The following is a 68,693-nucleotide window of genomic DNA, read 5'->3' on the forward strand; positions in this document are numbered from 1 at the left end:
CCTAGACCTACAGGACATCTCCATGGTGCTTGCTCCTCCTCTAGTGTTCCTCCCCCAAGAGCACCTTCCTATTTTTTCCACACATTGGGCCCCACCAGCAGCAGCTGCCGTCAGAAGTGGTCACACCAGTTGCAGGGAGCCATTTTGCCAGCCTAGGCTGTACCGGCTCCAGTGGCACCAACTCCATGCCTACGATCTCCACCAGTATTTGCATTATGGGTGTTCAAACTTCATGTCACTCATTGTTTAACCTTGGCTTCTTCGTTAGGGCTTTTCCCTGTTGTATTTGCTCTTAACAAGCAATTGCATCCCTGCTCCCTGCGATGGGTGGTCCTGGCCATCCCACACATCTAGAACCCCTTGCTGCCCTGACTGACGGGAACATGCCAGGAGGGTTGCACATGGCAAGCAGACTGGAGTGGCCTCATGTTGTTTTGCTGGGTGTGCTGGAGCCCACAGCACTGTGCCAGCACTGTGGGAGACACCCAGCAAGCCCTGGCACCAGTGGGAAGGGGACTCTGAGGATACAGGCTGCCATGGAAAGCTGCTGGACCTGGCACTGCATGCCAGCATGGCTGGCATTGAGACGCCCCAGCCCCTTCCCCTTCCCCATGGCCTTGCTGTGCACAGCTGTTCCCTTTGAAATAGCTGTTGCCATGGTTTTTTCCAAAGAAAACACATCTCTCCCCTCCCTTCCCCACCACCACCACTCCCCACCGCCTTAACCTTGTGACAGCAATGATGACGCGGCTCCCTGAGAAAGGCCACTTCACGTAACTATGGTAACAATTAGCTTTCTCTTGATTTTACCTCAGGGTTGATGCTAGGGAGAGGGACCCAGAGCTGCTCTCCCAGGGTGGGTGCTTCCCCCGGCCTTGCGCCCAGAGCGACGGCTGCCATGCGCCAGCTCGCCCCTGCAGCATCCTGGGCAGATGCCTCACTCAGACATAGGGATGTCTGCAATCCCCCTTTATCTCAGGCAGCAGTAACAAGCCCCACCGTGTCCTGTATAGCAGGATGTGCCCTGGGACCTTACACAAGCCCTAAGTGTCTCAGCAAGGCTCTGCTGGCCTCCAGCAGTGGACATATAGGGAGCAGGGCAGGAGCATCCCCCAGTGCATGGAGAAGGGTGGGAGCATCTGCATCCCCAACATCACCACAGAAGCACGGGGAAAGGAAAGGGGGAAGGAGACAGGTGTACCAGTGACGGTCTGGGAGCCAGCCAGGATTTCAATGCTGGGGCTGGGAGCATGATGGGGACATCTGTAGTGTGGCCGAACAGTCTGCAGTGGTGCCTCTGCTCCCAGCAGTGGGCAGGTAAACACGGTGCAAAGCCACTCCTGGGTACATCAGAGTCACAGCTGCTGACTGCAGCGACTAAAATAAGCGTTTGCCTGCTTTTTATTCCTCCAAGCCCAGCAGAGCCCACTCAGCATGAGGAGCAGAGCTGGAGTCTATTCTTAGCTCTGCAGGGAAGGGAGTGGGAGTCCCTGTGCTGCCACTGCACAGGATGGAGGCTACGGGGTCCCATCCCGTCACGGTCCCCCGGAGCTTGGCCTGATCCCAATGGGGCATCAAGACAGGAGGGACTGCACCCCAATAGGAACAAAGTCTTACTTTGGGGGCAAGGAGCAGCTGGGAAGACAGCGGGAGGGAGGGATGTCTAAGTATCTCTCTCAGCATCGCTGCAGGATTCGGCATCCCTGGAAAGCAGCTGCAATGCAGGTGGCTTTGGAAGGAGTCCCTGCTCTCACAAAGCTGCTTTTCTGCCTGGGCATGGAGGGGAGTTGGGGGGACCTCAAGTCACAGCTCCCATTGTATCTAGGGATGGGAGGTTGGAGGGGAGTTAAGAGGTCCAAGCCGAGAGTCATTGCTGGCCCCATGCTGTGTGGGGACTGGACCTGCTTTGCCCAGCCCCAGCCATGAGACGCTGCTGCTGCCTGCCCCAACGCTTCCCGCTGGTTTCAACGTGTGCCACAGACCACAGTGGCTGGGCAGCCACTGGCCACCAGCATCACACTATCCCCACATTGCACTGAGGGTGCTGCTGGGAAATGCGGGGAGATTTGGGGTGGCCTCCAAAGCAGTCTGGGGGAACAGCAGCACAGTGCAGGAAGCAAAACGCCCATAGTTAGGCACACTGTGGCCAGCCCAGCACTTGGCTGTGCTTTCCATCCCAGCCCCACGAGGACGAGGGCAGGATGGGGGGCAGGCAGGGATGCAGCTGTGCATGGGGGCACTGGGGGGGCACGGGGAAGAAGCTCCAGCTCCATAGCAACAGGTATCTGCCACGTAATGGAGTCCTTTCCACTCGGCCTCCGCAGCCGCCAGCCTTATTCGCATGGCCATAAATAATTCAATTTTCTCATTCACACACATGAATGCTGCGGGCCGGGGCTCCGGGTGTGCTCAGCCTCCATCTGTCCGGGGGGGAAGGGGGAGGCAGGGCCTGATAATAGACTCCAGCATTTGTTTAACATGGATGAGTGTGGCCAGATGGCCTGGGGACGGGAGGTGGGGAGGGGGAGATGGAAGGTGAGGGATGCTCTGGGGTGCTCCTGGCACCCTGAGCCTCTCTGGATGAGGAGGGGAGGAGAACAGGCGACCAGTGTGGGGATGAGCTCTGGCACCTCCAAATGAACTCTGGCACCTCCAAATCAGCCTTGGAGATGTGGGCTTTTGGGCTGAGAGTGGGTTAGGTGAGCTCAGGCAGCCCTTTCTTGCACTGTGCCTTCGGTGCCTTTCCGACCTGGAGGAAGGGATGGGAGAAGCGCTGTGCTGTGCTGAGGATTGCCTTGATCCCTGGTGAGACCCCCATGAGCTGAAAGGAAGGGAGTCAATCCAGAATCTGGATAATTTGGTTGGAGATGGTAAAGGAGAAGGGACAAGGGGTGCTGCTGCTCACTGCACCGCCAGGCAAGGGCCAGCAGCCCCCCAAACAACCCCAGAGAATAACAGCCCCGGCGATGGAGAGACACAGAGCAGCTCGCTAGCGCAATTAGCAGGCTCTGGGCCACCCCCTGGCAGGGATGCAGCGGGCCTGGCAGCAGAAAACAAGGGAATTAGTGGGGTTAAGAGGCTGCGCTTGAAAAGCCTGCGTGTGTCACTGCCGAGGAGCCGGCGCCTGCTGTGTGCACACGCTGAGCTGGGCTGGGAGGCAAGGGATGCTGGATCCTGCTTGCTGGCATTGGTTCCCTGCCTTAACCCCCCCCCGGCCTGGGCACAGTCCAGCTCAAAGCATGCTGAGGGCAGTGTGAAAACCTGCACCTTCATCCCCTCTCAGTGTTTGACCAGAGGGAGACATTGCTCTGGCACATGGCAACAGACCCCAGTGAAAAAAAACAGACCAGGGAGGAGCCTTGAAGGTGGAATTGGTCACTTCACCTTAACTCTGCTTCTCACGGACAAAGGGTTTGGCTTTTTGCCACCAGAGTTAAGGTCCCAAACTCATTCACCAACCCGGAGAAATCCCTGTTGGAGACCCCATCCTGCTTAAGACAGTGGCAAGCAGGCGCTTACCCTCATGCTCGGGTGCTGTCTTGAATTGAAGCCTACAGAGCCAGCAAAGGGAATTCGGATACCGCCAGAAGGAAGGTCAAGAGAGAAGCCCACACTCCGGCAGCATTATCTGTCACCAGCATTGGAAGAGTTTCCCCCGTGGGAATGGGGGGAGGTGGAAGCGCCTGCCAGGGGAGCTGGGAGCGTAACCAGCTCACGCGCTGGCGTTCCCCAGCGCTGCGACGTATTTGGGTATGACACGTGTGTATGTATGTATATTTGGGTGCCCTCACACACAGGCATGAATTCTCTCCTGGTTAACAAGCTCTCGCAGGATTTTGAAGCAGTAAAAGAAAATCGGCTAGATAGTGCATCCCTGGACCGTTGGACACGGCCAGCCGTTACTCCACAACTCCTCCCACGTGTTGTACAACCCTTGCCTGCTCTCTATCCGTCTGCACAAACCAGAGCCAGACCTCACACCCTGGGTCTGTTCAGCTCAACTTGCATCTTTTAGCCTCACTGGAACAACAGGCAGCCCCTGACTGTGTGCATCTAGTATTAAATTAACTCCTGCTTTCCACGGCTGCTGCTCAAGTAACCCCTGCCCCACACACAGTACAGGGAGGGGATGGATTCAGCTGCGGGCCTGGGACCCAATCCCCCCAGCAGCTCTCTGCCATGGATCCCACAACCTCTCCCATGGATGCCCATGGACCAGCAGCCTCAGCCTCCCCAAAGCCCCCCAAAGCAAGATGGGTCCAGCCAGGGCTGCCCCGTGCCATGCTGGGGTGGTGAGCGCTGCCAGAGCTCCCCAATTTACCAGCTGCACCCATGGGCTGCACCCACAGCAGCAAGGGGGAAAAGGTGGCAGAGCGTCACAGGGGACAGTGGGTGCTCCCCCCAAATCTCCTGTGCCATGTGCCGGGAGGTGCAGGCTGTGTCCCTGTGCTTCAGCTGCTGCTGGGTGGACAAACACCAAGGCCACTCAGACAGAGATTTCCAGTTATCAGACAATCTGCATTTTGCCTCTTCCCAAAAACCAGGCCCAGCTCAAGCTCTCTGCATCTTTTGAGGGATGGATGGCAGAAACGTGCCACTGCTTATTCCTTCCGCTCCCAGCACTGCAGGAGCAGGACGTGGAGAGCCTGGCTCCAGCAGGCTCCTCTCCCCCAGGGTGCCAAAGGCAGTTGCATCCTTGGGTTTGTCCAGGTCCTCAAGGATGGAGCACAGACTCACTGAAGCATGGTCCCCTTCCTCGCCTACCCCATGACCCCATGCAGTTTGCCCCTAGGAGGGCTGCAAAGGCAGCCCAGGCTACTAGCCATGGGTTTTGCTGCAGTTGCCTTGCTCCCATCGCAGCCACCCCCGTGGGACCAGCGACTCTGTAGCTGCTGGGTGTCCACATGGACTCCACTGGATCTGGATCTGCAGGCAGCTGTGGGCTCTGGAAGACCCTCAAGGGCTGCCCAGCGGCAGCCAACAAGGAGTTTGATGACTTGCACGGTCACTGTTGGGGTATGTCCTGTGGGAAGGGACATAGCCTTCCTCTCGCCGGGAATGCACACACCAATCCCTACACACACATCTCCACCCTGCTCTTCTCTGAGCCTCTGTCAGGTCCCCGACCCTTGTTCTACCCCGCTCCCTGCCTACATATCCAAGTGACACTAAATGGAGGCACTTACCTGCTACTGGCCCCATCGGAGCTACAAAGACAGTGGGACAAAGCCCTGGGGACTAGGCAGAGATGGTCCTCCCCCCACCTCCAAGATGAGGCGGGCAGCTCCTCTGCCCCTGCCCCTGCCTGCTCCTACAGTGTGCACTGCAGCTCCTGGCATCACCCATGGCCCCTCAGGGTTTGGCCGTGGTGGGTTTCAGGTGCCTGGCATGGTACCAGCTCTGATGGTCCCCTTGATGAGGACTACAGTGGGGACAAGGAGGTGCCCAAGGCTCTTGCCTGGGGTGGCACAGAAGGCATGCAGATGCCCAGTGGTCAGCATCTTCTGAGGTGGTCTAGGAATGCTGGCTGGCAAGGGATGAAGACCTTGTACCCTGTGCTACCCTGGGCAGGAGCATCCCAGCCCCTTTATGTGAGCAAAGACCTGCCACCTCAGGGGTTTTGTTGTCCTACGGGTTGTCCTGTATTCTGGAATCATCCCCGTGTCCTGCCTGGAGGTGTGGGGAAGGTGGCAGGGTCCCGGTGGAGGACAGAAGTGACCGGTCCCAGCTGGGGGTACCCCATCCGGGGTTCAGATTCCCAGGGGACCGTGACAAGCTGCAGCCCCAAACACCGCTGGCGGCATTGGGGGCTGCAGCCCGCCGGGTCCCCGGTGGGACGGGGGGTCACGGAGCGCAGCCTTACCTTGGAGGAGCCTCTACAGGGAAGGGATACAGGACCCAGCTTGGGATGCCCCGCTCCCGGGAGAGCTGCAGTGGTGGAGGCAGGGGATGTGCGGATGGGGTGGGATGGATGGGATGAGATGAGATGGGATGGGATTGGGTGGGACGGATGGGATGGCGTGGGTAGGATGGATGGTGGGGTGGGGGGGGGTGGTCTGGGGACTGCAGGTCCCCCCACTCTCAGGTGCGGAGACAATAGCCAGGGCTCCTGTTGCAGCTGCAGACTGTCTCTTTAAACCCCTCACCAGCCCACAGGTGGCCCTGTCACCACCGTGGTCATCCATGACGTCATCGGGAGGGAGGGAAGGGGAGGAGGAGGAGGAGGGGGGAGAAAAGCGATCCCCCTCCACAGCAAAAGTCCCCGAGCGCCCATGGCAACAGATTGCAAATGTCACTGCGCATCAGCCGGGAGGAGGCTGCCGGGCTGCGCCCCCCCGGGGTGACACGGGGGGGGACGGGGCTGTCACGCCACGGGTGGCACGGGGGACATAGGGCTGTCACCCCCACGGATGGCACGGAGGGGCAGGGTTGTCACCCTGTGATGGGTGTATGGTAGGGTGTAGGGCTGTCATCCCACAGATGGCACGGGGGGGGACAGGGCTGTATCCTGTGGTGGGTTCATAGGAGGGGACAGGGCTGTCACCCCACGCAGGGAGCTGGCTGTGGGCTAAGCAGGTAGGCAGGTCCAGCTCTCACCGTGGGTAGCTGGGTGCCCCCCCAGCCCCAATACCCCGCTGCAGGGGTGGGTGCTGCTGTCCCCCTACCCAGGAGGGTGCTGGTCCCTGCCTGTCCCCTGTGCTCAGGGGATCCCCATTACCCAGCAGTGGCACACAGCCCCAGCCATCCCCGTGGGCACCCTGGGAGGACCAGGCACCCCAGCGACCCCCAGCCCCTGCTCCTGCGGTCCTGTCTCTGCTCTGCCCCTGCAGCAGGGTGTTTCGCAAATGCCAGGAGAGTTTTGGAAGGTGTTTAAAGCAGGTCTTGCCTTCAAGCAGAGACAAGACAGCCTTGGGAGCAAGAAAAGAGGGGCCCAGTCCTATGCCCACAGACCCCAGTCTGGCAGACCACATCCCAGTGGTGATGAACCCATCAACAGTCTCCAAAACTCGCCCAGTTCCACTTCAAAAGGAGCCTCTGGTACCCGTTAAAACTGGTTAAAGCAAGGGACGCTTTGATGGCAAAGGTTTCCCTAGTGCTGCGAAGGTCCACAGGTGTTGCAACCTGCAAACTTGGCTTTGATGGAGCCCAATCCTGCTGAGACCTGCCCAGCATGGGGAGAGGGGCCACAGCTCCCATGGAGTATTGCTGGGGCTGGGGAGCTGTGAGTACTGGCCACAGTGGACATGGACGGGACCTTTTCACCCCCTTTATAAAGCCATGTGTGAATGTGTACATGGATCCCCACGCAAGGGGAGCCCAAAACTCCGCAAACACAAGTCACTCCCCAGGCTTGGGGAAGAACTAAAATATTGAATGACATCCTTGGGTTTTTTGGAAAAATTAGAAACATCCAAGGTCTCCCTCTGCTCCCTTTGGTCTTTTCTTAGGCCAACAAGAGTTTCCCTCAGCTGAAGTTTGTTGCTGCCATTGCCAGGATGCTTCAACCTAAAAAACCCATGGAGGCAGCCAGTTCCCACAGAGTGGCCGCGCTCTGGGGCTTGGGAAGGACCAAGGCACTGCTCAGGGCTGAAGCATTCCTTCCCACACCAGGGTCTTGTACAAACTTCACCCTCCTTTTTTCATATTAAATTCTGCTCCCCACCCCCCACCCACCCCCCAGCACAATAGGGAAGTTGACAGTGCCTGAGCTCAGCAGCCATGAGAGGGGGACAGTAGTGCTCAGGACCTGGAAGGTTTTCTTCCTCTATAAGCATCCCTGCAAGGAGATGGTCCAGCTTTTCCCCACAGCGATTTCATGCTGGGGGTTGTATCTGCCTGGTGGCACAGCCAGGATGGGAGCAGCGCATCCCTGCATCTCCCCAGTACTGTTCTCCTTACACAGCCTCTCTAATCCTGGGAAAACAGCCACGGGATGCAGAGCAGAGAGTCTCTTGGTAAACAGGCAAAGCAAGAACAGCAGAAGGGTCCTTGCTTCAGGAACAGGAGAAATCATCCAAACCAGCCCAAATGGGCTGCAATTTATTATTTTCTTTTTTAACACACCTGCTGGCTCTGGAGAAACAGGCTGGAGGTGGATGCCACAATGGCAGGGCAGTGGTGGAGTTGGTGTTACTACCCCGGCACTGAGGCTCACTGGGAAGTCATGGAGCATCCCACTTCTCGGTACACTGCCAAAGCCTAGGCAAGGGACTGTCCCCCCTGGGCAGGAATCACTCATTTCTGTAGGAAGGGACATGCTTGAGGCCATTTGTGATGATAAAGGGGTTTTGCACAGGGGAGCAAGTGGAGCGGGGAGCCGAAATCTGGACAAGGGATGACTTGGGCGAGGGACACCCCTGACCACCCCAGCTGCCTGTTTCTGGCCTGGGGAGAGCAGGGATTGTCTTCCAGACACTGCTTCTTCCACCCAAACCAGCCCAATGATACTCAAAAGCCACAGGCCCGCAGCTGCTCTGTGAAGCTGGAGATGCCCAGCAACTCCCTGGACCAGCTCCCAGTAACTTCCATCCCCATTCCCAGTAACTTTATACCAGTCCCCAGCAACCCCTATAACAGCTCCCAGTACCCTGTGTACCAGTCTCCAGTAACCTCCGTACCAGCACCCCAGGCTCTGGACTGGAGCTTGCCATTTCCCCCAGGCCCAGGGACATGTGAAGGGGCCCCCCACCTCCCCACTGTCCCCAGCAGACAAGGACAGAGACAGCCACGTGTCCCCCAGTGCTGGACCCCCAAGAGGCAGCACAAAATGCTGTAGGGCATGGGAAATTTCAGCCAGCAAAACATGCCAGGAGCCCTGAGCCTTCAGCAGCCACCTGGGGTGGGGGCAGATCCAGCCCCAGGACCCCCCCACCTCCTGCCTACCCCCAGGCCAAAATAAGCAGGGACTAAGTTTGCTGGACATGAGATTTATTGCATGCAATGCAAATCCCTGCTGATGGATGAAACTGCTCCAGTGAGGGTCCTTTGACCCCCTCCCCAGCCCCGGGGGGGCTGTGGCCATGGGTTGATTGCGGTGATGAAGTTATTAGCTCCGGAAGCACTAATTGCCACTGTATTAATGGCTCTTTTGTATGGCGAGCTGTCTTTCGGTGTGTGTGTACTGGGTGGTTGTTTTTCTGCCAGCTGCTGTGTGGTTGGATGCTCTTTGGTATTTAGTTTGATCCTATTAAGGTGGATCTCAATTAATTAGGCAGGAGGCAGAGAGACAAAGAGAGACGCTGGGGCCATTCATTTTAGTCTTGTCATCATGCCTTCTGCAACCAGGAGGCAATGGGGAGAGTGGGGAGGGACATGGGATACGGCTGCTGGGAACGAACCTGCTGGGAGATGGGAGTGTGGCAGGCAGGTGGGGTGGCGGCAGGGTCTCCCCAGTCCCTCAGGGTGCCCTGCTCGCTGCCCAGGAGCACCAGGCAGGCTGCCTTCCCCCATTCCTGCGGGAAGGCAGCTGGAGCCACCCAGGTCCTATCCCCTGGAGCGGTGGGGTCCCACTCTGCCCCGCCGCTGATGCAACCCTAAAGCACCCCATCATCCACAGGGAAGATCCCTGGGAATTTCAGTGGCAGGAGCTTTGGTGCAGCAGGAGCATGCCCCCTCCACCCTGGGGTGAGGCTGGCTCGGTTGGGTACCACTGCTGCAACCCTTTGGGGCACCCACCCCACGGAAAGGGGGTGCACCCACCCCACGGGCTCTCCAGCACCCCGGGTTCAGCATCCTGCCCCGCTCCTGGCTCTCGTGCCTGCCGGTGGGAGGGCTCCAAGCACCAGCACGGTGGCTCGGCCTTGGCAAGAGGCTGGCAAATAATTCTCAAGGCCCCCCCGACATTCCTCCTTCCCTCCCTTCGAAGGCCAGGTGCCCCAGCAGCTGCTGCGTGGGGTGGGATGGGGGAGGCTGCGGGGAGCCCTGCATAAGCAAAAAGCTTTCGAGCCCCTCGGAAAGGTCAAAGGGGTGCCCCCAGTCCCTGCTGCCAGTGCTGGGGTTGGGGTGCCGGGGTGCACGCCAACTGGCAGCAGGTGGGATGTCCCCTGGGATGTCCCTGCGTGGGGACTGGGAGTGCAGGGGGTACCTGGGGGTGGAGGGCTCTGGGATGTCCAAGGCATGGCGGGGCTCAGGAGGTGCTGGGGCGCAGGATGATGCAGGGGGCTTTGGGGTGGATGAGTGAGGGTGCAGGTGGGTGCTGGGATGGGGTGGCCGGGGTGCAGGGGGTGCTGGCACAGGGTGCCGGATGGGTGATGGGGATGTAAGGGTGCAGCGAGTGCCCAGGGCTGGGGCTGGAGGATGGGTGCAGGGGGTGCTGGGAGTGCACGGGGTGTAGGGCTGGGCCTGGAGGGTGGGTCCAGAGTGGGTACCTGGTGCGCGCGGGGTGGGTGCGGGGTAGCGGGCGGTGCAGGATGGGTCCAGTGGGTGCCGGGTGAGTGCGGTGTAGGTGCGGGGGTGCAGAGGGTGCCCGGGCGCGCCCCGCAGCGCTCCCTCCTGCCGGCAGGGGGCGCGGGCGCTCCGAGCCTGCTGACAGTCTGGCCCGGCCCGGGCCGCCTCCCTGGCCCGGCGGCCGGAAGCGGAAGTGTGGCGGTAACGCCCTCTCGCCGCTGCCGTCGCGGTGCGTCGTCGTGCGGTGGCGGAAAGATGGCGGCGGCCATAGAGTGATCGGCGGCGGCGGGACCCAGCGGCGGGCCCGGGCGGTGAGCGAAGCTGTGGCCTCCTCCCGCCCCGCTCCCGGCCCCGCCGCGCGGCCTCCCCGGGTCCTTGCCCGGTCAGGGGGTCACCGCGATCCCTGGTTCCCCCGTGTCCCCCCTCACCCCCCAGACCAGCGGGAGAGCAGCTGGGAGCCCGTTCCCATCGGCAGGCGGGCCCACAGCTTCCCCATGGCTTCCCCTGGAGCTCCGAGCCCTTTCACAGCTCCCGGGGAACCGGGGCTCCCTGCGCCTCCCTCGGCAGGCAGGCCCGTACGCCTCCCGGTGACCCCTCCTGTGCCCCCCCGCCCCCAGCTCCCTCCGTTCTCTCCAGGCTGCCCCCCTGTACCTGTCAGCGAGCAGGTCTGCGGCTTATCCTCGGCTCCCCGGCCTCCCTCCACTCCCTTGGTGGCCACCTGTGTCTGCCCTCCTGGCTCCCTCCGTCCCCTCCCAGAACCTTCTGTGTCTCCCTGTTCATCAGACAGACCTGCAGATACTATAACCCCTCAGTGCACTGGGGTTATCTCTGGGCTCCCTCCATTTCCTCTGGTATCTCCCACTGAGGTCTCTTTCCTAGTTTCACCACCTTCTCCCAGTGTCCAGTGGCACCTTCCCCATTCCAAAAGCAAGTCCGCACCTTTCAGCCACCCCCCACCCTGGGTGCTGTGGGGCTTTCTCTCACACCATCCATGCAAGCAGGTTCCCCAGTACTCTTGAGTTCTACCCCCACCTTGGAGTAGTTCCAGGGCACATGTACGCTCTCTCCCTAGCAGGGTGAAGATGAAGTAGAGTTCTGACCATGGACCATGACGCCCCCACAATCAGGCCTCGCCGCATCCAGAACCAGAATGTCATCCACCGCCTGGAGTGCCGCCGGATCAGCTCAGGCAAAGCCGGCACCCACTGGCACCAAGTCCGCGTCTTCCACCAGAATGTCTTCCCCAACTTCACTGTGGTCAACGTGGAGAAGCCACCCTGCTTCTTGCGCAAGTTCTCCCCTGACGGTCGCTACTTCATTGCCTTCTCCTCTGACCAGACCTCTCTGGAGATCTACGAGTACCAAGGCTGCCAGGCGGCGGAAGACCTCCTGCAAGGCTATGAGGGAGAGATCCTGGCCAACGGCAATGACCAAAGATCTGTCAACATCCGGGGGCGGCTCTTTGAACGCTTCTTTGTCCTGCTCCATATCACCAATGTGGCCTCCAATGGGGAGCACTTGAACCGGGAGTGCAGCTTGTTCACTGATGACTGTCGATACGTGATTGTTGGCTCTGCCGCGTACCTGCCCGAGGAGCCTCATCCTCCCTTCTTCGAGGTTTACCGCAACAGTGAGTCGGTAACGCCTAATCCCCGGTCCCCCTTGGAGGATTATTCCTTGCATATCATAGACCTCCACACAGGTAGACTTTGTGACACACGGACTTTCAAATGTGACAAAGTCATTCTGTCTCACAACCAGGGGCTGTACCTCTATAAGAATATCTTGGCCATTCTCTCTGTGCAGCAGCAGACTATTCACGTCTTTCAGGTAACACCTGAGGGTACATTCATTGATGTACGGACTATCGGCCGCTTCTGCTATGAGGACGATCTCCTGACTCTGTCTGCGGTGTATCCCGAGGTGCAGCGGGATACTCAGACAGGGATGGCCAACCCCTACAAAGAGCCCTTCATAAACTCTTTGAAGCACAGGCTGCTGGTGTACCTGTGGAGAAGGGCCGAGCAGGATGGAAGCGCTATAGCAAAAAGAAGGTTCTTCCAGTACTTTGATCAGTTAAGGCAGCTCCGCATGTGGAAGATGCAGCTTCTGGATGAAAACCATCTGTTTATCAAATACACTAGCGAAGATGTGGTCACGCTGCGGGTGACGGATCCTTCCCAGGTACTGCCTGCCTCCTCAGGCTGCTCATTGCTTTGGGGCAAGTGCTCAAGCAGGTGCAATGCTGTGAGCTGCGATTCTTAGCTGACCCTGTGAATGATGTTTAGGAACCCTGGTACTTCATTCTTGTGTGAATATTTGATGCCTCTGATACTGAATAACTGAATAACTGTGTCTTTTGCTCTCATAATTTCATCACTTCCATCTCAACTGAAAATAAGAGAGAAAAGATCTGACATGGTTACTGAGTCCCCTTTCTCCCGAGGTTGTTGCCCATGCTCATAGATGTTGTACAACCCTCTTCCCCACTCAAATTCCCAGCTGGTTTTTTTTTTTTTGGTTTTTCTTTTTTGCTGGTATTTCATATAGTACACTTAGGTAGTCTCTCCCATTTCTCATGTATCATCAAGCATATTTTTCATATATAATAGCCTTCATTTGTCCCTGGTAGAATTACCTTTTCTGTTCTACCTACGTACTTACTCTTTCAAGGTGCAATGAGAGATTCTATTTATGATCTCTCCAAATTAGAGTAGCAGCTCCTAGATCTAGCTAATGTGCCAATTGCTTCTGCTTTCGTTATAGTACTAAAGAAGTTGAATCAGAGCAAATGTAGCCTAGTCAGTGCTGGGTCCCTCCAGACATTTCACCATTCTGCAGGTTGATCATATCTTTTCACTACTGTTAGGGTGGTGGTCAGGTTTTGAGCTCTGTGAAACTGAGAAGGATTTTTTTTTTAACCTGTTCTGTTCGTTTAACCCACTTGTGGGGTTTTTTTTCTGTTGAAAGTATTTAGCAAGAATTTGTAATAAATTTCCGGATCTGATTATTCTCCAGATGTTTGCTTTTCTTTTTCTTCCTCCCTGTGTTTGCCAGATCCAGGACTTAGATCGTAGAAGAAATAGACAGTAGTTCTTTGCATGTTGCCTTAGTCTTAATTCTTTCTGGAAGATGACTTGTTGATTTTATTGTTCTCTTACGTTGTGGTTGTTTGGTGGAGTTGCTTTGGGAGGGAGTAGGTAAGGCTTAATCTAATGCATTTTATCTATTTGTGTAAAACTGAGTGGCTGTCTCAAAAATATTAAAGCTTTGTGGAAATGGCCTGCAGCATTTTGCTTGTTGGCTGGTATCTGGAATGGTGCTTCTGACCTCGATGTAAGTGTTTGTGTTAGGCTCGGCTCCCTCTCTGCTGTGGTTACCAAGGCTTTTGTGCCTGCTTTGCTGCAGCGCGCTCTTGACTCTCTTCGCCCCAGGGTTACTGTAAGATGTAGGTTGTGGTTGTTTGCGGTGTTCCTCAGGCAGTGTGTTTTATGCTGGAGAAAAAGCATCTAATTTCCCAGTTCTTTCAGGAGATAATTCCAGATGTAGAGCAGTCTCCACACACCTGCCTGAATGTAGGCTTTGTGTTAGGGCTTCCTGAAGAAACCTTGTTTCACAAAATACCTAAAGGTCCCATTTTTTTTCATCTATCAGAGAGAGATGTGAGATTTCATCCAATTTCAGGCTCCTCTCTTCTCTCTGGCTTCTCTGCCAAGAGAGTTGAGGATGTTCATGCTTGTGGGTTGCTTGTGTATTGTCATGGTCTGCACTGAATCCTTCACAATTTTCTGTGGTGTATATGTAGCTTGGGGTTTGTTCTTGTTCTAGGCTTGTGTTGATAGACTTGACAGCTTTGCTGCGTGATTTCTGTGACACTCGACTTCTGCCACCCATGCTGGGATGTTTTGCCTGTGTTGCAGGTGCTGCTAAAAAGCAGTGAGGGTAGTTTCTCTGGTCAGGGGCATCCTGTAGATGTGTCTGTGTGTTAAACTGGCAGTGGAACTTTTATATTTAAGGTTGGAGGATACTCCCTGCAATCTTCAGTGATGTAAATAGCTTTTCCTTCTGCTGTCTCCTCTTATTTTCTCTCTGCTCCCACCCTGTGTTTCAGAAGGGCTTCCCTTTCCTTAGGCGGTAGTCTAGTGAGTAACCTCATCTAGCGCGCTTCATTTTGACATGTGGGGGCTGGATCGTATTATCACATTTATTTTGGGGCTGTAAAACAAACAAGCCTTGTGATATTTGCAGGCGGGTGGGTTGGGCAGAGTGCCTGCTGTGATCCCTGAGCATCGTTTGGGAGCGGGAGGTGAAGCATTTAGAAATTATCTTTATGACAGAAGATTTAACCAGATATGTACATATACCATGGGAATTAGTTACCTTTGAAGTAAGGACGGGTTCTTACTTTGGGGTGCTGGGATTGTTAGCACTCCTGTCTAACAAAAGCTACCTTTGATGACCAAGGATTAAGCCTGTCCTTTCCCAATGGGATGGGAGCATCATCTCCCTTTGGTGTGGCTGCACTGACACAATGTCACCTTTTTCCTGATTTCTTGCTTGTTCATGCCATGAAACACTGCCATTGCCAATCCACAGCATGGTACCTGGGCCTTCGTGCACAAGAATGTTGGCATTAAAAAGAAATCATTAATGTCTTTCATATTTTCATTTCTGTGCTGGCAGGGTGCCTGGAGGGCACAACTTTTTGTGGGCAGTGGTATATGCACAGTACAGTAAAAAGACTCATCTCTGTGTGATGGAAATATTAAGAAGGGGGGAAAAAATATCTCTATGCAAAGGGAAAAATAATTTGTGGCCAGCTAGCACTGGATTTAAAATGATTTTGTCAGCAGGAATGAAAATTAAATTTGGCATTTTAGAAAGCGTTTTGGATTTGGTGGAGGGCAGAGAGGAAAACAGAAATACTGACACAGAGTTTGAGCTGAAAAATTGGAAGCCCGTTATTTTTCATAAATAATAACAGTATAGAGGTGGATAATTTGGTACCTGTTGAAGCATTTGAATAGCAGAATGGATTAGTGTGAGCATGTGCGATTCTCCTGCACTGCAGGGAAATTTGGATAGGGTCTGCAGTGTCATGTGAGGAGAAGGAAGGGACAGCTTCTCCACCTGTACTCTCCTGGGTAACCGCTGCCTCTGTCTCTCTCCCCAGCCTTCATTTTTTGTTGTGTACAACATGGTGACCACAGAGGTTATTGCTGTATTCGAGAATACATCTGATGAGCTGCTGGAACTGTTTGAGAACTTCTGTGACCTCTTCAGGAATGCCACCCTGCACAGTGAGGCGGTCCAGTTCCCCTGCTCAGCTTCCAGCAACAACTTTGCCAGGCAGATCCAGCGCCGGTGAGCCATTCGGAGCATGCTTTATACCGTATAGACACACGCTCACCCCCATCAGCTGAAGGCTAGTATCAAATAACAATGGCAATCCTGAAAAAAACAGTTCCTTTAGTTGCTGGGTGATGCAAGGGTCTGGCTTGTACATAGTTCATCTTGCAGCCCCATGCATCTGATTTTATATTCTGTGGCATCTGTCTTGTTACAGGAAGGAACAAAGCAGTGGCAATCCAGTGCTTAGAAGAAGGAAGAGAAATTTTGAGGGAAAGATGTTTCTGGCTGTCCTTGAGCAGTAACTCTTCTGGAGGTTATTGGAGTGTTACTGCCCAGTAGCTTAGGTCCCTGAAGATAAGATTAGCCATCTAATTGGACATATTTTGCCAAGTGGTGTTCTCTGAATTTAGCGTGTCTCAAGCTGTGTTCTGTAGCATTATCTCCAACATCAGTCACAAGCTTGTGGTTCTCATCAAACTGCCTAGGAGAAAGGAAGCTCATCTGTAGACGTATTGTGAAATCTGGGCAAAATAGCAAAATAACCTGGGTTTCTAGAATGTGCTTTAACAGTAGAATGTGGTTTTAATGATGCAGAGTGTGTTATTTCTCTTGGAATATATTTTTATGTGACTCTGGGTGTTTTTATTCTTCCAGTGACTTGTTTCCCATCATCCAAAGTACTTGGCAATCACTTATGGGCATGAAGCGCTGTTGATTTTAGGTTGACATCCCATAAGTAAGAGGAAGCTTGACTGTAACTTTCTAGAACTGCCTGTCAGGAAATCCATAATGCTTAGTGTGAGAGAGAATGAGAGCTCACCACGGACACCTGAAGAACTCCTGCCTTGTCTTAGGGAGGAGAATCTTTTCATCCCCTTGGCTATAAGGGCCTGCAACAGGAGTGTTTAACTTCCGTAGCAAACTAACAATGCATAATTCCAGTGAGCTGACTGAGTGTTTCTGGCCAAATGGAAATGTTTTACCCTCCGTGATGTATGATCCATGCAGCTGATCTGACTGTTCTTGTGCATGGAAAGCTCAAATTTTACTTGGAAAGGGAAATCTAGCCTGTGTTAATCTCTCCACCAGGAAAAACTTTCAGCTCACTGTAGTTTCTGAAGAGCTTTAGGCTTCTCATCAAGGTTCTTCCTCATCTAAGGTTTCTCCCTGTATGCATTTAAAACATAGCAGCCAGAGAGCAGGGGATTCTCAAGTCAGCATTAAGGGCTCAGTTGTTAATTGTGAAACCCTCTGGCTTTTGCGTGTGTTGTTTCCAGGCTTCATGGTAAAACTTGGATTGATTGATAAACTGCTAATCCACCTCTCCCTGTTTCTGATCCTGTTCATTTCCTGTACTGCAGAGCAGCTGGGGCCAGACCTTGTGGGTAGGCACGGTCTTGTCCTTCTGTCAGTTTGGACTTTCAGAGCAGAAACTGTAATGACGAGGGAGGATAAAAAGGTCACCAGAACTGGCTGGTGCTTGAATCACTGTGATACATCTTTGGAAATGAGCTGGTTTAGTTCTTACACTGCTGCTGTTTTTCTTTCCCTATCTGTTTTACTCCTTACTTTATTCAAGCTGTGCTGTTCACCTGTGGCCTTTGTGAGTAAAACCTGTTTCTTGGCTTGCTGCAGGTTCAAAGACACTATTGTGAATGCCAAGTATGGAGGGCACACGGAGGCCGTGCGGAGGCTGCTGGGCCAGCTCCCGATCAGCGCCCAGTCGTACAGTGGCAGCCCGTACCTCGACCTCTCCCTTTTCAGCTATGATGACAAGTGGGTGTCAGTCATGGAGCGGCCCAAGACCTGCGGTGATCACCCTATAAGGTATGAAACAGGCCAAGGAGCTGTATGTGAGGAGAGCAGTGCGAGAGTAGCTCTAAATCCACTCTCCCATGTGGCATCAAATGTGCAGGAAAGGGAGTAGATTAAGGCCTTTCTTTTATAACATCCTTTCACCAGACAGTCTGTTTCAGCAGTCCCACAAAGCTTGGCCTCTCTTCTTGCAGTAACTGTTTTATCTTGTATGTGTGGGAGGGCTCTCCAGGTCTTCTCGCTGAGCTGCCCTGGGGAAGTGAAGCCTGAGCCTTTTCCACATGAATGCTGTTGTTCCTCTTCCTCTTCTTGCAGTCCTGTCATGCTGTTTGGGCTGCAGAGTGATATGGTTCTGGATGCCTGTTTCCCTGTGCTGGGAGGATCCCTTTTGAGCATGTGGGTTTAGCTGGCAAGGGTGATCTGGTTTGTCCCATGAATAAAATAGCAGCTGGGTTGGGTGGTATTCAGAATGCTTGTGGTATCGATTTAGCTGTTTTCAGACTTTCATTGTTTACAGTTCTTACCCTGGGAGCTGTACTTCTCTTCATAGCCCCCTTCTTTCTGTGACCTGTAGGGAATTTGTTTCTGTAGTAGGAGTTTTAGTCATGTGTAAGGGCCATTCTGTGCCTCTTCTGAGACTCTGTCTGAGTCTTCAGTGTTGCCAGAAGGAGTAAGTCCAAGCTTGGGAATAAGGAGGTTTGCAATGCTTCTTGCGGAAACACCAGGTCTGTTTCTTTCTTTTTGTTAGCCGCAGCCATGGCTGCAAGTAGTAGCAGTTAAGAATCCAACATCTCCATCCTGAAAGACTCAGAGAGGCTGAGTTCTCCAGGCAGAATAGGCTTTCCACTTACAGTACTGCAAAAGCAAACCTATGCTCTGAAAACAAAGAGAGCCTTCAATGCCTAAGTGTTTTGTTTAGTGGCTCCACACATGTTGGGGGCTCAGGCAGCCTAGGGAGACCGTTCTGGCTGGTTTCCCAACTTTATTTTCATCTGCATTCTTGGAAAATGGTTTCATGCCTTTCCTGGCCCTGACTCAGGTGGTGGGGAACCTCTGATTATTCCTGCGCTCTCGGTTCCCAAATTATGTATATTTAATTGATTTTTCTGCCTGTATGATTTGGTTTGATCTCCAGCTCCCATGTTATCTGCAGAGAATAGCCTGCCCTTTCCCCCTTGTCATGCCTGACGTTGGGAAAGCTCGCAGGGCGGCAGTTGTTTGCCAGCGCCAACCTGCGTATGGATCCTGCAGACAAAAGGGAGCAAAACCGCAGTCATTTGCTGAGGTTAAGTCTTTGTAGTAAACAAAGCGAAGTGCCACCTTCCCTCCCTCCCCTGAGCAAACCGACATTTCAGAGCCAGAGCTTTAAAAGCTCAAAGCTGTGCAGAGTCAATTAGGACTTGAATAGGGCCTCAGAGCAGTGGGGCTCCTGGATTTTGGAAAGTAAGCAGAAGGCAAGGCACTGACCTTAACCATTCAGTAGCTGAAATAGTACTGCTGTGTTTCTCATATGCAAAACAAAGGGATTAATAAAATAATGCCGCTGCCTGTTGTGGTTAGAGGGCTTGGAAATAAGGGGCCACAGGATTTGTAATGTAAGTCCTATAATTGTTTGGAGTGCAAAACCCTTCAGCAGCTAAGGGTGTTATAATCTGTGTGCAATTTCCTGGCCTGACGTGGGAGATAGGAAGGCCTCCATACCTTTGACACATTGGTTTCAGTGCCTCTGTGCACTGTGTCCTTTTAACCCTTAGTGCCTTTCTGCATCCCAGAAGGTTCAACTTTCAACTCCACTTGAGAGACTAGTGGTTGGTTGCTCTCGGACGGGAAGTATTTTAGTTTCGCTATCACTGCTGTCTTCCAGTATCTTTTGAGGAGGCTTGAAGAGGTATTTACTAGGTGAAATGATGGCACTTGTGAGGAAGAGGCTCTAACACAGCCTTCCCTATAGTGGGAGGTCTGTAAAATCCATCTAGATGGCTAATAAGGAGCCATTTAACCAAAAAATTGGTCTGCAGATAAATCTTCCATTTTTGTACGGTTTGAAAAGGCTGGTCTTGCTGTTTCTGTTGACATACAATTTTATATTGCAGCGCCTAATTTATCCCCAGAGTGAGAGCCCATGGAAATGGCTTCTGATTGCAGAGCACTTTTAAAAATACATTTTAAAATACCAAACTGAGCACATCTTTGAGATTACAGGGAGCTTCATCTTGAGTAGTAAATTATTGTGAATTGGGGAGAGAGAGGAGCAGACGGGGGACTGTGCTTTACTTAAAGAATGACCCTCTGCATACCCAGCCTTGTGTAGGAGGAAAAGGGCTTTTTGAAAAACCAAATACCAAGATTGTGATTCTCTTCCTGGGTTCTTGTGTGCAATTTTCAGGCAGGGCTTGCTAGCACTTTTATTCAGGGGAAGGGAGAGGAGAGTGGCCCTCCAGGAAGAACATGAGGTTCTCAATAGGCTGTGTTGTTAAAATGTGGAGTGTGTCTGCTCCTGAAACAGCATCGCCTGTGTCTGTCATCACCCGTTCTTCCAGGCTGAGAGCTGAGTGCATTGTATTGCTGGCGGGGGGAAATGTGCTTTGAGATTAAAAGCATTCGCCGAGTTAAAACCAGAGGAAAATGCAAAATACACATATGTACTAAGTAATGGTGGAAAAGGAAACAGCTGGGAGGCAAAATGGCAATTCTGTGCCCGAAACTGAAAGAGCAGAGAAAATGGTCTTCACAAACTGAGACAACCTGAGGATGAGGACTTGAGTTAGAGCCCAGCTGCTTTGTGAAGGTACCACATCCAGAAACCTCCACCATCGAAGTCTTGGGGAGGGTGGGGTCATCACAGGGTCCTCTGTTCCCGCAGTGGCATTACCTGGGCTTATGTCCTGGGCGGTGTTACCTGGGCTGTGGTACACAGGGTACGCAGAGAAGGTTCAGGAAGCAAAAGGCTTTCTAGACTTGCCTGTCTCTTCAGTGCTGTTGGCCTCATCCCCTTGGCAATGTTTGCTTTGTGCTGAAGCTGTGTTCCAGAGCTCACCTGTTTGGAGACACAAATGAGCTTGACCCACAGGCAGGTTTGTGGGTGACGGCAGAAAGATGCAAGGTTTCCCTTGAGCTCTGCCCTTGCTGTAATTGTTGAACACAATCCACCAGGTACTTCCAGCCCAGCCTGTCTTGTTAATGCTTTTTTGATGCAAATCTAAAAGGAACTGCAAAGCCTTGCTTGAGGTTTAAAGCACAGCTTGGCACCCTTGAGCAGAACTGGGTTGAACTGTTCACCTTCCCTGACTGAATGGGGCTGTAGTGAGGCGCAACAGCAGCAGTGTAAAGCCTACCTGGCAGCACCAGGAGTGGGAAGGAGTGGCCTTATGCTTGGAGTGATGGCCATTGCCGAGGGAAGTGAGCTCAGTTCTGTACAGTATATCAGCCTTAGGGATCAAGGGGAGCAGCTTGCATTAAGAGAGGATGGAGAGCCAGCACAGGTGGAGTCTGGACGAAACTTATTCCCTCTTGCAAAGTCAGCTACATCCACCAAAATGACAGGCAGAGTTCTCTCGCTGATGATACTAAAATGAAGTCAAGCTTTTCTAGACAGTGGAAAACTAGCTGCCCCAGGAGGGACTTTCCTGTATGACCAAGAGCCAGACAGCCAGCTGAGGACCTCATGCCCCTGAGGGAGTACCAGGGATTGAGAAGGGCACTTGTCTCTGTGTGTGAAGAGCCCAGACGGCAAAGTCATAGTCGGGAACAGCCATAATTGACTTTCTCTTCCTTTCAGATTTTACGCTCGTGATTCTGGCCTCCTGAAGTTTGAGATCCAGGCGGGACTCCTGGGGCGACCCATCAACCACACAGTGCGACGCCTGGTTGCGTTCACCTTCCACCCCTTTGAGCCCTTTGCCATCTCGGTGCAGCGCACTAACGCAGAGTACGTGGTTAACTTCCACATGAGGCACAGCTGCACGTAGTACGACGCATAGCTGGAGCGGCTGCTCTCCTTGGGTCTGGGCCTCTGCCACAGACACACCAAAGCCAAACACTCACGCCTTCTAGGAAACCAAACCATCAGTCACGTCAAGAAACCTGACCTGGGAGCTCCTACCAGTTGGCATCTCACACGGCCCCCAGCTGTGGAAAGCCGAACCGCTCAAGTTAGGCATGTGAATATTTCTTCTGACCCTGTGTCTACTGCAGAGGTCCTGCTGCATTAAGCGCTGCTGCTGTTCCCTGTTCCAGTTGATGAACAAAGTGTAGCTGAGGTTCCTTTCCTGGTTTCCCAGAGACATGTCTGTTTTCTCTCCTGTTGTAGGTCTTAGGATGGCAAAGATGGAGCATTGCAACACATTGTGGAGTGTTCCCTTCTGCACTGGTGCTCTCCTACCTTGTTGAGACAAACAGCCTGTCATAGAGGGAATGTATAGTAGCCAAGGGGAGGGCTTAGAAATACAGCTACCTGTGTTTGTATCTTCGGTATTACTAGGGAAATGAAATCCTGTTCTCATCCATGCAATCTACTCATGTGATTTTAATATGCAAGAGGTCAGGGAAAAAAGGTGTGAGAAATCACTGCAATTGGGAGACGTGAGGTGTGTTCCTGACTCTTATGCAAGTCACTTAATCTTTGTGCCTTAATATCTGTAAAAGCTCCTAAGTGAAAAGTGCTGTGTTAACACCAGAGAGCCGGGGCAGCTGGTTGTGTCTTTAATGCACGAGGAGGTGGGCACAGAAGGAAGATGGATGGCTGGGAGGGGAGTGGGGAGCACACACTGGCTCCTTGCTCACATTGGAAGGACTTTTCTGCAGCATGGGGGTGAATCCTCATGGCCTTCTGTAGGTTCTGCTGCTGAGGGGAAGGGAGACCCAGCTGCTGGCACCTTCCTGCAGGTTGGAGTACAAGCACGGAGAATTAGTAGCATTTGGGTTTGCCCAGAAAGGGGGGAGGAGGCCTGAATTTATGTGCGTTGCTGCAGATTTGCAGTTGGGAGATGAGCTGGTTGACTTAGGTTGCTTACCTATCCCTGTTTGATGTGCTGTTCTCTGTGAGAACCCGATTCGATATTCCCGGGCTTCAAAGCCCGGCTGGCTGGTGTGTCGATGCTGACTGGACCACTGCGGTGTTTATGCTGCTGATAAAATAAGCTCCTGGGTGTAATATTACCTGCCAGTGTGGGCTAGTGAGGAGGCTGGCCTGCTCTTTTCTCTTGAAGATGGAGGTTTTGGTTGTAGGCCAATATTTGGGTTTTTCTGCACACAGGCTGGTTTATGACTGTGTGCTGCCGGGCAGCGCAACCATCCCAGCATTGCGAGGTGATCTGTCGGAAGCTGGAGCTTGCTGCTGTCCCATTCCTGTAGAAGACACAGAGGGGGGCATTAGAAAATTGGTGCTTACACATGGGAGACCCTCTACTTTAAAGGACCCTGTGGGTGTCTTGTTTGGACCAAAATGAGCTGTGGCTGATGTGTTGTGGCCTCATGCCTGTGAAGAAGAGTGTTGAAGTCGTGCATTCATTTTGCATGGTAATGCATAGGAAAATAACTGTGTGAGGTGCTGGTGCCTGCTTACAGCATGAATGGTGCACCTCGTAGTGGAGGGTGCTCTGAGGTCCTTGAATCAGCCTTTACTCTCTGTCTTGTGGTACTTCTCTCCTGGCCTTGCTAAGCATATTTCTAGGGTAAGACATTGTATTTCCCCACCCTTTTTTTCCTGGTGACTGCACTGTTGGTTTCTCAGGTCTGTCAGGAGCAGTGTCAGGTCAGAAGACTGCTAATAAAGGAGATGTCAGGCTGTGTGTGCTTTAGCTCCAGGTTCCTCTCCAACTAATAACACTATTTGTCAAGGGTTTAGGTTTTTATCCTGTGATCTGTTCCTCAAACATTCAACTAGAGCTCTGAGTGGAGAATCATTTGCACATTGTAGATCATGGATTTACCTCCTTCTGCACCACTCACATTTGTTCACGCTTCCAGTATGAGACTTTTTTTTTTTCTTTTTTTTTTTTTTTTCTCATTCTTTTCCAAAGCTCTCAGCAGCTCCATTCAAGGCTGGGTTTACTCCTTGGCATCACAGCCTTGGGAGGTCAGTGCTTACTAAAATAGCTGTCAGATCTCCATTTAGGCTTTTTTTCATTGGCAAAAATATCAACTACTTCAGCATTTCTGCAGTTGGGGGCTTTTGCCAGATTCAGGCTGTCCTGTGTGAAGCAGAGAGCATGGCACGGATTGTTGGACTTGGGGCTGAGAGACCAGAGATCTGTTCTTCGCTCTGCTGTTGAATTGTTCTGTGACTGGGGGCAAATCTCTTCCTGTTCCAGCTGGTGTTTTCTTCTCTGTAAATGAGGCCAAAAACATATTTTCAGCTTTTGTAAAACAATTTGAGATTCATGGATAAAAAGTGCTGGATAAGTGCTAAGTATTTTCTTATTCTGTTTGCAGACAAACTGATCATTCTGGGTACTAATTGCCTTGGAGTAGCATAGCAGATCCTCTGGTCTTGGCTGCTGCATTTTGTATCTACGACAGAGTTAATTTTATTACAGAAATATATTGAAAGAAAAATCTCTCATGCTTGAAATTTTGATTCTTTTATTTAAGAAACAAAAAGTGTGTGTGTGGTGGGGAGGGTGGGAGGAAAGGGGAGATATTTTCTACCTGATATTTTTCCTAGGTTAGGATGAAGATTTGTTAGCAACACAAGATGAAAATGAATAAACAGAATTTGCTTTTAAGAGCCTGATTTATTTTCTTTGTCTTCCAAAATTCTTAGTGGTGCAGATGAGATTCCCTTTGCTAAGAGCCGGCAGCTGTGTGCCTTGGACTACGTAGGCATATTGTGTGTGGGTTTACTGCCTCTTCCTGACACTTGGAGGACCAGGTTGTTCCTACCTGAGACATTTCCGTAGTTACTGCAGATTTCTCAAATTCTTGTCTACATGAGCTAATGCTGGGGGAGGGATTCTTGGCCTTCAGTTACGTTTTCCCCTTTGTACATTATTACTAGCCCAACTTGTATTCAGAGACTCTTCTTTTATTCTGTTTATAACATTTGTATAAACTTGTGGCCATTTTCTGCTGGTGGCCCATGATCAAGAGGCAAAAACTGAACACACCTTGCTTGGCAGAAGAGCCATTGCCTGTACACTGCTTTTAGGTTGGGCTGAGGCACTCGGATTTTTCCAGTGCATGCCGTTCCCAACCATAACGCAGCTTTGCAAAACATTGTGGCTAAGAACATGTGGACGGGACCTTCCCAAAGTCTGGGGTCCACTTGTAATCCACTGCTGCTCTGTCAACCTAGCAGCATCCCTGTTTGTGTTAGTTCCTCTAAGCGTCCGCATCTTGGGTGTGAAAACCACTTTCCTTTGAACACTTCCTCTGTTTTCGTGTGTGCAGTTCTATGGTACTTTCCTTTGGAGACCTTGAGTGTATGGGAAAGCTCTTGAGCCCGTGGCTTTTCAGATAGGCACTAAGCGACGAGATGCTTGACTCGGAAACTATGTTTGGCTGGCAGCAGAATCCCATCTTTTGTTACTTCTTGTGCTGCCTTTCCTTTTTCTTTTTTTTTTTTAAAAAAAAAATACTAAAAGCAGGACACTTGTGGTATTTCTTATCTAAACCACATTAGACAGCGAGCCACAGAAATCCCATTAGATTCAAACCTGTGTATCCATTAATGGTGTATCTACTAAAGGCTCCTTTCAATTATCCTTCCAGCCCTGAGTGGCTCGCCCTGATTTAGCTCCCTGATGTTCTCTGTGTACTTATAGGACCTTTCTTTTGCTCAGGTGCTTGTGTCTGTTATGCTTCTCTTGGTCCTTTTGATCCAGCCAGAAGAATCAGATTTCTGATGCTTTAAGAAATCGCTTGCCTTGTTTATGTCCTATGTCTTGCTGCTTTCCTGCAGCATCTCTCAGGGCTGTGGTGAAGCTGGAGATGTTAAAGGCTGGATGGCGATGGGATGTGTGGCCCTCCATCAGCTTTCATCCTTGTGGGAACCTGTTATCAGATAGGTGCATGCTGCAGAGCAAATAGATGGTCCTGTGTGCAAGCAACGGGACAAGATTTTGTGGTTTTGCTTTTGCCTCGCGTTCTGAGTTTCAGGTCATTGATGTGTCTGAGTCCTTGTGCTTCCCTGTCTTGTCATGTGGTTGTAAAAGCTTTTCTGGCCAAATACTCCTCAGGAGGAGGGAATGGTGAAAGGGCTTTTATTTTATTTTTATTTTTTTCCTTGCTGCAGGGGACGTGGGCTGAGCTGTGCAAAGTCAGTCACTGTAGCAGTAACAGCCTGGCACTACCTGCCCACCAGGCTGACTGCTCATCAGGCAGCAGTATCCCCTGCTAGAGCCGTTTGCTGGCTAAGGTCTGATTTGCCTTTGTTTCTCTCAGGGAAGAGCTGTACTTACTGTGTAAGAAAATGAATTCTCAGAAAAATACTGATGTGGGAAAAACCCTGAATTGCACATTCTTTTCCTGATGTTTTGACATAAAAATACCGCACCGGTTTTAGACTAGCAGCCTGGAAACCAGTAACTCACGAGTGACTACCGTGGTCCTACATGGGAGGAGAACCGAAAAGGGGCACAGTGCCCCTAGTCCCAACTGCTTAGGGCTGTGCTGCAGCACCTGGGTAACATGTTGTCCCTTGCTTGGTTAACGAGGAGTGGAGGACACTGTAAGAGCCTACCGGCTTTGCTGCGTTTCTACAGAGGTAATTTTTTATAGTGTCTCTTGTTTCTTTCCTCCTGGAAGTCAAATCCTTTTCCTAGGGTACCTTCTGGCTGGTGCAGTTTCAGTTTGCTAGTGGGGTGATTGCTGTCAGTTCTTGGTTGTGTGAGGGTGCCAAGTGCACCTGAAAATTTGAAGAAATTTTTAGACTGTGGCAGGGAGAAGCTTGGTGGGTGCCCAGGGCCCTTGGCAGGCCAAAGGGGGGAGGACCACAGGGAGAGGTGCCCCCCAGGGGAGCTTTGCTAGAGGAGGAGCAACACATTTGGCCACTGTGAAAGAAAATCCTATAGAAACTGCAACAAGGCAGTAGAAAGTTGTGGGTAACACTACAAAGCCCTCAACATTTTCTGCATTCTGCTTTGTCCAGGAATGAACTGGAGCCTTTGGAGGAGTTTATTTTCTGTGGGTGACAGAACTAGTTTGAATTCAGCCCTTTTATAGTCAGGAGCACATTACTTTCACTCTCCATGGCTGTCCTCCTCTCTCTTTCTCCCCAATAGCTTTACAACATGCCAAGCATGGGCCGAAGCAGCCCTGGCTTTGCCTGGAGGACTCACTGAGCCCCTGCTCCTGGCAGTGCACCGTGACCCCTGAAAGCTGCTCTTGCACAGGTTCGTCCTCTCATCTACCAGTGTCCTTCCTCCATTCAGGTATGTTGTGACAGGCTCAGGTAAGGAGTCAGAGTGGTACAAGAGAAACTTGTGTGGCCCAGCACACTGTCTCCATCCCAGTGCCTGGTGAACTGGGCAGCAGCTGCCTTGGATGGGGCTGGTGAGGATGTGCTGGCAGCGCTGACATCCACATCCGACCCTGAGCCCTGCTGGAGGACAGCCCAGCCCTGGGGCTGCTGGAGCCAGGGGATGCCTGAGACTGGCTGCGCGAGGGGGCTCAGAGGGCTGAGAGCCAGGCAGGTGGCAGAGGAGCCCTGCCAGAGCCAGCTGGACGCTGTTTGACATGATTTTTAGGGCGTTAATAAGAGCAGCGGGCAGTGTTGCATCCCTCCGAGTGCCTGCTCGCTGCCGCTGAGCTGGTCATTCGATAGCTGCTTGGTGCTCCTCAAAGGCGTAAAATGGAGCAACGTCGGATTAGATGTACCCACTGTCCTTGGTGAGCACCAGGGAGATATGGCCCTAGCCCTGCCGCCTCCGGCCTGCTGGCACCTAGCACTGTCACCACGGCAATGGGGAGAAACAGCCACCTGCGTGGAAACGGCCTTGCTGCAGCCAGCAACCGGTTCTGGGGAGAAAACGGTTCAAATGGTGAGTTTGGAGAGGTGAGGGGTGCTGGCATTCCTGCAGCAAGCAGCAGGGAGCCCAGACCAATGCTTCTGGGCTGAACCTGCATCCTGTGGGATACTGCAGCAACGGCAGAGTCCCCGCGGGTGGGACATCCCTCCTGAAACACTGGCATCGCCCCCGTCACCAAGCCAGCGTGTGCTCTTGCGTCTTCGGCCGTGAAGGATGGTTTTCATTGCTGCTGCCCTGGTTTTTAGGGGCTGATCCTGAGGTTGGAGTAAGGTCCAGATTAGCTGTGCTGATACCTGCAGCAGTGTAGGTAGGTCACTGGCTCAGCTCTGACAGGTGAGTCCTTAATGCTGGTAAAACCCTTCTTTGTAAGGGAGAAAGGGCAGCTGGCAGCCAAACCAGGCCCCCTGTAGCAGGGCAGATGAACGTTATGTTGGCAGCGCGATTGTGCAGTGCAGCCCATCTGGCTTCAGGCAGCAAAGTCCAAGTTCGTTTCTCCTTGTCCTGCCTCTTGCCCCTTAAACACCGAGAGTGGCTCTGCCCATGCCAGCTTCTTGCCCAGAGAGGGCTCAGATTTGAAGATGCCGACCTGCTGGCTCTGATAAGGGTGGGGGAAAGCAGCTCTGCCCTGTGGTTTCTTGAGACCCAGCAGAGTTTGTCCCAGTTTTACACTGGCACCTTGGTGACAGCACTCTTGGCTGCAGGATCACTAGGAAGGGGATCTCCCCAGATGGCTGTACTGCTTCTCTTGCAGGGATTTCTGTAAACAGGGCTGATTTTACGATCAGGACCGAGATGTGATCTGTTCAGAGCTTCTCCCAGCACTGGAGCAGGCTGCTTCCTGGCTGTTGGCATTACAGAGAAGCCCAGAGGGCTGGCCTGTCTACAGTCATTTGCATTCCTTGGTCAGTGTGATTACTTGGTCAGTAAATTGATAAATTACTTCTGTGGATTTGGCAGGAGCAAAATGAAAGGCAGCATCCAGCTCTTGGCAAGGGGCTGTGTGAGAGCCGTGGCTGGCAATTAGGAGAGCGAGATGTTTGCCTGCAGGCTGGTGCATGAAGAGATAAGAGTCCTATTTCACCACCTTATCTAGGGACCTGCCAAGGGGCTGGGGGTTGAAATATGTGTATTTCTCCTGGCTGTGGCCCCAGGTTTTGCTTGCTACCTGGAGTCCTGTGTGTGCTGGGAAGCCTGACCTGCTCCTGCACAGAGGAGCAAGCAGAGGGAGAAAGGGCCCAAAGTTGGAGTCTTAGTGATGTGGCCAGGAGGTACGGTGGACATCAATCCCAGCCACGCCCGCTTAGTTTGGCTTTGCAAAATGAATTATTAAGTGGCAAGGCACAGAGGAGGGATTTTGGAGCCAGCTGTGAAAGGGAAGAAAGGTTTTTGAGCGCTGTCATTGCTGCTTGGAGAGGCTTTGGAACAGTTTCTAAATACAACTTTGGGATGGTCTTCATGCCTTCTTTACAATGGTGAAGGGAAAGCCCCAAAGAGCTGGTCATGCTGGTGGGGAGGGCTCCCAAGCAAGGCCACTCCGTGCTTCTGATATGGTCCGGCTGGGAGAACAACAAAGGAGACTACATCTAGCCTGATTCTGGAGAGCCCTTCCCTACATCCTTTCCTAATCTGTGCTGACTCTGGACCACCAGCTGCGCAGTTTTAGCCTTAGGAAAGTTTTATGGGTTTTTTGATGTTGTATTTTCTCTTCCTGCATTTTCTCCCCCATGTTCTCTCTCTTTCCTGACCCACCTTTTTGTTGCCTGCATCCTTAGTTAGCATTCAGCCCCTAGCACCCAGTGCTTTCTCCCTTCTGCCTACTTTCTTTGGAAAACAATCTGTGAAGCTGCTGCCGGGAGCAGCTGTCCCAAGCGATGGCTGTTGGGGCTCTGTAGCTGCCGAGAGGTTTGGGTCCAGGGGCGCAGCCTCTGACTCTCAGTAGATGCGGTCGTAGGAAGAGAGTTATGAACTGCAGGGGAATGAGAGGACCCTGCCCTTCGGAGTGGCACTGGTGCAGGGGGAGCTTGGAGGGTGCAGCAGAGGAGGTGCAAGTCGTGTCAAGAAAAGGGAGTAGCATTGAGGCCGGGCTCCCCTCTGCACCTCCCCAAGGGGACCCCACAGCCCAGCTTCACCATCAGCACAGGAACTTGGAATGCTATTAGGCAGTTCATTAGTAAAATTTCTGAGCAGTTCCCGCTGCTGTTGAGTACCTATTAGAGAGAGGAGAGCATTGGAAAAGCACAAAAACGATCTGAGGGTCCTTGATCTCTTTTTGGTTTGAGAGGTCATGGGCTGAGGTTGGAGGGGCAGCTGGGAGAAGAGGGGCCAGGCAGGGACGCCAGGCATGAAAGCAACACTGATTATCTGCCAAAGTCTGAGTGCAAAAACATAACCTGACTTAAACCATTACTTCTCAAAGGCTCCCGAGGGGTGCTTTAGGGTTATAAACACCTACTCACTAACCCACTTTGAGCGCATCTTGAGCCAGGTATTCCCGCACCAGAGCGAAAGCCAGCAAAACCTGGGCAGATGTTCCCAACAGCTGCAGCTGGGCTGCGGTAAACCACCCCTGCTGCTACAGTTTATTAGCACTGCAGGGTCTGTCCCCTTCTTGCTTGCTTGTGCATGCAGTCAGCTGTTAAAGGACACTGACATCACTTAATTAACGGTTTAATTGAATCTCACAAAGGGATCAAAATTGGCTGCCTGACTCGTCACTGAGATGCTCACAGAAGAAATAGTAAATCACCAATTCAGCAGATAAAGCCGCAGCTCTAGGTAGAAAGTCCTTGTTGCTGGGGACAGGGAAATAATTCCTCTTTGCAGAATAATGTACTATTAGGGAGAAGCCTGGGGCTATTTTTCTAAGTCACCAGGTCCCTGCCCAAGGGAAGGGTAACTGAGTTAGACTGACTCCCCAAGGTGGTGTGGCACTTGTTATGGGGTAAACAGACCTGAGGCAGCATCTTATCTCTAAGTCAGAAGACTGTGTTTCACCCCTTGTGTGATGGAGAAAGGTCCACGTGGTGTTTTAAAATGGAGGGCAAAACCCCGGAAAGGCCAGGGTTGAACCAGGATGAGGCTTTGCTCTCTCTGAGCTTGGTTCATGGAAGGTGGCTTCTTTGAAAGCAGGGAATCAAAAGTTAGGAGGAAGTGGACAGGAAAATGTTCCAAAGCAATGGGAAACCCAAAGGGAGAGGATGTGTACCTAAAGAGGGACTTTGTACAAGGGCATGTAGTGATAGGACAAGGAGTAATGGTTTTAAGCTGAAAGAGGGAAGATTTAGATTAGATATTGGGAAGAAATTCTTCACTGTGAGGGTGGTGAGGCGCTGGCACAGGTTGCCTACAGCAGCTGTGGATGCCCCATCCCTGGCAGTGCCCAAGGCCAGGCTGGACGGGGCTGGGAGCAACCTGGGCTGGTGGGAGGGGTCCCTGCCCGTGGTGGGGGGGTTGGAACTAGATGGTCTTTAAGGTTCCTTCCAACCCAAACCATTCTGTGATTCTAGTGAGGGCACTAATGCTGTGGCCATGCTACTGACAAATAAACGAATTGCTGCTCAGGAGTAATGTGAGCCAGTAGAAAACAGCATTCCACCCAGGTGCCAAGAAAAGCAATTAGAACTGGTAAACACCAGTGACTGACTAAAACCAGGCTCTTAATTAATAGTTTCATCTGAAGGGTGAGGAAATCATTAAGTGCTATTGGTGTCTGTTAATTCCCTGCAAGATGAACAACAATAGAGAGTTTTTAGACTTCTTTCACTGTACAGTGTGTGCAGGAAGGAGCAACTGAGCCCTTGCACAAGGTGGAAGAGCTTGCTGTGTGCAGCTGTGCTTCCTCACTTCACTAACAGCTGCCCCAGAGGACCAGGATGTGCTGCAGGATAAACAGCTCAGACCGAGCATCATTAGGACATAACTTTAGGGGTGCTCCATCAGGGCAGGAGGAAAGGTGGGTGGAAAATAGGACTTCAGTGAAGAGCTGCACAACTGAAGCACTGTGCTGGAGAGCTCAGGGCGGGTACATGGAGCTGGGGGTTTGGAAGACAAATGCCACACCATACTGTACAGAGCCAGCTGCTGAACCACGGAGAATAGCGTCAGCCTCTTCTGTCCAGCTCAGAGAGTGCTATATTAGATGTCGGTTGGAGGAAGTAGGGGTGACTACTAGAGCTAGGCAGGGCAGACAGGGAGGTAAAACTTCCCGCTGTACAACCAGTGGCAATGCGTTAGTGGACTTCATAAAATGTTCACAAATGCTCAGAAACCAAGTGTTAAGGAGTGGCCTTTACAAAGGGCACAGCCTTGATTCTACGTCTGGATAAGACAAAAGTTTATTCTTGTTTTCTAACTCTCGAATCACCCATCTGTTCTTCCCTAAATTTCAGAAGGACGGCAGATCTCTTTGCAATCTTATTTTTTAATTTGTTCTATCATTTTTATCTGATGTGGGCAGTTCTGCATTGATGCAATGAGCAGCTTGTGGTAGAGAAGGGTAGTGTTTGGTTTTCTGCGTGTTAGACAGTACATCGCCGAGAAGCCTGCCAGCGCGGGCTGGTGCTCCTCCTTTCTCAGGGCTCGTCGCTGTGCTCAGCACAGAAATGAGTCCAGCCTTGCTGTAAGGCACCTCAGTGTTCACGCATGCCTTCCCCAGCTAGCTGCCCAGATACTTGGGAGAGTTAATCTTTGTAGTTTATAGCAGACCTGGTATCTTCTCCTTAAAAAGAGGAATATGAAGTCACTAGAAGCTCAGCTATATTTCTGGAGCGAGGGGGAAGCTCTTCTAGTGTGTCAAACACCTATGGAGAAACCTCTCTTCCTCACTGTCAAATCTGTGACAGCTCAAGGAACTTCCCTTTAAGATAACCTACCCTCTATTCAAATTCAGACAGTTGAGTAAGGTAGGGGATTCATCTGAATCTTGTTTTCTTCTCTTCTGTCAAATGCAACTCAAGAGGCTCTTCTAAGCAGACCGATTTCTTTCAAAACCTGCTGTATGCCATTCAGCCCCGTGAAGGAGGTTCACTGCCTTGTTGCCATGGTACCCTTTCTCTAAAGAGGAACAGAATAGTTAATTATGCAATTTAAGAAACTAAGGAGGAATGACAGAAAGAGAAATAATAGAAAGGAAGATTCTGGGTTTGCGGTAGGACTGCTGGCTGCACCAAAATACACTCTGTTTACAGGTAAAATATGCTGTATACAGCCAAGGCTTCTCTGGCAGCATGGATTTCAAGGACATGCCCTTTGCTAGGCAGTGTGCCTCTGCCATCCAGGAAATCAATCCTGTAGTCAGTTACTGCTGTTACCTTCCCTGCTTGATGCTCCAGAGAGCCTCAGACATATTTCCTTGGCAGAAATTCTCTGGATGGAGCTGGGACAGCAATAATACATCACAGACCCATGACAAGCTCATGCTGCCTGTGGACATACAGAGGTACAGTTCAAGACTTAAGTGTTTTAAATCTCCTTGGCAGCATTCCATTGTTCCTCAGGCCTACTAACCCCCTGCTTGCTTTCCCCAGGACCCCAGAAAATCCAGTTCATGGTGCACAAGGCAGGACCAAAGAGATGGAAGCATCAAAACTGGCAAGATCCCAGCCCCTTTAGAAGGGCTGGCACATTCAATTGGCCAATAGCACTGGCAGGCCAGCTACAGCTTGGGCAAAACAAAGCACTGCAACAGATCTTTGCCAGTAATGGATCCAGACTACAGTGCTCCATGCTGTGCGAACAGGGGGAGTTGCCTCTCGCGCAGCACACTGAGCTCTGCAAGCCAGGGGGAAGCGGAAGAGTTACGCCATGCCTTGTTTCCAAATGTGTGTAGCGAGAGAAAGAGGGAAGGAAGATGATGTGACCCCATGCAGTTGTTTACTACAGATGACTAGGAGGAGATCTAGACCTCAAGTTCCCCTTCCACCTAATAAGGGCAATAATAGCGTGGAGGGCTAGACAAGAGCCACATACGGTGGTAAGAGGAAGAGAGCAGCTGAGAGGCAATAATAATCCAAAATGCTTCTGGGAACACAGCAGGAACAGCTGTCAAAAGATCAACATTTTAATCAACAAACCTTGTACACAAGAGGATTCCCACTAAGGGAGTACATGTATTCTTGCTTTTACCACAGCTTCTACCACCTGGGCTTTTAAGGCCCAGGACAGCCTCTCTTTTTCAAGCTTCCCTCTGCAAGTATATCCAGGGAGGGTGGCTTTCCAGAATTTGTCACAGACAGGAGCAACAGTCCCTGCTGCACACACTGATGTTGAAAGCTCTGTGTCTCCTCCGCTCCCCTCTCACATTCGCCTGGCTTTCCGTGGGCGGCAGCCATTGTGTGGAACCGGGGTGTTGTCAGTGATGGAGATGACCTCCAAACCTCCCATAGTCAAACCCCTGATGGCAGCCTGGAAGAACAAGACGGCAAATGACATGCTGTTATCAACACAACAAATAGCACAGAAGGAAAAAAATCTCAGGGGAAAATAGTTTGGCTCCCCATCCAAAAACCAACTTCTTCCAACGATTCTACTTTGTAATTTTCTTAAAAATTAGTCTGTACCAGATAACCCAGTTTAAACCGATCTGTTCCAGTCCTTCTGGCAGCATTCCCATCAATTTTCCTACTTTAGTTGGAAGAAGTCATAAATACAGCTTTTATTCTGCCCCTAAAGTGATAGTACTCTAAAATTCTAATGATTCTAAAATTTCATTACTAGGCACTTGAGTGATGAATTCTTTAAATCACCTTCAGAATAACGAAGTTAATAGATGTAGTCACGTGATTAACCTGAATTTTAAAAAAAATGTGGGTGATGCTTGAGAAAGAAAAATATGAAAAGAAACTCTGACACCTACTTTGCGTCCTGGTCCAAGTCCTTTCACCATGACTCGTACGTGCAATACACCCTTCCCACGTGCTTTCTGCAGAAAGAACAACTGGTTAGTGTTCTCTTCGATATTACTGCTGCTCATACTCCTCTGGAGTCTTTCACTCCCTTTTAAGCCACTATCATAGTATTCTTTAAGTAAAAATAAAGGGTAGGTAGTGATGGATACAGAAGACAAGTACGGGGATTATTGCACAAAGACACGAGGGGAGAAGGAGGCCTGGATATAGCCATGGCAGTTTCAAGACAACTTCTGTGCTAAGCTGTCAGCTCTGCATGCAAGGCTTTAAGATCAAACTATCTGCGACCTAAAGCCACAGCAGAAAATGACATATCCATGGATACGTGACCGAACTGGCAAGGGACTAACAAGGACTAACTCAAAGCTGTTTTCCCTTCTTTAATGCAGCAACTTCTCTCCTGTGATCAGTGGACTCCTTCTAGAGGGTAAATGAGAAAAGCAGGCAAGCTTTGTATTTGCGGTGCAGGAGTCCACACCTTCAGTGCAAAAATTCTAGCGGCTTGCAAATTGAAAATGAAAAACACCTGCTGTAAAGCATAGCCGTGCTGCCACCATGTGGATGGAGCTCCTCTGGGTCTCTTGATTTCTGTGTTCTGGTGCAATTAATGTACTAACAACTTTAACAGTGACAGAATAAATCTGGCCAAGCACAGCTATGCAGCTATTACGAGGCTCCGATGAGCACAGATTAATAGTGAAGATGTTCTTCTATTCCTCTGAGTCAACCGTAATAACCTGTTGGCTGGTAGCAGCACCAAAACACCTCTGACGTGAAAGGCTGGAGCGAGTTCCACCTAATTCAGGATAAGGATTTGCAGTTTAAACTTGCCTCATTCTGCTGTAATGAGGACTGTGACGCAGCCAGCCTCATATTCTCCTGCCACCTGGACACCCGCATGTTTTTTTAGAAACAATTACAGTAAACTATGCAGCTAGAAACTACTTGTGCAAGGACATCACCTTCTCTGACAGGAACTGCTGGCAGCAGCTCAGTTCTGTAACAGAGAGCAAATATAAAACATTCAGCCAATAATTACACCTGCTTCTCAGGCCCCTACAGTGCAAAAATTGAACCACTGCTGATTCAGGGGCCACATTTCCAAAACGGCTAAGATGCTCACTTGGAAAAAAGAAGCTATGCAAGCTGGTGCTCGAAAAGGACAGGTTCCAAGTTACATTCCCCAATCACCCCACACACAGCTAAGCTCACCCTCTGGGCATTTCCAACTGCTGTTTCAAACATGCTTTGTCTGTATGAAGATGTGCAGTTGTGCTGGTTTTGGCTGGGGTAGTTAATTTTCTTCACAGTACCTGGTATGGGATGGTTTTAGATTTGTGCTGGCAACGGTGTTGATAACACAGGGCTGTTCTAGTTACTGCTGAGCAGTGCCTGCACAGAGTCAAGGCCTTTTCTGCTCCTCACCCACCAGTGAGTAGGCTGAGGGGCACAAGGAGATGGGAGGGGACACAGCCAGGACAGCTGACCCCAGCTGGCCAAAGGGACATCCCATGCCATACGACATCATGCACAGCACATAACGCTGGGGGACAAGGAGGGGGACACTTGGGAGTGATGGCATTTGTCTTCCAAAGTAACCATGATGCATGATGGGGCCCTGCTTTCCTGGAGATGGCTGAACACCTGCTTGCTGATGGGAAGTGATGAATGAATTCCTTGTTTTGCTTTGCTTGCATATGTGGCTTTTGCTTCACTTGTTAAACTGTCTTTATCTCAACCCACAACTTTTCTCACTGTCACTCTTTTGATTCCCACCCCCATCCTGCTGATGGGGCGTGAATAAGCAGCTGTGTGGTGCTTAGTTGCCGGCTGGGGATAAACCACGACGGCAGCGCGTCAGATGAAGCTAAGGAAACTGTCAGCAAACAGCGGTGTGCTGCCTTGAGTGCTAAGGAACAGAATTCTGCCTGCGAGCAAGGCATGTACCCAGGTAGTGAGGGGAGGCAGTCAGTGCTCCCCTCTGCAAGGGTGAGAATCATCAGCGCAGACTCACCACCGCTGCTGCCATGGCTGCGGTCTGTGCTGCGATGGCAGTTCCCTTCTTGGCATTCTGGAAGCCTTCTGTGCCACAGGATGTACGGGCAAACGGCCTGTTGTCAAAGCTGACCACTTGGATGTGGGTGCTACAGAAAGACAGAGGCAAAAGAAAGAAGCAAGCTAGAACAAAGCTTTATTCTCCAGTATCTTCTTGCTCACCTTACTGGCATGGCTTGCCACAGGACTCCTGTCTCCAAGCCACCCTAACTCAGCACTCCCTTTTGAGGTATCCCACTTACACAAACCTGCTGCAGAGACCTCCCAGCAGTGACCTTCCAGTCACCCTACAGAATCTGAGCAAGGTGGCAAAACCTTTCTGGATAAGGTTTACTTAATCCAGGTACACCTCAGATACTGCTTAACCCTTTTAGACCCACCTCTCACTGTGAGCATTTCACCTTTTCTGTTTTTTAAAAAAATTGCACAAAGCATTTCTAGAACTTGGAAGAGCTTTTAATAAACAGTAAAATAACACACTGGGGATCACTAATGAAACACAACCATGTCTCACAGAGAATACGACAGTTTTTTTCAACAGCTGTACAGCAATAGCATTAGAATGGAGGGCTAGAAGTAACCTGCCATTAGAGCTGTTGGCATCTAGTGATTCATACCAGAATGTAGTCAAGAACTGTAATAACAATTTTACTGCTGTTGAAGATGCTATAAGGACAGTTATGCTTCCTGAACAGCACTAAGGTTTGAATTCAGTATTATTATCTTCCCAGTCATGACCACCACTCCCCTGGCTTTTTTTTTTCCTTCGAGCCTTTTGATCAAAATGATGACTGGCCAAAGCCTGGGTATGTTACAAGGTTTTATTTTGCATGAGAGCAGGAATAGAACAGCTTATTTGCTTACTTGTTGTACGTAGCTTTGATGTGAGCTATTGGGATCTCTTCATAGATCTTTCCATCCCATCTCATGGAGCTCCTCTGCAGGATTAAAGGGCTGAGAAGCAAAACAAGAGATATCAAGCACTGTTTAATTTTTGCAGTTTTATTTCATACTGGGAAAGAAAGAAGGGATCGAGTCTCCAAAAAGCTGTGCTTGTGATTGACACATTTCCCGTCCATCCTCGGCTGAAAAACTACTGAAGGCGACAAAACCTGCCAGCGAGAGAAAACCAGCAGGGCCCTCCGGGCTCGGCCTGGCCGTCTCACCTCGGGTCGGTCGCGCTCTGGTTCTCCGCCCCCTTCGCGGCCGCCGCCTCCGCAAGGTCCTGCAGGTGCTGGGGGCCGGTACGCAGGCCGCGGCACAGCGTGGCAGTACGGCCCCTGCGGGAAAGAAACCGTATCCGAGCATGAGGGCATCGGGGCCTGCCCCAGGCGCCGGCTGTGGGGGAGGACGAGCCGCGGGCTCCGGGGAGGGGGAAAAGGGGTTAGGCCCAGCGGGGCCTCCTCTGCCGGCCGCTGCGGCGGAACGGGAAAGCCCCAACGGTCAGCCCCGAGCGAGGGGATCCCCGCCACACCGCGGCCCGCTCTCGCCGCTCACCCCCAGGCCGCCCCCAGCAGCCGTTGCCAGGCGACTGCCATCGCCGCGCTCATGGCGGCTCCCGTAGCCTGCCCGCCGAGGCGCCGCAAGGCACGGCGGGAGCGGGGAGCAAAGGTGGCGGCGCGCACCGCGGTGCATTGTGGGTCGCGCCGCAGCGTGATGGCGGCGCCCGCTCAGCGAGCGGTCGGTTGGGGTCGGTGGCTTTGTACCGCTGCGGCGCCGCGGCCGTGGCGCCTCTTCGGGGCGATGTGTCTGCTGCGGCTGCCCCGCATCACGCAGCCTCTCGAGAAGGAGGAGGAAGAGATGGCGGCTCTCATGGAACAGGTAGAGGGGGGGTGCTGGGGGTCTGCAGAGGGGAAAATGGCCGCCTCGGGCCTGGAGGGGAGAGCACCCCGCAGGGCTGGCAGCCGCGGCCTGTCCCTGGTGGTGCCTGAGGCTCTGGAGTGACAGGCCACGGAGTGGAAGGAGATGATGGCCCTGCACAGCCAGTCTGGGGGCACCATGGGTCATGTCGCTCCCCGCCGTGAAGCGTTACTGAGTGCTCTGTGTGTAATTTGCTGCCTGCACCAGGTATCATGGGTCGTGGTAGTGCTCCCGTGGTCTTCCTCGATGCTGTTGATGTCCCTGTTAGAGGCTCCTGCTGCGAGCAGGGAGGCCCTGCTCAGTCTCAGGGAAACTTGCATCATCTTGCGTTTGCAGAGGTAGAAGTAATTTAATTCTGTTTGTCAAGTCCAGCCCATATTGCTGGTGGTTTAAGAATTCTCTGTGCTGCCCTTGTAGATAGAGCTGGAGAAAAGCCACTATTCAGATCATGAAATTCGCAAGCTGAAAGAGGAGGAACTGCTTAGGAGAAGAAAGGAAAGTACGTATGATGATGATGATGATGAAGCACCTGGCAAAACAATTATTATGGCTCAAGACTTGGAGGACAAGTGGGAACAGAAGTTACTGCAATTTAAAGCTGCTTCACGGATAACAGGTACAGGCTGTGGTTTGTGTGTTTGTGGTGAATACCCTGATTATTGGCCAAACACAGCTGAGTGGAATTCAGTAGAGGAAAAACATTTGCTGAGTCTTTTCTTGTTTTAAAGAGTCTTCACTCTGTGGCAGTACTGTTAGCACATGAGAAATTAACTGGTTGACAAGGAAATCAGTGTTCCTGTACTGCAAAGTGGTGTGTTTTCAACCTTACCAGAGTAACATGGTGAAAATGGATGTTGTTTCCAGGAAAGAGAAATGTTTGGTTGCTTTGTTCCCATGCTCCACCTAGTGCTTTTGTTGATTTTTGTCAAGGTAGAGATCCAGGCTGCTTGCTATAAATTCCTTCTGGAAATGAAACAGAGTACAGTCTAGCAGTGGTTTATAGAGTGACTGAGAGCACTGTCCAGACTTTTTTGACGTTGTCTGTGTTTGTGTATTATTGCTGGAAGAGTGTGAGATACAGAGGGTTGATGAATCAGGGGGATTAGAGCCGTGCTGCCAGGAGGCTGTTTCCAACATGTGTTGGTTTTTGGCAGATGCTGATAAAAACAACAATCGAAAGTCGTTGAACAGGAAGCTGGACAGTAACCTGATGCTTCTGGTGAAACAGAAAATTGGTAACCAGGAACTGTGGCTCCTGCCTCAAGTGGAATGGCAACCTGGAGAGACCCTGCGAAGCACAGCTGAGCGAGCCATGGCTACATTTTTGGGTGTGTAGTTTATCCTGTGCCTGGCCCTCCCCCCTCTTTGTCCCAGGGTTTTCTTCCTGTGCCCTATCTGAGGGATACCTGCCATCTGCTGTAGTGAAATCGCCTCCCATTTTCTGGGAAAAGGCATTTCATGGCAAAGGGACAGAGCTCAATGAAGTGGGCTTTCCAGCAAGAGTTGTGGTCCTGGGTGATTGGTTCTGTAACTGTGTACTGTTGCAGAGTGACTGCAGCATGCAGAAGGCTGACGGGGCTGGCAGGCTGTGAGTTGGGATCTCTGGCTGACAGCAGCTGCAGCGCTGGGTCTGGCCCTCGTGGTCTGCTGCTGGAGCATTGCCAGATGCCCCATGAATTGTCTTGGCTTGCTCCAGGTGCATGGCTTCTCTTTTGTGGCAGATGGGTCATGGCAAACCAGTGTGTCCTTGCTTTTCACTGTGGGTTGGCAAAACTTGATATCCTCTGCCTTCCTCCCTCACTCTGAGAGGACTAGCTGGACTCCAGACAAGTTCTTTTTTCATGAGAAAAGGCTTACAGTTGGCAGTATTTCTGCGAAGAGGAAGGAAGTCAGTCTGAACCAGATATATAGAGTGGTTTATGTTGCCTTTTTGTTACTACAGGAGAGCAGTCACTGTTGTTCTGTGTTCTTATGTCTTGTTTTTTCTTTTGCATTGCTGCCTCTTGCAGGAGATCACATTGAAGCCAAAGTCCTGGGGAACGCACCATATGGGATTTACAAGTATAAATTCCCCAGGGCCATCAGGACTGAGAATAATGTGGGAGCCAAAGTATTCTTCTTCAAAGCCTTCCTCCAAAGCACTGATCTGTCCCAGGCAGAGCTGAAGGGAGATTACCTGTGGGTCACAAAGGATGAGCTGGGAGATTACTTGAAGTCAGAATACCTGAAAAAAGTCAATCGATTCGTTCTGGACTTCTAAGCGATAGGCTGTGCTCCAGCAGATGGGGAAGATGTGGGACGTGACTCCAGGGAGGAGCACAGCTGCTGCATTGCATGGTCCGTGTGTATGGGATGGTGACTTGGGCTCTGGAGGATAATTTGCCTTTGCCTTATTTCCCACTTCTCTTCACCAGGCCTGCACTGAATAAATATTAAAACTTATACTTGGAAGTGAAGCTCTCCTGAGAGAGTTCTTTGCTCTTCTTGAATCCTCCTCCTCCACCTCTTCTGGAAATGCATGTTGTGATCTTTTCCTCTCCCAAGTGTGTGATTCCCTGGGGCTGTGGTACCCAGGAGGCTCGCTTTCCCCACCAGACTCCTGTCATAGTTTTAAGCTCAAATGGTTTCTTCTGTGCAATGGCTAATGCTTGTCGCTGGTACCTGCTCTTTAATAAGAACAGCACTGAAGGGTTATCTGTGTGTCCAGGTGGGAACAAACCATCCTGGACACAAGGCTGGGCAAGGTGGGCTTCTGGGGACATGGAAGCTGGAATATTCACAGCTTAATGTTTAATTTGTGGTGGAGCTGCCTCTGGCCTAGAGTCTGTGATACATGGTGGCTGTGGAGCAGCTCTCTCTTTAGATGGGTGCTGCTTTTCTGCCTGCACTGCCTTCCTCTTGAGCCTCAAGCTATAGCAACAGATACTGAGGGAGGGTGACACTTGAGCAGCAGCTCTCTGTCTGGGCTGGCAGGCTAATATTTCCTGGTGGGGGAAGGCTGCTCTAGCATTGCGGCCTCCTGGGAGCAGCCTCAAAAGTGGCTCTGGGCAGTTCTCAGCTCCTATTCCTGGTGCATTAGGTCAGCACTGCAAACCCAGCCCAGCCGGGTCTGCCACAGGTAGCCTGGCCCTAGTTGTGCGATTTCTTTATTAGAAGATCTATCCTGGGCTTATACGGTGCTGTCTCACCTCTCTGGGGCAAATTCTATTTCTTTGGGGGTTTTTTTTTCTGGTTGTAAATGTAGCTGGTAGTCAGAGCGTGGGCACGGTGCTGGCTGGACCTTGCAGAGAATCAGCAGCCTTCTTTAGTGGCAGGGGGAGAGGGAGGAAATAGCTGTCGTTAATCATCGGGAGAGAGTTCAGCCTCCAGAGGTGGAACTGGAGATTGCTATATGTATTTTATCAATCCTTTGGGAGCTGTTGAGCTGCAGGCCTCAAATTAAAGCTATCCTTAATCACTCCACAAGCCATTGGGGTGGGGGGGGGTAGCACAGCAGCCTTCCATTTTCTAATGCTGGGCAGTTTGGGAGCTGCAGGCTTGCCATAAATTACCAGCAAAACAAAACTTGGGTTCTTGAAGCATCCTCGCAGGCCTGGCAAGGGGGCTGTGTCTGCCGCAGGGAGCACTTGCAAAGAGGAAATAAAGGCGGAGCAGAATACATGGCTGAAAAATTGCAGATTTTTTTGGCTGCTGTCTGAGGTCAGCACTGCTGAATGGGGGACTCTTGCCTTCTCCAGCACTGAAAGCTCCTGCAGAGGGAGAGGTGAGTCCTTCCCTCAGCTGTGCCCCACCAGCCTGGGGGGTCATTGGTGCAGTCAGCTCAGGATTAGGCTTTTCTCTGCTGCATTGTTTCAGGCTGTCCCTGGCTCTGTGGGTACAAGCTTAGGGCGTGCCCTTTGCCAAGGTCTCTGCCCAGTTTCCAGTGCTGAAGGTAGGTTTTGTGTTGCTGGAACAAAACTTTTCAAAGCATACAAAATGCTGTTTAATCAGTGTTTGCTTATTCTTAAAACCAGGAGCACAAAAGAGGGAAAAGGCTTTACTGAAAGCTTGCTGATCTTCAGACCCAGGCAGTTTTTGCCCTCTGGCTTACTCAAGCTCCAAGTCTTTGGGCATTCTTTGCTAAGAGAGGTGTAGCTCCCTTCAGCAGTGGAAAGATCAGAATCAAGAGCCTCCTTAATTTTTTTTTTTTCCTTGGGCTCAGGCCTTTGTTCTTACAAGTAGCAGGTGTTTGAGAAGCTTGATCTTTTCTGGAAGCTGAAATCATTGCTTTCTGATCACCTAAAACAAATTGCTGCTCACAGCCTACATAGGAACAGCACTTTTCTTGTTTTCTGTTACTTTTCCTGCAGCTGATTTTATTTAAAAACTCTCAGCCAGCTGCTGCAAACAATCCCAGATCCTGCAGCTCGGGTGCTTTTGCTCAGTTCTGCTGTGTGGCCTGTTCTCCTCTTCTCTGGCCTTGGTGAGAGGGAAGGCAGAAAGATATGCAGGTTTCCTAGCAGAGAGGATGGTTTGTATCTTCTCATTTCCTCCCTACTCCAAGAGGTACCACAGTACATGACTGAGGCTGTTCTTTTCCGTTGAGGGCTTGGTGGCTGCCGGCTGTCTTTCCACTTGGTGCAAACTTAGGCCCATACTTGCAGAGTTGCAGAGGTCTGATCAGGTGGGCTGGTGGGATATATTTTACTAGTAACTACTGGCAGATAGTACAAAGCCTTAAAACCTTTTCTGAGAGAGCTTTTCTCTCTCCTGGAACAGAAGAAGCTGTTGAGTTGTGGCTGGGAGAGAGCTGCTGCAGCGTGCCTCCTGTGGTCCAGCACAAAGAGCAGGGGAAGCCTTTCACTTGTGTTGAGCATGAAACACAAAACTCCCCTTGCAGATGGAGACGAGCTGCATGAGCTTTTGCCTGGATGTTGAGGGAGTCTGCAGCTTGTTTGCACCCAGAGCCTGGAGGGCTTTTCTCATCTTGGCAAAGGCCACCTCATGTGAGATCTCTCTACCAGAACCTGAAGCTGCAGCAAGTACCTGGGAAAGCACTGAGTTTGCTGTGGCTCTTAAGTGCAAGGCACAGTCAGATCAATCGAAGAGCTTTCCTGTGAAGTGTGCACAGGAGAGAGGTGTTTTGGAAAGGACCTGTGAGTCCTCGCTTTGAGAGCAGCAACGTGGGGCTCATCTAAGAAGTCCAACGTAAGAGCAGTGCTGCGGCTGCCGGGGCTGGTGTCTGAGCATTATCTGACTGCGCACTTCGGGGAGGAAGCTGGAGAGCAGTCAGACTGTGGAGACTTTCTGCTCCTCAAAGCTGCTTTCCGCACAGGGCACTTCCATTCCTGAGGATGATACACAAAAGCCAGATCTTCCCCCCCCTCCAACAGGGAAGTAGGTGTATTAAGATGATCTTTACTTGGTGCAATGCAGTCCAGCGGGTGTTGCTATAAAGCCTCCAGCAGTAGAAGCAAATGTTAAGGATCAGTTGCAGTCTAAACCACCAGTGTCTAAGCCGTTGCTTAAGCTACCATGTTAAAAAGAGAGATGAAGGTTTTCTTTGTGACAAATTGATGCTACCACTTCCCTCCAGTGAAGGGGAGATAACAAGTCCTAATAAAACCACTTTTCAGCTTCACAGATACAGCTTTCCTCTACTTTCCCTAAGAAGTATCTTCCCTAGCTGATATCCCTCCCTGTCTGCGGGCTTTTTGGGGATTGGTGCTCTCTAAGCAGAGCCCTGCTCGTGCGCTTTGTGATATGCTGTGAACTGTTCAGACCCATGTGCTTTCTCACATAATAGGAAGCTGCTGTTTGTTGCTCATCCTGGCTGGCTCCAAGCAACCAAAGGCTTAAGCATTTGGAAGGTAAATACACACAGAGCCAGGAGAGGCCACCACTTTCTGCTCTCTGAAAACCTGTAGGAGGAGAGATGCTATTGCTCCTAAATACAGCCGTGAGCTTGTTAGAGCACGGAGAGCTGCTCGAGTGCTGGGAGCCACCCTGCAGCTTCCCTCCTGCTGGGCCAAGGGGTGAGCTGGCTCGGGGAGGGTAGGAGTTCAGCTATCTCGGCTGGGGCAGCCTGTGGAGTCACTCCTTGTCCTGGAGGATAAGGCATCTCCAGGAGCATCAGTCACTTTCCTTCTGTTCTGTTCAAGCTCTTGTGTTTGTATTGGAAAGGATCTGTCTCTTTGGAGGGAGTTTTTCTAGTAGCACCTGGGGTTTCTGCAAGTGCGGCCTGTTCCTGCTGTGCTCAGCTGCCTGCAGGGGATGCAGTGTGGGGTGATCTGCTCACAGCAGCCCAGAGACCCAGCAGAAAATGACATGGAAAATCAGGATTGAGGTCAGCGGTGATATGAGTGGATGAGGTCCCATCCTTTTGTTTCGAGGACACCTTTTTCCTCCCTTTTCTTGTGAAATCGCCCCTGTGTTTTGACATAACCAGAGCATTGGAAGAATGCAGAATACATCAGGCAGAAGGCAAGGTTTGAGTGAATCTCTGCGAAGGTAAGAATGGATATAGACGAAAGAGAGCTACTGGGAACTTGGACTCAGGGTAAAATTGCTCCAGAAGCTTTGCTGATAATACCCAATCCTCAAACAACACCAGGCCCTCAAAAAGCAAAGCCAGGAATTTGTGAGGCGAGTACAAAATGCTGACAGCAGGAAGATTCTTCGGGTAGTTCTAGGTACAGCTTTGCTGTGAAGGCTACGTTTCCCTAACAGATCTTGCTGGGGCTATAAAATCCTTTGGCAGGACTTCACAGGCAATGCTTGGAGACCCAGTGGCATTTCTTAATTGAAATACAAAGGGTTATTCAGCAACGTTAAAATGAAGCTTCTTCAAAACCTAGGCAAGGCAATAAACCTTTATGCAGCATATACAAGGTTTTAGGACTCACCACCACGGCCTAGTCCAGAAGCAGGACAGCATGTGAGCAGGAGCCGGCCCGTTACCTGGCTACCATGAACATCCAATCTCATAATTAACTGAGGCGAAAGTTTAGGAAAAGATTTTACAGCTAACAATTTGCGGCTTAAGCTGTTCTCTGCTGGAGATGAAGGTGAAGGCGGATGTCAGAGGCAGGTGACCTTGTGTCGAAGGGCTGCTCTGTGCAGAGGGAAGCTGGGGATGTCAGGCACGAGGCACGGGCCAGTGCTGCTGCTGGGAGGACGGTGAGTGATGTCAGGGGTGAGTATGTGTGCTGCTGGCCTGCTCCCACCGTGTGCTGCTTGCCTGCTTTCTGCTCACTCTCATCTATCAAAGTAATTATGCCCATTACATTTCTCCTTTCAGGTTTTACCCTCCCAAATGTTATTCCACAGCATTAAACCTGTGGGGGAAGTGAATTATTGGGGAAAGTAACTAGATATAATCCAGGTTTAATGGGCACATAGAAAAAGCACACTGGGTTGGGAGGGTGGCTCAGCCAGCGTCCTGCTTCTGCAGGCAAATAGAAATTTATCATGATGTGTGTATATATCTAGCTTCGTGATCTGTGAGCTCTTAATAATTGGTTTGGTGACCTGCCGGCAGTGTTCTCTCTCTGTAGAGCTTTCCTCAGTCCCCAGTTAATATAATGGGTCACAAATCCCATTTGCTTTTGAATTCTGAGTAATCCTTTTGTTAATGTCGCCTATTGCTTTTCTGGAAGCATTGGAGGAAATCAGAGCCATGTGCTAATCAGTAAATCTGGTTCCTCGTGTTTGTAAGCTGGTGCCCTGCCTGCCTTTTCCAAATGATCAGTGCAGCCCATTTGTGTCAGACCCAACGCTCCCCTCTGCAAAACAGCAATTGTTTCCCAAGCTGTGGCACTAGCAAATAGCACAGCCTGTAAATGTTGGATGAGCTTGAGGAAAGTACCGGGGTGTGACAGGGCATGGGCAGCCAAGTGATAAGGGGCTTGCTGGGGAGGGAGGCTGGGCATTTGGGGTGTCTGATCCCACCAGTGCCCTGTGTAAAGGGGCAGTGAGTTCCCCATTTCAGGGTGCGGGATGGGTGACTGCTGGAAGTGGCACCCATGGGGACCCACTTTTTTGCTCCTGCTCTACCAGCGCTCACAGCTCAACGCCCAGCCTTGCCCCCTGTGCAGAAGTAAGGGATGTGGCACAGCAGAAGGTGCCCCTTGCTAGCAGCGTGCTAAAGGCTCATGATCTAGCGCGGGCTGGAGGTAGTGGGCTGGATGGATGTTGCCTGTCCCAAACCCTTCTGGATTTCGTATCCCTTAATTTTCTCTGCCTGGAGACAGGACTGTGGTGAGCTGTAGCTGTCTCGCCTGCTGTCTCCTGCATTTGTGGGTAGGTGGGTATCAAAGTCCTTTCAGAGGGACAAGAAGCTGCCAGATGACCAGCCAATAAGGTGAGCACAGGTATATGAAGGGAGGGAAGGGAGAGCATCAGCCCTCCAAATTACTTGAAGACCCGTAAAATATTCCAAACCGCCTGCTGTTGGTACCAACCCAAAGGCTGCAAGTGGCTCGTAGGGCCTGGGTTCCTGCTGCAATGGTTGCCCATGGATTGAACTGGGTGAGAAACTACAGTAGTATCTCCAAGCGCCAGCATATCCAAGTCATAAAGTCAGTATTTCTTGATTATTTTTGTTTGTTTCTTGTTTTTCTATAGGTTTTCAGTCTCCTGCACAGCTGACAAGCCTCATGCTTCGCCCCTTTCTCTCATGTTTCCATTTGTCTCCCTATTTTTAGCCTGTCTGTGGCATTCTTCACGCAATGCCTGTGTGCACTGCTTTGATCAGACCCGCTGCTGATGAGAATGCGACCTTGAAGGTAACAGCATGCAGCAAAGCAAGATGTGTTGTATTTAGTTAGCTTGCTGTAGCTGGGCATCGCGTTTGCAACCCAGACAGGCACACAGCATCACCTCCCCTTGCTTCTAGGCTGTTTTCCCTGGCCAGGTCCCACCAGGATTTGGGCTATTTGAGTCCAAAACCCTCACCCTGGCCCAGAGTGAGGGGCACAGTGGGGAACTCCCTAGCGCTAGAAGCCTGATGCACAAATGTCGAGGGCTCTAATTTAAGCGCTAAATTCCCTCGAGGATGGATGTGGATGTCACTTGCTGCCTGTGAAACAGCTCAGTTGCTAGGCACTAGGTGGCAGGCAGTGACTGGGAAATCCCATCGTGGAGCTTTCCTTCCCTTTCCCCTTAATATCACCTCCTGCTCTAGCTCTTGCTTGCTCCAGTGGGGGAACCTGGAGCATGGAGTAACGATCACCGATTTTTAACTGTTGTGCCTAAGCCTGGTGCCTTGCAAGGGTCTCGGAGACCGGCAGAAGGCCAGCTTTGCTCCGTGGAGGCTTGTCGAGTAACTGGATGCTCAAGGGAGTCTCTAGGGCAAAGAAAAGAGCAGGGAGCAGGCAGGCAGCATCTGAGGATGAAGGGTGGATGGCAGGTGGGTGCTGAGGGCTGCCCAGGGCACTGTGCTGGAGTTAGGAAGGGATAGAGGTGCAGAAGGGGTACATCCATATATAGGGTAGAGATAGGGGCAAAAAATGATTGTAGGCGTTTGAAACAGGCAAGGAGAAGTCAAGAAATCCCTGAGGATTAATTTCCTACGGCCTGGTTGTGCAGTGGTTGCTTTGGAGAGGGTAGTGAAGGGATTTCCAGCAGTGTTCAGGTTTGAGCCTCGTGCTGTCCCTCACCTTGTGAGTGGGAATGTGGTCACCAGACCCTGGCTGTGGGGTTCGGTCACCAGGGAGGACCTGATCCTCTTCCCAGGATGGCGTAGCATGCCTTTGATTTACTTGGGTTGGGCTTTGGGGTTTATTCCCAAAAGTGGGCATAAAAGCGTGTTTACCTAGAAGAGGGAATGTATCTCCCCCCCTACCCCGGTCATGCAGCATTGGCTTCCATGGAGTGTTAGGGGACAGCAGTGGCAAAAGTCCTCCTTTATTTCTCCCTTATTGGCCAGGGGCCTGAGTTCAAGGTGTCCCTGGGCCCTGCTATGTGCTGCTCCTGCCCCTACAAAGCTCAGGACAAGATAGCCTCTGTGGTGCTGGGTGCCTGGCTGTCCTCTGCCCAGGCACCAGCACAGAGCTGCAACCCCTGTGCCACGCTCCGGGTGTTGTAGGTCTCCTGTAAGCACCTTCCAACAAAAAGGGGATTATCTATAGCTTGTTAGAGTCCTTGCAGGGAGGGAGAATAAGGCTCTTTGCTTTGAAACGTTCTCTTCCCTGGGATTACAAGATAATGCATATGAAACGACATTAGCTCAGCCAGGTTTATGGATTATTTGAAAATCAAATTCTTTTAATCTCATCCACCATCTGGCACCAGTGTAACAGCCAGCAGCCAGCTCGCTGCCGCTTCTACCCCGACTGCGTCGGAGTGACTGGAGTATTGGAGACTGCAAGGGGACAGCAGCATCCCTGGCCACCACTGTGCATCCTGGCACCAGCACCTGGGCTGGCCTTGTCTTGACTTCTTCCCGAGACAGTGTGGAGGTAGGTAAACACGTCTCTGAGGAACTGGGGGCTCTCCTTGGTGTGCACTGGGAACGAACAGATGATCTGGGAACATCTCACTGCTTGTGCCTGTGTGATGATGAGATTCAAAACCAGCAGCCAGAGGGGCCCCTGGGCCTTGGATAATGGTTAAGATCCAAGCAGGGGACCTGCCAGTCTCACTAACATGAGTTGCAGTGATCTCATGGCCGGGCAGGGAGGGACGAGGCTGCAGGAGCTACTTGCAGGATGCTGATGCAGAGCTTTTTTCAAGGAGGTTGTGTTTTATCTTGAGTACTAATTGGTAGCTGCTAGGGTGCGTCTGGGCTCTGTGATGGGACTGGAGGCTCCCATGGGTACCAGGGAGCCAGTGACAAATTTTACTGTTTGGGGGGGTGGGTGGGGAAATGCAAGTGAGCACGCTGCCCCCAAAGAACAAGGCAGGGTGGAAGAACACATGAGAGATGCACCATGTGAAGCACTGCTAGCAGCAGCGCCACAGAGGCCAGCCTGGCTCACTCTCCCTGGCTTAAGGGTCAGGGAACAGATGGGACCAGTGAGCGATCGGGGACCAACATGGCAAGCTGGAGCCACCAGAATGGGGCATGTGAGCGTGTGAAGAGTGCACGCTGGGCATGTTGTCTCCAATCCGTGGATGCAGTTAGCACTTCCTTAGGGAGGGGACAAGGTTGGGTGATGTCCTGTCCTCCTGAGTGAGCCAACCTCCCAGCTGACTTTTCAGATGCGAAAGCCAGCTGTGCTGCAGAGCTGCTTGGTTCTTGTGTTTTTGGTTTCTGTGCTGAGCCTCAATAAGATCATCCGTCTTCTCCTGTCTCCTCCAGAACACTTCTGCACCTACTACCAAGGAGTGCTATAATCTCAGTACCCATTTAACATGAATAAAAAGCCTTCTGGGACAATAGGTCACGGTTATACAATTTAGCTCAAGTAGAGAAAAGGCCTTTATAGCTATGAATACATGAATACTTAAAATATATATATAACATTGGTTAACATCAGGACTTATAAGCATAATATGTATCTAGCACTGGGCTAACAGTCTGTTCCTTGACTCCCTCTACAGAAGGCTGTAGCTGTTCTGCCTGTCAACTGTCCCAGTGGCTCCTGGTGGCTGGAGTCACAATTTGCACCGCTCACCGCTTTGCCTGGGCTCTTGGTACAGAAAGCAGCCCTGACAGGCAGGGGGTGGGTGGGGAGGGAGGTCTGCGATTGCTCCTCGGTGGGGACCAGGATGTGAGAGGCGAGAATGTGGCACCTCCGCCTGCAGGTAAAGAATTGCGCACAGAGCCAGGTTGTTAGCTAATGTGCCGCACAGTAATTCGCTCCCATGATTTGTGTGCCCTGAAGACAGTCGCGGGCAAGAAGAAAAAAGCAAAACAAACAAGGAGAAAAAGGAATAGCTTTAAAGAAAAGAAAGTGTCATTGTATAGGTAATTAATTACTAATTATACAATCTCAGCATTGTCTGTATCATTAAAATTACTTGGTTTTTCAATACATTGTTGTTTTAATTAAACAAATCCTTCGATTTTTTTAATCTCCTCCTTTGTAACACAAATTCATTTTTTTATTAGTGCCAAAGAATAAATTAATTGTGTAATTAGTGACTGCTACTTTGTCACTCCTGGAAGGGTTATTTCCAGGTTATTTGTATGCGGTGGCTGGGGAATGGTTATGAAACGTTGTTTGATACCAGGTCTCCCTGGAAGTAGCTGTTTGTGGCTGGGGATGCTGGTGGAGGTGGGGATTTGGCAGCACTAGGACACAGCTGGCAAGAAGGGGGTGGAAAATCTCCACCAGGGCTAGCTGGAGGAGGCTGTCAAACACTGGTGGGTATCCCCTTGCTTACTTGCATGGCTGTGAGTAAGTGTGTTTCATTTTGATGCAGAAATGCCCTCTAGAAGACATCCTCAGACCCTCCAGAAAGGAAATAAGAGCAAGGCTGTGGCTGCTTCCATGTGCTCCCCCTGGTAGGGCTAAGGGAGAAACACCAGGGTGGGATTTTTCAAGCATGCACCATCACCGTCTTTATTATAGGGGGCTGAGGGATGGCACGTCTACTCCTTGCCCTACAATGCATAGGGTACGCAGCAGATTCCAGGCAGGAAGAGGGGAATTTAACATGCTGCTAGTGATAGGGTCTTAATAGATCTGCACTTATTATTTGGAAAAGAAAGAATCAGGATTACAGGCTTACGAGGGATTAGTAAGCATGAGTGTGTATTTCTGCATATACTGCTCCTTTTGTAAACCCATTGTGCCGTCAGGCTGATATAGAGTTATACCATTACTAGCATGACATCTGTGTATCCGATAGTCTTGATTATGAGACCCAGCAGCAGTACTAAGGAAAACAGGGCTTTCTCACTGGCCTGCTGATTTTCTCCTGTTTGCAGCTTGTAGTTTAGCCATGAAATCACCTTGATTTTCAAGACAGCATCGACACTACCAGTAGGACAGGCACCTTGTGAGCATCGGCCACCTCCTGTGGCCCATCAAAGTGACCAAACTGAGGCTTTAAATGTTTCGGCTGCCCTCTCTTGGGGTTTTTACAGCAGCAGAAGGAAAGTGAATGTGTGAAGATCCTCAGGTGCGCTCAGTTACAGTGGTGGAGAGACATCTTGGACTGCTCAGAGTTGCTCAGGTGAGTCATGGATATATGCGCAGGGCTCTTTCAGTGTAGCTCAAACTATGCATTTCTGATTATGGCTAAAGCACAAAGACATCCTCATAAAGGCGGTGTGTCTGTTGGCTTCAAGTACTACATGCCCTCAAGGGCAATAGCTGCAAATCGACTCTTGGAGCCCTGGAGGTATGTAAGCTACCTGATAATGTTAAGAAATCAGTGCAAAATTAGGCAGCTTCAAAAACCTACCTGTACTTCATAGTTTGGAGTCTTGACCCCGTGTGGCTGGCCACGTGGGTAACCTAAGCAAACCGAAGCCCTTGGCTGTAGGCTTCCCTGGAGATGTTCTTTGTAGGTAGAGATGTGCTGAGCTGGAAACTGGGATGGAGGAGCAGGGAATTAAGTGGTTGTGAAACCTCAGAGCGTCTATGTGTGTGAGTGCAAGTTTTGATTTTTACTAAATATTTTCCCTTTTCATTTAAACCATTGTGTTTTTTTTCCAGGGAAATGTAATAATAAGAGCCCATGTGTTTCTAACTAAATGGCAGCTTGTGCTTAGTAAACAGTCCAGGGTCCAGGTTGGATGGGATCCCTGCATTGATGTTTTTTGGAAATCAAATAATAATCGAGCTAAGGCAACTTGTTCCTGGAGCTGCCCAGAACAGTTTGCTGCTGGAGCCAAAGGGAGTGAGAGTCCCCAGAGCACCTGGGTCTGCAGGCAGCTCTGTGTGACAGCAGGAGGTCCCTGTGCTGCTCAGACCTGGCTCCTTTCCCTGCTCGCTGTCAGTCAGCAGTCACTATGCAGGACAGCATCCCAGGAATGATCTCAGTCCTGGGGGCAGCCAGCTCTGTCCGTGGGCTCCCCTTAGCCTGCTGATCTTGTACCTCCTGCCTCTGTTCTCCTTTGGGGGTGATTTCAGCATGGAAATTTGGCTTTTCCTGTCTCTATTGTCCACAAAAGCTAGATGTGTCCACCTAGGCGCATCCCACCTTCACACCAGGATAGAGAGCATCCCTTCATGTGGTAGGCAGAGTGGGTGACCTGCTGCTGTGGCTGTCCTGGTGCCTCGGGCAGCCAGTTCCATTTCGCCTCCTCTTCTCACTGCAGGTTCCCTTCCGTCCCGTTCACTGATCGCCTGCAACACCACTTGCAATGCTGACACTGGGCACTTTGGGCTTGAACTGGGACCAGTTCCCTATTTATCCTGTCAGGGTCCTGGTGCTTTTAGTGCTTAGATCACTTTTGAGTGTGAGATTCCAAAATCACTTGCAATTTTTGAAAAATGATGTCTATTTTTTCTCTTCATTGGAGTGTCTGTCTGTGGGGTTTTTGTTATTTTGTTCTTGTCCATGTTTAAAATTTCTTTTGGCCATAATTTCTTTTTGTGATGTAAGTGTTCTGACAAACTTGGCCCTACTCTGCAAAGCAATTCTGCACGAATGAACCAGGCAGGTCAAGCAATCCTTCTCTCTGGTTCCTTCCCCTGAAGTAAAAAAAAAATAACCCTACAACCACAAACCTGGTGCATAGAATGCAATGCACGCAAAAGACCCTACAATAACAAACTGGTGTGCGTGCAGCCTGCTGCTGCTGAGCGCTGACATAGTTTCAAATGTATTGGTGCTCCTGATGATATGTCCTTTCTGAGGGCATCAGCGTCAGCAGTCCTTTTAACTGTGAAACGAGGAGGATGACTCATGAACCATACAGACGCAAGCAGTGTCAGTACCTCGATGGTCCATCGGATTTCTGACCTGCGTCAGCAAAAGCACAGGTGAGGAAGGAAATGAGAATGACAACCCAACCTGAATTTGAGGGGGAGAGGGCAAGTGATAGGGAAAATAAAACTCCCTCGGAGCCTGGCCCCCCCCACGCCTTACCAGACACATGTTGCAGGGAGACCTAGCTCCGCAGACCTTCGGGCATGGAATGTTACTGTCATTTATAGATATTAGAAACATTGACTCTTGACATGCTCTCCAACAGACTTCACCTTTTTCCTCTGCCGATAGCCTGAGAGCATCTTCCTTGCCCCTCCCTGCAGGGACTTTTGGGGAACTGATTCTTGTGGGCTGGCACCTCTGTCCTCTTGGGCTTGTCGTGAATATTGTGTTGGCTGGTGCAGGAAACCCTTCTTGGGTCAAAGCCACAAGCAGACCAGAAGTGCTTAACAGTTCTGAAGCTGACAAAGCAGATGAGAAGGCTGGTAAAAGCAAACTTAAGATGCTGTGAACCCAGTTGTGATGATTAATGGCTCTTTTTATCTGAAGATGCTTAGAAACAGTCATCTTCTGAAGAAATGAGTGAGGTCTTTGGAATAAACCAGGAAGAGTAAGTTTGGGTTTTGTTTTTGTGTTTTTTTTAATAGAAAGATGTTTCAGCCCATACAAGCAATTACACGTTGCTAGGTGTCTCTCCCTGCTTGCAGTCTGTCACAGAAGAAAAACTGTTGAGAGACAAATAGCTTAGTCTGGGTAAAGGGGCAACCAGACTGGACCATCACCTGCAGCTCAGGTGTGGTCTTCCTGATGAACCAGCCCCATTCTCACGCAGGGTGCTGCCCCACGTGTGCTTTGCCAGCTCTCTTAGCTTCCCACAGTTGCAGGGACGGGAGATATTGAGATGCCAAGAGACAATCTCAGCTACCACATCTAGCAGCCGCCTGGCAGGCACCTCTGCTCAGCCTGGCAGCAGGTCCCAGTCCAGCCTTCCCTCACTCAGCAGCAGCAGCCTCAGCACCCACTATATATCCGCATCCTTCAAGCTTCCCCCCAACCCTTCACCATCACCCGAAGCAGTGGGAAGCAGCCTGGAAAGCTGGTGGGACATCTCTCCCCCATATGCTCCAACAGCAACAGTGCTACCCCAAGAGCAGATCTGATCTTGCAAGCAAGTAATGAACTGGAGCTGGGCTGTAATGATTTTTTAAAAAAATGGTGTTTAAGGCTGGCTGTTCATGCCCCAGCAAGATCTTAAAAGGGTTTCATTGTTCCTAAAGCAGAAATACAAGAGAGCGCTCTTGCATCTATTTACCATGCAGAAAGGTCAAAAATGGCTCTTCTTCCTCCTGGGTCCCTGCGGCTTCTCTAACAGATTTAAAAGACACACGTGGAGCCTCAGCACCAGGGTGAAGAAGAGAGGGAACAGAAGAGAAGAGCCCTCTGTTTCATCCCACCTACTCTGTGATGCTGACTTGCCCCGAAGAGTCTCAGGAAAATCCTGTGTAAATGGAACATAAATGTTTTATGAATTCAGCCCTGGTGGAGTAAATTAAAGGGTCATTAATGGCCTCATTAAAGAGCTTTGCACTTTGTTCTGAATTATGAAAGCTATCATGCAATGTTAAACTAAATGGAGTTTTCGGCAAGATTTTAAAACTCTTTAACTAGTTCCCTCTCTCTCTCTCTGTCTCTCTCTATTCTTTTTTCTCCTCTCCACCCCCACCCCCACCCCCCCCGCCTTTTTTTTGGTCTCTGAGAAATGTCTTTCGAGGGAGCCGCCTGTAGTGCTACAAACTAGATTTCAATTATAAATCTTCTTATGCTTCACTAATTGCCCAGAATTTTTCTCAAGAGCTGCCTGAGGTTAATGCTGATGAAGAAAGAGCCCTTTTGTCTTTTCTTGAAATGGTGGCTCCCTCCCCCACCTCTGACTAGACGTCAAGCAGGGAATTACCTGTAATGACACCCAAACAGGACGTGTAGAGCAGCCATGTGGGAACATGGACAAGTTTTCCGTGGCTTTGCCTTGACTTGCTGGGGAGAAGCCTTTGGCTCTTCTGGCATCTCCTGCTGTGGCTCTTGGTGGAGCCCAGCAACCTTCCCTGGCTCCAGCTCCATCAGCAGCCCAGCACCAACCCTTCCCCTGGCCGGGAAATCAGCCGATGCTCAGTGAGGTCAAGCAGCCGTATCTGGGAAGCCCAGCCGGGACACCACGGGCTTGATAAAGGCATGCATTAAATTGAGCAGTGCTGTGCAGTGTGGTCCAGAGTCATCAACAGGGCTGCACGACGGTGCCTGATGGGGAAGAGCAGTGTGATGGGGAAGAGGAGTGGAGAGAGGTGTGATGTCTGTGTGCTTGTACGTGTGTGCGCAGCTTTTTCCATCAGCCCTTCGTGCTTTGACAGGCTGCAACAGCTTGTGGCAAAGGCAAGGTCAGGTCTCTGTCTTCCTCTTCTACCTCGCTCATCTCCGTCTCAGAGCTCACCCTTAACAAGGTCCAGCAGAAACCAGGGTTGTAAGAACACTTCTGAGGGCTGTAACTGCTGGTGAGCACCCTGGTCCTCGTCCCCTGCACTGCTCTGGGGGACAAGGAGCACTGAAGCCTCATCTGCAGTGTGGCAGTGACTCCACATAAAGGCCCACTTTATGCCTTTTAAAATTTTGCTGTGGATAAACACTAATTGCCATGTCATTTTGGATCAGGCAGGAGCTTTCTGGGACAGTACATGCCCTGGTTAGTTGGCCACTGGCCAAAGGGGCTGGGTGTTGAGCGACTTGGCCCTGCTGTGACAGCTGGGACAGGGGTGCAGGAGATCCTGGCAGTTTTCCCCCAGCTGTACAAGCTCAGTGCACTTGGAGATAAAGACTTTGAAATCCATATTCAGGAGTGGACATCTTCATTGCCACCGGGTTTGAGTGTATAGAAATAAATAGCCATCCTCTGGTCACCTCCCTGCCTTTCCCCAGTGCTGGAGGGATACTGGGAGCCCCACATCTCAGTGCAGAGGAGGGGTGACTTGTGTGTCTGGGGCCAGCAGCATCTTGCTTGAGATCCAGCTGCCCTGCTAAAGTGGGCAGAAATCATTCAGCAAAACAGAAAATGTTGATTTGCTCCAACTTTTCCACTGGGATGCAATCATTTCACCACCAAGAGAAGCTCCTCAGGCCTGGCCTGGAAATCCTTGTTGAAGCCGGAGGCAGAGCCGGGTCTCCCTGCAGGACATGGCCAGTCACAGTGGGATCACCCTCCCCTTCCCAGCCTACCTCTAAGGTTTATTGCTTTGACTTACTGACTTAGCTTGCCCTCTGCAAGTTCTTCACACAGCTACACAACAAATTAAACCCCTTATTAACTAATTAAGCTATTTCTCCAACCAGGCAGGAAAGAGAGAAGAGGTTGTTATTATTTCTATTTTTAAATACCTGTGAGAGGCACACGTGCTTGAACAGAGGCTCAGCCCAGCTGAGACATGAGTGGTGGACAGGGCCAGCTGAGAAGCCCTGCTGCAGCCTGGCAGCTTTAGCTACAAAATCCCTGAGGATCTGAAACGTGCTGCTTTAGCTATTTAGTTTTCAACGTCTGGGACTGATTTTGGGTGAAGTGCCTTGAAGATGCCAGCCTCTGGGTGATGCAGGCTGTGGCGGGGGGCAGCGCTGGGGTACCCCTGGGGAGGGATGCTGAGGTCCCCTCCTGGTGCGCTGTGCAACTCCAGCAGGGAGGATGCAGCAACCCAGGGGACCCCACTGCCTCCCACAACCAGTGCAAACTGAGCGGCAGGTTTTAACCCCCACGCACACATCTCTGAAGACTCGGGCTCTGCAGGCAGTGAGCTGGTGTCCCACACATCCCCCCTGGCTGTGTGTGGACTTGTTGGAGCCAGATTTCCCCAGTGCCTGAATCCCTAGAGCCCCCATCATCCTTGTTGTCTTCAGGGACCACACACACACTTTTTTTTTGTGGGGGCAGGGGGCTCCTCAGGGCTCCACAGCAGTCATCAGTGGGTCCAGTGCAGCCCTGGGACGCCCTACAGTGGCTTTCCTGGCCGTCAGCCTCCTCAATAGGAACTTCAGCCAAGGACTTTGCCACTGCATGGGGCTTCGGCAGCAGATTCACGTTATTGAGGCTTGCTGAATGCTCTTTAGGAGCATCCCGGCCAGCTCCTGGCAGCCTGTGCTGCAATGCTTCATCACCAAGGGACTCTGACTGCCTCGCGGCTCCTTTCCTCTGAGGTGGGAATGCTGCGGCTGTTTCTGCTGTACATCGTGCGGGAAAGGATGGGGATTTTGCAAGAGCTCTGCTCAGAAATGCTGCTGCTTTCTGGCAAGCCCTGGCCTCCTTCCCTGCACCAGGGCATGTGGTACTGGGACAGGGAGATACACAGCAGCTAGAGCCAGTTGGTTTCTGCAGGTGAAATCACTGATGTGAGGGCTTTTTGAGTTTGGTGAGGGGGTCACAGCTGCTTCATATTCAGCTTGATGTAGACTCATTGAATAGGGTGCTTGACCTAAGGAGCTGGGAGCAGGCACTGGGTAGGGTCCTGGGAGAGCTGGGCAGAGTATAAAGAGCTCTAGGGGGTGGGAGAAGTTGGGTTGGAAGGGGATTTGAGTTGTGGTTCCTCTGGTGTGGGTTTTTTTTTTGGTTTTTTTTTTTTTTTTTTTTAATAATCTCCTCCCTTGATAGAGCTGTGTGGCTTTTCTTTTCTCCCAGGTATTTTGTAGTGGTGTGTGGATTTTAAATTTTTTTTTTTTCCCTTTCCTAAGTGGCTTTCTGCAGGATGTGCTTCAGGGCTGTGGAGGTTTCCTTGCTGGAGACTGCTTTTGGTACCCCTAGCCTGCTCCATCCCTGCCAGACAGCCCTCCGCAAGCTTCAACACTGCGTGCTGCTGAGGGGGATCTCCCAGCTCCTCTGACCTCAGTAGAGAGGCTGGTGCTCTGGTGAGTATGGAGACTGCTGCACAGGGTGATCTAGAAGAGCTGATACACAGCAGCAGTAGCAGTGTAAACCATGTTTATGATGATGCAATTAGCAGAGCTATTGCTGTGCCAGAGCCCTGCAGCAGGGGTGAGCATTGGAAGGGGCAAAGCCCCTCAGCTGCCAAACCCCACTGCAGAGCAGCTGTAGGCAGTGAGTGCCTGGTGGTTTGCAAACTGGGGGTGCAGTGGGGAGGTAGAGCTGTGGGGGCAGGTGGGATGTTGATGCCATAGGCTCTATTTGATGTCTCTGCTTGCCTGCTGCTGTCTGTGGACATGGCCTCTGCATGGCCCCAGCTCCCAGCACCCCAGGGCTGCAGGCGTGGGCCCCTCTGCATCCCAGTGCTGCCATCCCTGGGGGTGCACGGGGTGGCCAAGGCTCGGGGCTGTGGCGCTTGGGATGGGCCCAGCAGAGGGTTTGGTGTCGGTGCTGTAGTGCAAGCACCTGCAGAGTGTGCTGTGGCCTCAGGGATGCTGTGAGGACCCGCAGCCCCCATCAAATGGAGGGGACAGGAGGATTTTTATGGCTTTTCCATGAAAACTCCCCACAGGTGCCATGAAGGGGGGATGCTGGGGAGACTGAGCTGGGCTCTGCTGCCTGCAGTATGCCTGGGGATTTGTGAGGATTTGTTTGCCCCCAGGTGGGCTGGGGGCACGGGAGAAAGCCCAGCAGTGCCAGACCCCAGATGAAGCAACAGTGCTGGAGTGGGGAGTGTTGGAATGCCAGAGCTGGTAGGCAGCTCTAAGGGTTAATGCCACATGTGGTGCCCTTCTCTCTGGTCACAGACCCTGTGGGGCTGGTGGTGGTGCAGCCCGGCCCTGCTGCAGGCAGGGTGGAAGGATGTGGCTGGGATGCAGAGAGCATAGTGTCTCATGCAGAGATCCTGGTCTGCACAAATGGAAGATGGAAGGGCGAAGGGATCTTGACAGCTCCTTGGGTAGGGAGATCACTGCAGGGACAGCTGAGGAGCCCCACAAATGTTTCACAGTTTCTAGCGAAGTGACTGAGGGAAGGAGAAGGGTGGGGAGCAGATTTAGAAAATTACTTCACCATTGGTTAAATTTCCTCTGCAATAAAACACTGCAGGATCTGGGGAAAGAAGCACAAGTCTGCCATGAAAAAAAATCCCATGTCCAGCTGTGGCTGGATAGTGAGGGGAAGGAGCTTGCAAAGTCATTGGTGATGCAAAGCTACATCAGGAGAACATGGGACAGGGCATGGCAAATCCCACCTCGTGCACACGCCTGAAAGAAATCTCTTTCCCCTGTCTAATCCATTACCACATGCTTATTCCTATAACAAATAACTGAGTCGGTGGGAGAAAACCAAACTCAATTTATATCTCAATCCAAGCAAATATGAAAAGGCTGCCAAATCTGACAATAAAACTGCAGTGATCTCAGATGTTTCCCTCCTATATATTAAGAGAAAGGGGAGTGAAGGAGCTTTTGGCCATGTGGTTGTAAGTGGGGATGCGGGGGGATTAGTGAGATGCCTCAAAGCTGTGTCCTCAGGTAGTGAGCAAAGCCTTTGCTCTGAGGGGCACCAGCCAGATGTGCTGGTACAGATGTGGTTTCAGAGCTCCCCTGGGGACAGTAAGGGAACAGGGAAGAGGCTGACACTCCTGTCACCTTTCTGAAATTATCCAAATCTTCTCTCATGGAAAAAAGCAGAGGCTTCCCACATTGGGCTGTTCCTCCCGTGTTGCTGTGGGATTCTTGGAGGCATCCCCTTCCTTGCTTTGCAAACATTCTTACAGCTGGCTCTGGTAGCCTGTGGGCACGAGGGTTTTTCCTCAAAATTTGTCAAGTTTGCCAGATTTTCAGTGAAAGCGGAGCCATGCAGTGAGGTGTCTTGTCCTGGGGGATGTTCTTTCCCAGCCGGGGTGGCAGGCAGCATGTTGGTCTGCAGCCCCTCAGGGGTCCATTTCTGCACTGCCCAGCATGTGATAAATGGGTGCAACCATCTAAGAAGTTGCTTTCCCCACACCCCCCCGCCCAGACATAGTACATTGTATTTCCTCCAGCCACAACTGCTCCAAGTGACTGGGATTTCCCTTGGAGCAAGGCAAGCCTCTCTGCAAGTCCTTTTATTCCCATCTGAGCTGCCCCACAGACACTCGAAGCCTTGGCTGCCCCATCAATGGGGTGTTCAGCTCCGCTAGCCCCAGCTCTGCTGGGGGCTGGTTTAGTCCCCCCGCCGTGCCCAGCCTGGCTGCGGGTGTGCAACAGCACTGAGGGCGCTTTGCAGTGCAGTGGCAGAGCAAAGGTGTTTTGCAGTGCTGTGGAACTGAGGACATTTTGCTGTACAGTGGCACTGGAGAGATGTCCACAAAGGCAGTGACAGGGCTGGGGTTCGTGCTTGCTGCTTCTTGCTAAACCCAGGTAACATTCCCCAACCTGAGCTGTGTGCCCGTGTCCGTCAGTGCCCACTCGCACTCAGGCAGTGCCAGGCTTCCAGCAATGACAGTGGGAACAGATGGGCAAGAGAGATTAAACAAAGAGTCAAAATAGACAGATGAACTAGTTTCCTAGAAGAAGGCATTTAGCAAGCTCAGCTGAGTTATAAATAACCCATAATGTTCCTCTAATATGTGAGGAGAGCTGGGGAATGGGAAGGGGGAGATTTTCTTCATGTAAACAAATGCAGAGAAAATAGTGGCGGGAGGAACAAAAGGTAGTAATGAATTCAAGTCAAATACCCTGGTTTGGCTCAAAGATGTGACGTTTCTTGAGGAGCATGTGACCTCATCCAGGCAGTTTAACCTCTCCAGAACCCAAACTTGGGACCTTTTGTTCCCATATGTTGGCATTTTGTGGTTTACTGTTGATCTTCCCTTTTTTTTTTTTTTTTTTTTTTCAAAAAAAAGCTTAACAAACCACGTTAACTAATATGGGAGTGAAATGAAACATTTCATGCTGAACTGGAATGAGTTTTTTTTGGTTTGCAGCCTGAAAAGTTCCCACTTTGTGGACCATCGTATACGAGTAAGGGCTGGATTCGACCTGGGGAGCACAGGCAGATGATGGGTTATGGGGGCTCCATGCAGGGAGCAAGTGGGAACACAGATGCCTGGGACAATCTCTCCGTTAGACCTGTACTTTGCTCAAGAAAAGCTTAAGTGTTCCCTATCCTAATTTGCTTTTTACCCACTCAAACCACAGAACAGCAAAAGGGAGGGGAAAGAAATGCTGTTTCTGGGCTATGTTAGGAACAGTTTGGTCTCATTAAAATCTGTTTTCACCTGCTACTAATTTTCCTCTGGTTACAAAGGCCTGGAATGCTTTGTTTGTTTGTTTGTCTGAATGAAGGGGGGAAAAAGAGCTGTTAGACATCGTTCATGGTGAGGAAATGACAGCACACGCTGGCAGGGGCACGCTGGGTAACGAGCCAGCAGTGGGGATGGGGAGAAAATTGCTGCAATGAAATCCCACCTGGGCTTTCGCAGAAGCTTGGAAGGGTGGGAGCTGCCCTGCTGGTGCAGGCAGTGATGTGGGCAGTGGCGCATGTAGGAGCTGGTGGGGGGCTGAGCCTTTGGGGCAGCAGCACTGTGGGGTGACTGTAGCCCCATAAGTGGTTTGCAAGGGGGATGATGTGCTACTGGAGGGTCCAGAATGGGACCTGCTTGGTTTTGCTGTCCTGCCTTGCTCCTGGCTTTCCTTAGCAGGCCTTAGTGGCTCAGGGCTGGGGACATCCCTCTGCCTGAGGGAGGGGATGTTTGCAGTCCCTGAGCAGCAGCACGGTGCTGAAATACTGCTCCCATCCCTGCAGCTGGCAAAGGGTCCCACCGGCAACACGACCTGGGTGAGGGGGGGCCCCTCACAAGGTGTTTGTGCTATTGCTTTGGGGAACTGTGATGAGGAAATGGGAAACAGCAGGTGCGTGGGGAAGTGACCTCAAATGCTGGGGCTGAGTGGTGGGAACACATGACGCCAAGTCTCCGTGCTCCCCACAGACCCATGCATCCCGCTGTCCCTCCTGCCGGCCATGCCTGTCACTGGCAGGGCCAGGGAGCACAGCACGCGAGAGCTGTCTCTTGTTATTGTGACAAGTAATTAGGGTGACGCGAGATGCTAAAAAATTACTTTATTAGGCAAAGGCGGCCTATAAACCTCCTGGAACAAACGGACTTTTTAAACAACTCCAGATTGTGCGTGAAGGCGGCTGCTCTCCCTCCCGCTCCTGCAGCACACCTCGCCCTGCTCATCCAGACTGAAGGAAGAACTGGGACCCAGAAAGACTTTTCCCCCCTTTGCCTTAGCATCCTGTTGCAGCAGCCACCGGGGATGGGTTCAGCCTCTTCTCCCTTGATACCCCTTTGTTTGATGCCATCCCTTCCCTAGAAGCTTCCCAGAACCTCCCCTGGAGGTGGATGGAGCATTGCTGTGGCAGAGCACCCGCTCGTGCCTGCTGCTAGCATTGACCAGCAGTGGGCTGGGGATGGGATGAGTGTTAATAAATCCGTAGCGCCAGTGCTGCTTTAGTGTTCCTCTAATTGGAGCCATAAAGTTAAACTCAGCCACTTAGGGTTCTGCTGGGAGCTGGGGCTTCCATTTGCAGGTTCCCCTGCGCTGCTAAAGGGCACCGTGCTGGATAATAGGTGTTAAATTGGAGCATCACTTTTTAATAAGCCTCTTAATGGCATCATGTGGATCCTTGGCAGCTTTGGGATGATGCCTGCATTAGGATACCCATATGTGGGGAAGGTGGTGCTGGGAACTGGAGGGTTAGGGAGGCAGGGGTGTTGCGGGAAACCCATGGGAGACCCAGGTCCTGCTCTGCTGCACAGATCCAAGTCACTGCAGAAAATCAAGAAGGTGGCCTGGTCTGAAAGCTGGGACACAGGCACAGGGGCAGATCGGGAGTTTGCACTGCCCACAGCTGGCAGCGTTGTGCAGTGTGGCGCATCTGGTCCTGCAGTACCTGTTTCCAAGGTGAGTGGGTAGCTACTGCCTGGGAAACGGCATCACCTGGTGCTGGACAAAGCAACGGTGGTGTGTTTTGTCCCTTTGTCAATGGCAAAGCCAGCAGTGGAGTTTCCCTCATCAGGACCATCCCCTTTGTGATGGTGTTGCTGAGGTGTCACCTCCAGGGTGATGGTTCTTGCTGCCTCTCACCCTGCGGGGGTCACAACCACCGTTTTGGTGCTCTCACAGCAACACCTCCCCCACCTGCCACCCCCCCCACCCCCCAGCAGTGTTTCTCATTCACTGAGAAAGTTTAGTATAACTTCCAAAAAAACCAAGCTCTTCCTTCCCTCTGCCCCAAGTCAAAGGGGTTTCTCTCCTCCCACTGCTCTGTGTGGTTGCCCATCTAGAAGAGGCAATGTGGATGCGATCATAAACTGTCCTGCAAAATACAGGCAGCAAAGCCATCCAGGCTGCTTTCACTTGGGTAATGCTTAAAGAAAGGACTAAGCTTCCAAGAAACAAGCACACTATTTTTATCTAATCCCTCTGCTTTAATAACTGAGAGTTGGAGGGCTTTCATTATTCGTAATTCAGATGAGGGTGTGTTGAAAAGTCCCTGGTGGGTTTTGTCTTCAGCCTCTGGCTCTGTTCATGTTTGTGTCTCCTCCTGCCTGGTGGGACCACGAGGAAGCCGTTTGCTGAGCCCCTGATTACACCTTAGCAGCTCCGCGCTGCCCAAGAGCTTGATATATAACCTCACACTTGATCTCTGGGCACCCGGTGGGTTAACTAAGGAACACACACCAACAGAAAGCACTTTGTCAAACTCGGCACCGTCCACCCAAGACAAGACTGAATGGACTCACTGTGCTTCAGGAAGGAAGATGGGGTGGGATTTGTCACCTCCAGACCAGGCAAATTTGAGGCCAAAGCAGTGGAAGGGAACGAATGCAATTTTTGTCAGCTCCATCCGTGCTGGCGAATGCAGATCATGAATTACACACCCGCCAGATGACAGGCTGACATTTTAGCTCCAAACATTCTCCTATAATTAGAGAATCTAATGCAATACAGGGAATGGCTCCATTTTACACACACATTATCGTAATGCCTTTAAATAAGATAATTGATTATGCCTCTGCATAAGAAAGTAAAATATTCGGTGTAATTAAAACCGACATTCAGATTTTGGCATACTGACAGGTGAGGCCATGTGTCATTTTATAAATCCTTAAAGTGATATTCACACCCACATCTGAGTTCCCAAAGTTTGGGGAGAAGAAAAAAAGAAACCCTTGTTGCAGAGTTGCTTTTTATCCTGAGCTCAGATGTGTTTTGATGAGGGATTTCTCTCTTTTTCTGCTCTCATTTATCTTCATTTCAGCCTCGTGTCATCGGCTGACAAAAACACCCCTGCAGTCATACTGCTGTGAGCAGGGATATTGGTAGATCCCATCTGATAAGCAGGATTTGGCTAGCTTTCTGCTTGCAACAGACCCCTCTGAGGCGTTCGTACAGAGCACTGCTGAACTGGCAGGCAGCATCCTCCAGCCTGTGTCTACCCCAATGCCGAAGCTGCTGCTGGGTGTTTATGGGCTCTCCTGGAGCGGAGATGTTCACGTAGAAGCCGGGGAAAATGCTTTGTGGTGCAGCAGCTGCCAAAAGCCTTGAGATCCTTCTGGATGAGGGCTGCTTGGGAAAGATGTCTCTGGTGCGATGGGACGTGCCAGGGGGACAGGTTGTGGTGAGCCTGGGGGCACGAGGACCTGCACTGGAGGACTCTGGTGACATGGGGCTGGGCTGGCAGATGCTCTGTCCTTGCCACCTGGGCTAAGGTGCTGCTCTTCCTCCTTTATGAGTGTTTTTATGCCAAAGACTGAGGAGTACATGTTGCTTTTGCCATCCATTTTTATGGTTGGAGGTGCCTCCGAGGTCAGTGTTTCTGATCCAAACAGTAGGTGCCAAAACCTGTTCAGGACCTGCCATGAAACCTCCTGGCTGGGGCTCCATTCTGCTCCTAATGGACAAGGTTTATGTGATAAATTGCTACCGCTGCTAGGTAGTGAAACCTGCTGCCAGTGGTCACGGGGTTGATGATGGGATTTGAGGTCTGGGGGCTTTTGAGGGGATTCTTTAGTTCTTGAGGAATCCTTGAAGTCAACGCTGATTCTGACCTGCTGCTTTGATATTTGCTGACTGTTGCACCTTGAAACTTTGCAGACAGAGGCTCGAATGTCTCAGCCTGCCCTCAGCTGCCACTCTGCTTTCTTCCAAAGAAGCAGAAATGGTTTCTCCTCTCCAGCTGGGGTTACCTGCCGGTGCGCTGCTCCTTCCAGCATCCCCATTCTGTCTTCAAAGACTCAGAACATCTGCCAGGATAAAGCGGCATTTCCAGCCCCTCGTAGGGTTTGTCTGGGGACCTTTATGGAAGGTAAGGTGTGAGTGGGTCCCATACGATGGCTCATACCTGCCTGTTGGCACACAGCATGCAGAACGGTGCCTGTTAGGTGCAGTTCCAGTGGCACTCGCTCCATAATACTGCTACCCAACCCTTCAGTGATGACCTTCCCTGTTTTAGACCTGCTGGCCCAGATGACTGTCCATCATTCTTCCCCGTGTGGGCTCTATCCAGGGCACAGGTAATTAAGACCCTCTATCAATTAGATGGCTCCCAGCCTCCAAGCCGGCTGCAGGGACCTGGTCCTGCTGTCCTCCTCGCTGCCCCAGCACAGCGTGTCCCTCCGCGCAGCTGGCACAGAGCTGGCAGGGCAATGGCAGGGGTGTGAGCAGCCAAGTCGAAGCAACCCCTGGGGAGTGCAGGGTGGGAGGGGAGGCTTCCCCGCGCCTCAGCCCGATCCTGTCTCCCCACCCAGCCCCACTGGGGGGGTCCCAGGGTGCAGAGTCTTCTCGAGGGAGGGAGAAAACCAGACTCTCCGGGCTCCCTGTCTGGGCAGGGCTTTGGCAAAGGGAGGAGGAGGAGGAGGGGGGCGAGGAGCCCGCGGGCTGTGCTGTCTGCTCTGCTCACATTAGCAGGCTGCTCTGGCTTTCTCCGCCGCTCTTTAGGCCATTACGCCAGGCTCGCAGGGCTGCGGTTGGCAGCACAGGGCGCCGGAGCCCGCTGGGATGCCGGCACGGCAGCCGGCAGCTCGCCCCTTCCTCTGCTCTTAAGTGGGCTTGTAAAAAAGAAAAACCACATGCCCGCGTGCCAGGAAAACAAAGGCATGGTTAACCGTCTTGTTTAAGAGCGCTGCCTGGCCTCCCACCAAAGAGCCTCCCCGCGGCAGGGTGATGGGGGGGTGCACCTGGGGTGACGAGGACAAAGGGTCTCATGCCTGGCTGCCCTGGCTGTGCATGGGTAGCAGGCATGTGGTGGGGTGATCAAAGGTGGACAGATGTGGCATGAGCCCTCACTACCAGTTCATGACTGCCAGAAATGATAGAACATACCAGCCTGAGGGGCAGCAGACCCTGGAGAGAGGGGTTTTTCCATACCTGGTGGACAGAATGCTGGTACTTACCCTGCAGCCAAAGCCTGAAATCCCAGCAGCATCCTGGCCACAGACACCGTGTGTGTCCTACAGAGCAAGGGCAGCCCTGGCTGGGGTCTTGCAGCCTTTAGGAGCAATATCTGCGGCTTCCATAAGTGCACCCATGCACAGATAAATTGCATGTGGGCACCCAAGGCTGGCCAGGACGAAGCAGGCAAGATGACCTCAATGCAATGCACTTTTCCGTGACTGGGTTGAGAGTTTGCATGGATCTGGCTTCCTGGGACTGCCTCCCTCAGCATCATGCATCCCTCAGCACACTGTGCCCCGCAGAGGCCACCAACCAGTGCCCTGTGTAGGCAATGGGGCTAAATGGAGACTGGTGGGACTGTTGCGGGAGGGAAGGGTCCCCTAAGTGTCTGACCCAGAGTGTTTCCTTATCTTGAGGGTCTGACACCCCGTGGATGATGGAGCAGCTCACAAAAGGGATGCTGGGCAATGCTGGGCCACCCCATTGTCTCCTTATCCCCACACATCAACCTTTGTGGTCACTGCTGATGGCTTGGTGCACCATGAGCTGTGTTGTGTCATGTCCTGGAGCTGCACCATGCTGGTGAGAGAATGCTGGTGTAGGAGACTGCTTAAAAATGATGACTGTGGCAATATGAAGTGTTTCGCAGGGGGCTGGGGCCTAAGGGTCTCAGCCATTCTGCCTGGCCTCCTGCTCTGTTTCTCATGTAAGAGAAATCTGGGAGTTCTGATCTTCCCAGTGTGCCCAGTGCTTCCAACTCCTTCAAGTCCATGTCCCCGCTTGCTCTGGGTGAGCAAGACCCTGGGAGCAATGTCTAGAATGGCTAGAGAGTGCCACTTGTATGCCCCTTTGCGTCCTTGGCTCTTGCTGTGCCGAGCCAGGGAGCCTTGCTGCCCTCATGTCCCTGGACTGTGGTCCCCGGATTGTTCCCCCCCTCCCACTGCCACATGCAGGCTTCCACAGCCCGTCTCACACTCTTGCAAGCGCTACCCCCCTCCTCCGTGTGCTCGCTCTCTCACCCTCGCACGCCCACGCGCTGAGATGATGCACGATGGAGAGGAGCGTGTGCCATCAGCATTAGTCACCGGTTCCTGTAGGAGGAAGGTTGTGAGCAGAGGAGGAGGAACAGAGCCACAGTGTGGAGCAAGACCACAGGCTTAGGGACAGCCACTGGGTTGGATGTGGTCTCACCACTCACCGGTGATCTTGCTCCTTGCAGTTGGAGCTGGGGAGGATAAAATAATTGCATGGCTGGGTTTGAGTGCAGAAAAAACACCCTGGAGGTATTGCAACCCACTGGGAGGGAAGGTGCCGAGCCACATATGGAGCCGATGATATGGGGACATGTGGCTGGGATTAGGTTGAGAGAGGGGCAGAGCCACAGGAGTGTTTCCCTGTGGTGGAGCCAACATGTTTCCGAACATCCCTTTCTGGGGAGGAGGTACTGGGTGTGCAGGAGTGTGAGGGCAGGTGGATGAAGCTGAAGAAGATGGATTGGAGATGGGAGAGCAAAGCACCCCAGGTGGTTTGGCTTACGAATGTGGGTGAGAAACCAGGGCAGGGGCAGAGAAAGGCAGTCATGGGGGACTGAGAGCATTCTGGGGGGCTCCAAAGGGAGCAGAGCCAGGCTGAGCAAAGGGACGTTCCCCTTTGAGTAGTTTCCAAGAGGTGACAAGAACATAGCCTAGCTGGCTGTCCTGTAGAGGTGTCCCAACAGCAACAGCCTTGGCTGAGAAGTGTGGAGCAGCTGCTCAGCTGGGAGCGGAGCTCTGCCTGCCAGCCACTTCGACCTGCAGCTTCCAAGCCCCCCAGAGCATGTGGGCAGCAGATCGGAGGACAGAATAACCACAAACACTTTCTTGCACTATCTCCTTCCCTACAAATTAGCCTCAGCCCAGCTGGTAAGTGAAGGCAGGCTGCCTTTGAACTGCAAAGCAGGCAGCTGTCCTATTTTCAGGGTGGGTGGAAGTGTAAGCCAGCAGGTGTAAAGCTCTGGCCACGGCATGCTGGTGACTTCTGGCAATGGTGCTGGCAGAGAAGAGGCCAGGGGAGTCAGAGGTGGCAGTGGCAGTGGCATGGTCGTCCTTGGCTGGGCAGGTGCAAACACACTAGGCTCTGCAGTCCCTCTAGGGCAATAAACAGG

General features: G+C 51.4%; 3 protein-coding genes across 6 annotated transcripts; 2 read left to right on the forward strand and 1 right to left on the reverse strand.

Moving 5' to 3' along the window:
- The first annotated feature begins 10,562 nt into the window (after nucleotides 1–10,562).
- DET1 (DET1 partner of COP1 E3 ubiquitin ligase) lies at nucleotides 10,563–33,424 on the forward strand. Of its 4 annotated transcripts, XR_008748423.1 has the most exons (6): nucleotides 10,563–10,697; nucleotides 11,462–12,570; nucleotides 15,560–15,750; nucleotides 17,374–17,565; nucleotides 26,775–32,958; nucleotides 33,047–33,424. XR_008748423.1 is itself a non-coding variant. In XM_055812180.1 (5 exons), exons 2-5 carry the CDS (start codon nucleotides 11,488–11,490, stop codon nucleotides 26,866–26,868), a joined length of 1,560 nt encoding a protein of 519 aa, XP_055668155.1. In that variant the 5' UTR covers nucleotides 10,563–10,697; nucleotides 11,462–11,487; the 3' UTR covers nucleotides 26,869–33,424. The 4 variants fall into 4 exon arrangements, 3 of the variants coding, with proteins under 3 accessions (XP_055668155.1, XP_055668139.1, XP_055668146.1); XM_055812180.1 differs by having other exon boundaries at nucleotides 26,775–33,424; XM_055812164.1 differs by lacking the exons at nucleotides 26,775–32,958; nucleotides 33,047–33,424 and adding an exon at nucleotides 21,332–21,895.
- A 139-nt stretch (nucleotides 33,425–33,563) lies between these two features.
- MRPS11 (mitochondrial ribosomal protein S11) lies at nucleotides 33,564–38,112 on the reverse strand. The gene is made up of 6 exons (XM_055812200.1): nucleotides 37,979–38,112; nucleotides 37,648–37,761; nucleotides 37,346–37,435; nucleotides 36,441–36,570; nucleotides 34,375–34,440; nucleotides 33,564–33,923 (listed from the first exon to the last, which is right to left on the reverse strand). Exons 1-6 carry the CDS (start codon nucleotides 38,029–38,031, stop codon nucleotides 33,816–33,818), a joined length of 561 nt encoding a protein of 186 aa, XP_055668175.1. The 5' UTR covers nucleotides 38,032–38,112; the 3' UTR covers nucleotides 33,564–33,815.
- MRPL46 (mitochondrial ribosomal protein L46) lies at nucleotides 38,030–40,792 on the forward strand. The gene is made up of 4 exons (XM_005242417.3): nucleotides 38,030–38,302; nucleotides 38,759–38,957; nucleotides 39,496–39,669; nucleotides 40,351–40,792. The coding sequence occupies exons 1-4, from the start codon at nucleotides 38,030–38,032 to the stop codon at nucleotides 40,599–40,601; spliced, it is 897 nt and encodes a 298-aa protein (XP_005242474.3). The 3' UTR covers nucleotides 40,602–40,792.
- The last annotated feature ends 27,901 nt before the right edge of the window (nucleotides 40,793–68,693 follow it).

Source organism: Falco peregrinus, chromosome 1 (genome assembly GCF_023634155.1).
Source record: "Falco peregrinus isolate bFalPer1 chromosome 1, bFalPer1.pri, whole genome shotgun sequence".
NCBI lineage: Eukaryota > Metazoa > Chordata > Aves > Falconiformes > Falconidae > Falco > Falco peregrinus.

Excerpts from the sequence above, each read along its gene's own strand:
- DET1 (XM_055812164.1), top strand. The coding sequence starts at position 11,488 with ATGGACCATGACGCCCCCACAATCAGGCCTCGCCGCATCCAGAACCAG. Across the intron at positions 12,571-15,559 it reads GGGTGACGGATCCTTCCCAG|CCTTCATTTTTTGTTGTGTA; the intron begins GTACTGCCTGCC and ends CTCTCTCCCCAG. Across the intron at positions 17,566-21,331 it reads TGCGGTGATCACCCTATAAG|ATTTTACGCTCGTGATTCTG; the intron begins GTATGAAACAGG and ends TCTTCCTTTCAG.
- MRPL46 (XM_005242417.3), top strand. The coding sequence starts at position 38,030 with ATGGCGGCTCCCGTAGCCTGCCCGCCGAGGCGCCGCAAGGCACGGCGG. Across the intron at positions 38,303-38,758 it reads TGGCGGCTCTCATGGAACAG|ATAGAGCTGGAGAAAAGCCA; the intron begins GTAGAGGGGGGG and ends CTGCCCTTGTAG. Across the intron at positions 38,958-39,495 it reads AGCTGCTTCACGGATAACAG|ATGCTGATAAAAACAACAAT; the intron begins GTACAGGCTGTG and ends GGTTTTTGGCAG.
- MRPS11 (XM_055812200.1), bottom strand. The coding sequence starts at position 38,031 with ATGAGCGCGGCGATGGCAGTCGCCTGGCAACGGCTGCTGGGGGCGGCC. Across the intron at positions 37,762-37,978 it reads CTGCTGGGGGCGGCCTGGGG|GGGCCGTACTGCCACGCTGT; the intron begins GTGAGCGGCGAG and ends TCTTTCCCGCAG. Across the intron at positions 34,441-36,440 it reads CAGCCATGGCAGCAGCGGTG|AAAGCACGTGGGAAGGGTGT; the intron begins GTGAGTCTGCGC and ends TTCTTTCTGCAG.